This window comes from Triticum urartu, chromosome 3A (genome assembly GCF_056163025.1).
Source record: "Triticum urartu cultivar PI428250 chromosome 3A, HENAU_Tu73, whole genome shotgun sequence".
NCBI lineage: Eukaryota > Viridiplantae > Streptophyta > Magnoliopsida > Poales > Poaceae > Triticum > Triticum urartu.
Genome location: NC_141875.1, coordinates 127,458,350 through 127,530,438, shown reverse-complemented (window position 1 = coordinate 127,530,438; position 72,089 = coordinate 127,458,350). Strand labels below are relative to the sequence as shown.

The 72,089-nt window shown below is 46.2% G+C and overlaps 2 protein-coding genes and 2 pseudogenes across 4 annotated transcripts; 2 read left to right on the top strand and 2 right to left on the bottom strand.

The window, feature by feature from the left end:
- The first annotated feature begins 5,035 nt into the window (after positions 1-5,035).
- LOC125548160 (protein FAR1-RELATED SEQUENCE 5-like) lies at positions 5,036-7,229 on the top strand (annotated as a pseudogene). Its single transcript, XR_007300910.2, has 2 exons — positions 5,036-5,434; positions 5,515-7,229. The product of XR_007300910.2 is annotated as a protein FAR1-RELATED SEQUENCE 5-like (transcript).
- A 13,268-nt stretch (positions 7,230-20,497) lies between these two features.
- Positions 20,498-21,240, top strand: LOC147978904 (uncharacterized; annotated as a pseudogene).
- Positions 21,241-23,605: 2,365 nt separating this feature from the next.
- LOC125548159 (uncharacterized) lies at positions 23,606-25,428 on the bottom strand. 2 transcript variants are annotated; one of them, XM_048711836.2, is made up of 4 exons: positions 25,142-25,428; positions 24,431-25,075; positions 24,192-24,325; positions 23,606-24,108 (listed from the first exon to the last, which is right to left on the bottom strand). In XM_048711836.2, exons 1-4 carry the CDS (start codon positions 25,307-25,309, stop codon positions 23,991-23,993), a joined length of 1,065 nt encoding a protein of 354 aa, XP_048567793.1. In that variant the 5' UTR covers positions 25,310-25,428; the 3' UTR covers positions 23,606-23,990. The 2 variants fall into 2 exon arrangements, with proteins under 2 accessions (XP_048567793.1, XP_048567792.1); XM_048711835.2 differs by having other exon boundaries at positions 24,431-25,428.
- Positions 25,429-58,150: 32,722 nt separating this feature from the next.
- On the bottom strand, positions 58,151-63,560 carry LOC147978903 (uncharacterized). Its single transcript, XM_087514938.1, has 3 exons — positions 62,171-63,560; positions 60,230-60,233; positions 58,151-58,436 (listed from the first exon to the last, which is right to left on the bottom strand). The coding sequence occupies exons 1-3, from the start codon at positions 63,558-63,560 to the stop codon at positions 58,151-58,153; spliced, it is 1,680 nt and encodes a 559-aa protein (XP_087371064.1).
- Positions 63,561-72,089: the final 8,529 nt, after the last annotated feature.

Below are 72,089 nucleotides of genomic sequence, written 5' to 3'. Positions count from 1 at the left end.
AGTCATTTTTACGGGGTTCGATGTATATGCACATATAAGAACTAATTAATTTCAGAGTGAGACACCAAGTCGTACCCAAGAGAAGAAACATGCTTGAATGCTTCGTGACCATGCATATGTCCGTATTGTTGCGCACGTCAGTCTAGCTGTTCACGAGCCGCCTCATGCTTAATTTGAAATTTCCGACCGTGTCAAGGATTTCCAGTGCTGCGTATGCATTTGGCATTGTGCGTAAATTCTTCTACATCTACTCCCTCCATTCCATTTTACTTGTCGCTGATTTAGTATAACTTTATACTAAATCAGCGACAAGTAAAATGGAACGGAGGGAGTACATGTAATATCAATCAATTATATGTTAGCACCTCAATTCCTCAAATATGCAGTCCCCGCCTTCAAGTGCCCCGTCGGCCTCGGCCCATCAAGCAACGCCGACCCGATGAACCAGGGCCTGGACTGGGTGTGAGCTGGCCCACGTCGCCACCCACTTACCCCTTGGCGCAAGAAGGTGGAGGGCATCCAGAGGATCATGGCTTGGCAATCAGCGGCGGCTATCTATTCTTCCTAGCTATCATCGTCAATTCATATATCCATTAGAAGGGTTGGGCGTGCTTTGCTATGCCGTTGGTGTTGTTGGGTTTCTTAACAAAAACCATCTTGTTTCAAAATATAAGTGTATTACTTTTTAAAAATGTCAAACATTTTCAGTTTCATCAAATTTGTAGAGAAATATATCAAAATCCATAATATCAAATCGGTATGATTAGATTTATCATCAAATGAATTTTTCATACTTTTTTTGTTTAATATCGTGGATGTCGGTATTTTTGCTCTGAACTTGGTCAAAGTTAAAGGAATTTGACTTTTCAAAAAACGTATACACCTTATATTTTGGAACTGATGGAATATTTATTTTGGTGGGTGGGGAGATTATAGAGTCTGTATTATTTTTATTTATAATGCGCTAATTTGGTGGGCCTTTCGTGGTGTGATTCTTATCTGCTAACCAACCTATAGGGAAATTTCTGCATCGGTGGCTGCATGTATTATATTGGTGCTACAATATCATATCGCGACACTTTTTTCTAGGTGGTGGGAGTGTGCGTGGGATTGATATATTTTTATAGGCAGGTTGCTACTAATTGATTTGAAAAAATTGTTGGCCGGGTCAAAATCGGAAATCAAATCCAAAATTAAATATCTCAATCGAATGAAAGAGTTTCAAAATTAGGAAACATGGTGAATTACTAGAAGGGTTGGGTGCACTTTGCTGCGCCATTGGTGTTGTTGGGTTTCTTTAAAAAAAATTACCCACTCTGTTTTAAAATATAAGGTGTATTACTTTTTGAAAAGTCAAAACTTTTAAGTTTGATCAAATTTGTAGAGAAATATATCAAATCCATAACATCGAATCGATATGATTAGATTCGGCACGAAATGAATTTCCATACTTTATTTGTTTAAATGGATGTCGATATTTTTTGCTCCGAACATGACCAAAGTTAAAGAATTTGACTTTGCAAAAAAAAACTAATGCCCCTTATATTTTGGAACTGATAGAATATTTAGTTTGCAGGGTTGGGAGATGATGGAGTGTGTTTTATTTTTATTTATAATTCGGTGATTTGATTGGCCTTTCATGGTGTGGTTCTGTGTTATCCGCTAACGAATGTATATTTATATGGGGAAATTTCTGTGTTAGTGGTTGCATGTACCTCACATGGTGATGTTTCTCTTTTCTAGGTGGTGAGAGGGTGTGCGAGATAGATATGTTTTAATAGGCCGGTTGTTGCTGATTGATTTAGAAAACTGTTGGCCTGATCAAAATGGTAAACCAAATCCAAAATACCTAAGTTGGATAAAAGAGCTTCAAAATTAAAGAACATAGACAAGTAAAAGAATTAAATAGGAGAGGTCGTTGAGAAACTGTTGACCCAGTCAAAATCGAGTGACCCAATTCTAAATTGAAAACCTCAATTAATTGTGAGGCCATAAAAATTAGGAAGTATAGTATATAGAATTGAATGAGAGAGATCTGAGAAATTGTTGACCCGATCAAAATTGGATGATCTAATTTCAATTGAAGACCTCAATTGAATGTAGGCTCTTTAAATCTAGGGAGCTTAGTGTTATGGAGGATAAGAGTTGAATGGGAGAGTTTGAGGAATTATTGACCATGTCAAAATCTGATGACCCAATTCTAAATTGAATACTTGAATTAATTTCAATTCAAACTCTTTTTCAAAATCAATGAACTTTTTTACGAAATTGCAAACTTTTTTCAAATTTGATGTTTTATTAATTCGGTGAAATTTTCTTCAATTATTATGAACTTTAAGAAAACGATGAACTTTTCTCAAATTCGCTAAACTTTTTACAAATTCAATGTACTATTTTCAATCGATGGATTTATTTCAAATCCGGCGAAACTTTTTCTAATTTAATGTTTTTTTTCAAATTTGTGAACTTTTGTAAAAACCCAATTAAAATTTTGAATTAAAGATTTTTTATTTATTTTCTGCAAAAGTTAACGATGACCGGTCAACCATGTCCAGTCAGCCGCTAAGCGACTTTTTTTAGGGAGTCGTGCTATACACACGACATAAATAGACGATTCATGCACGATGAATGAAATCAGGCCGGACATACGTATGATGGAAAGAGCATCAGCCGCTGGATTTTGTGTCGTGCATACGTCGGGCACGAGGATCGTGCATGGAACAGTTTCGTTTTTTAGGGCAAGTAGCGAAGAGACGTGACCGAGCCATGAGGGAGCGATGAAGCGAGTAAATTGCAAAAACCTGGGGACCCTAATTTACAAAACCACCATCATTCAGATTTTATTTTCATTTTATTTTCTTTCGCGAAAGTCACGGTTTTTTTTCCGCAAGAGGCACGGTTGTGCTTTAGAAAGAGTTATAGCCGTGCCTTTCGGAAACGGAAAAAAAACATGTTTTTTGTTTTTTCACGAGTCACGGTTTTGCTTCCACGAGAGGCACGGTTGTGCTTTCGCGAGAGTCACGGCCGTGTCTCTCGGAAAGGGAAAAACGGAACGCGTTTTTTATTTTTTTTTTCTTTCGCGAGAGTCACGGTTTTGCTTTCGCTAGAGACACGGTTGTGCTTTCGCAAGAGTCATGGCCGTGCCTCTCAGAAAGGGAAAAAATACGCATTTTCTGTTTTTTTTTCACGAGAGTCACAGTTTTGCTTCTTTAAGAGGCACGGTTGTGCTTTCGCGAGAGTCACGGCCGAGCCTCTCGGAAATGAAAAAAAACGTGTTTTCTGTTTTTTTTCCTTCTACGAGAGTCACAGTTTCGCTTCCACGAGAGGCGGGTGTGATTTCGCGAGAGGCACGGGCGTGTCTCTTTCGGAAAGGGAAAAAAACCATGCTCGGTTTTCTCGCCCGTGTCTTTTCGTCCGGTTTTTTGATGAAAAAAAGTTCGTCAAAATCTATCAACATGGAATCTAATTTTGAAGATCTCGATGTGAGAAATCCAATGATCAAAACGCTTCAAGATTTAGACACATGGTTTAAAAAATAAAACGTTTTAAATAGACAGATCTATGAAAAAAGAAAAAACTTCCAGATTACGACAAATGGCACGCTACATGTATCACTTATCGCAATCTAAAAAAGTGAAGTATTCTTTGCAACGAGTACTTCTTAATTAGTGATCTTGGAGAAACCTTATTTGCCACGGGTTGCGGCAAATTGTCGCCGCATCGCACAGGTAGGCGCAATAGCGAGGCAACTGACCCGGCCCATTTAACTAGTTCGTTCTGGTTTTGGAACATTTTTCTATTCCGATTTTAGTTTTTCTTTTATTCTGTTTTCCTGTTTCTTTTTTCTTTTCTTTTCCATTTCAATTTGCCTTTTTCGCTTTCAAGTTTATTTTAAGTTCTTCAATTTCTTTTGGAAATTTCACATATTGTTTGGATTTCTAAAAATTGTTTATGTTTTCTAAATTATATTCACAATTTTGAAAAATGTTTGCTAATTTGAAAAATGTTTGGAATTTGAAAATTGTTCGTAGTTTTAAAATATTGTTCAGGATTCTTAAAAAATCCAATTTTTTAGAATGTTCCCAATTTTCAAAATTTGTTCACAAATTCAAAAATGGTCCGTTCTTAAAATTTGTTCACTAAAAAATGTTCCTCTTCTTACAATTTGTTCGCAAATTCAAAAAATTGTTCACATTTTTTCAAAAATGGTTAGTGATTGTCAAAAATTGTTCCAAATTTAAAAAATTGTTCCTTTGTTCAAGATTTGTTCACAAATTCAAAAAATATTCCATTTTTGTAAATTTGTTATAAATTTAATATTTGTTCATATTTTTTTCAAAACTATTGTTGTTTTCTAGATTAGTTCATGAATTCAAAACCGTTTTTGTTTTGAAATTTTGTACATAAATTCAAAAATTGTTCACAGTTTTCAAAAACGTGTTTGTGTTTATGTAAATTGGCCAGAATTTTAAAAATGTTCCTGTTTTTCAAAATTTGTTCACAACTTCAAAAATGGTTCGCATTTTGAAAAGTTGTTTACAAATTCGAGAATTGTTCACAATTTTTTTAAACACGTGTGTGTTTATAGAAAACGTTCAGAATTTGAAAAAAATATTTAGAATTTTTAGAAAAAACTAAAAAAAGGAAAAATAACCCGATCTGTCGATGTAGCTAGTTTTAAAGAACTCGCTTTGCCTATTCACCACTAACACTAATCAGTCGCAGTGACTAGCTACCTGGTGCTGCCATAGCAGGATCGTGAGTTTGAATCGTAGCCTTCGCTCATCATTTTTCTGATTTTTTACACCACTCAGCTCATGCGTGGGCCAGCGATTTTTTACACCGCTCGAAGTTCACGCATGGGCCAGCCCAATCGTAGGACTGTCCTGTGCGAAGACATGACATTCTATTTTGCCGCAGAATGCAGCAGATAGGAGATCCCATGTAATTGTAGGACTGAGATCCCATGCCTTCTCAGAGGCGGGTCACGGTGTGCCTTGCGCCTCGTCCAAATCAATTCTATGGCTGGCAGCAGTTCACACCCAGTCAAAGTGATTCAACACAGGGAAAAATTACGCGGGCGGCCAGACACATCGCGCGGGCCGCGGAAAACTGCGTGGGCTGGGGCATCGGCCGCCGCCCCCCGCCGCCACCGCTCTCCGGCCGTCCCCGCCGACGCTCTCCGGCCGCCCCCGTTTCCGCTCTCCGGTCGTTGCCGCCGCACCCGCCGCCGCTCTCCTGCAGCCCCCCGCCGCCGCAGGAAACAGAGGGGATCGAGCTCCGGCCACGACCACTGTACAAAACGGCGTCGGCAGGTTCCTCCATCGCCACTCCGGGCTCCTCCACCCCGCCCCCTCCGACGGGCTCCAACGGCTCTCTCCGTCCATTCCCTCGCCCCCGCACTGGCCATCGAGCTCTAGGTCGACTCCAACAGGTAGCCGTTTGTGCTATTTAGCTGAATTTTTTTTCGTATTGTGTGAAATTGAATGGTGTGTGTACTGTCCCATTTGACAGAATTGTTGCTGATTGGGCTGCGTGGTTGTGCAATTTGACAAGATTTGAGTGTTGTGCATTTGCAAGTGTTGTGCAATGGGTGAAATTGATAAGGGAATACCTCAAGTTGGTATGAGGTTCAGAAATGCAGATGAAGCTTGGGTGTTTTGCGTAGCATATGGGGGCCGTGCAGGGTTTGATGTGAGGAAGAGAAACAAACATGTAAGCAAGTTTGATGGTGAAGTGACTTCATGCGGATTTGTTTGTTCCAATGAGGGTCTTCGGAAAAAAAAAGATAACATTGGGCCATGTGCCAAAGCGTATTAGAGCTGAAACAAGAACAGATTGCAAAGCCCGGATGACTATAGCATTGGATCGAGTGGCAAAAAATTATGAAGTCACAGATATTGTGCTAGAACACAATCATTACCTTCAATTGCCACAAACTTGTCACTTGATGGCATCACAAAAGAAGATTTCCGAAGTACAAGCTTTTGAAATAGAAGCCGCTGATGATTCTGGAATCATGCCAAAAGCTGCACATGAGCTTGCTTGTCGTCAAGTTGGTGGACCACTTAACCTCGGCTACACTTGTGTTGACCAAAAGAATCATTTGTGAAGCAAGCGGCAGAGAGAGTTAGCTTTTGGACAGGCTGGTAGTATGTTGAAGTACTTCCATGAAAAAATCATTGAGAATCCATCTTTCTAATATGCTTTGCAGTTGGACTGTGAAGAGCATATAACCAACATATTTTGGGCTGGTGCAAAAATGGTTCTTGACTATGTACACTTTGGCGATGTTGTCACATTCGATACCACTTTTGGCACAAACAAAGAATATAGGCCATTTGGTGTTTTTCTTGGACTGAATCAGTTTAGAGAAACCACCATTTTTGGTGCTGCATTACTAGTTGATGAAACATGTCTCATTTACATGTCTTTTTGAGACTTTTTTAGCTGCACATAATGGGAGGCAACCTAGAACTATTTATACGGATCAAGATGCAGCAATGGGGAAAGCTATAGGAAAAGTCTTCACGGAATCATATCATGGATTGTGCACCTTTCATATAATGCAAAATGCTGTCAAGCATTTATCTCCATTGAAGGGTGAAGAAAAAGACGAAGAGAAAGAGAAATGTGACGCCCTCGATTCAATCGTACACTAATCATACATGCAGATGTGTACGATTAAGATCAAGGACTCACGGGAAGATATCACAACACGACTCTAGACACAAATTAAAATAATGCAAGCTTTATATTACAAGCCAGGGGCCTCGAGGGCTCGAATACACCAGAGTCAGCGGAAGCAACAATATCTTAGTACAGACATAAGTTAGACAAATTTGCCTTAAGAAGGCTAGCACAAAAGCAACATCGATCGGAAAAGCAAGGCCTCCTGCCTGGGAGCCTCCTAACTACTCCAAGTCGTCAGCGGCCGTCACGTAGTAGTAGGCACCCTCGTGGTAGCAGTAGTCTTCAGTGGTGTCTTCTGGCTCCTGGACTCCGTCATCTGGTCGCAACAATCGGGTAAAGGGGGAAAGAGGTAGCAAAGCAACCGTGAGTACTCATCCAAAGTACTCGCAAGACTTACATCAGATCTAAACTAAGTATGCATCTGTATCAAAGGAAATGGGTTGTATCTGTGGACTAAACTGCAGAATGCCAGAATAGAGGAAGGGCTTAGTCCTATCGATGACTAGCATCTTCTGGAAACCACCATCTTGCAGCAACAAGAGGGAGTAGAATAGCATAAAGTAAAGTAGCAGTAGTGTTATCAACCTCGGCCAGAGATCCTTTCTCGACTCCCAGCGAGAAAGCAATCCCAGAGCCATACTATCCATTCATCATATCCATTTCTCATATCCATCCATTTCTCACCACAAGTATCCAGTTCTAGTTGTATCGGTCGGTATACAACTCCAAGTGTCTGTTACCGTAGGATAGGCTATCGATAGATGTTTCTTCCCTGCAGGGGTGCACCAACTTACCCACCACGCTCGATTAACTCCAGCCGGACGCACTTTCTTGGGTCATGCCCGGCCTCGGCCAAACAATACGCCGCAACCCGACCTAGGCTTAATAGAGAGGTCAGCACGCCAGACTAAACTTATGCCCCCAGGGGTCATGGGCCATCTCCCTGGGAACTCCTGCACGTTGCGTGGGCGGCCGGTGAGCAGACCTAGCTACCTCCTTCAAAAAGGTAGGTGCTTACCAGTCCAACCCGGCGCGCGCCACTCAGTCGCTGACGTCTATTAAGCTTTGGCTGATGTATACGACGCAGAACTCCCATACAATGCCCACGTGATGGTTAGTGCTATCAGGCCAGAGGCCCCTCGGATCAAATATCCAAACCATAGTGGATTAGGAGCACACGGTAACAAGCAGAGACTCACGATCGATGTGACCCCATCGCCTCGTCTCGAGTACTTGCGGCAAGGGCTAAGAATGCCCGGCCACGCCTCGTAAGTATCTCGCGAGCACCTTCCAGGTCAACCCGACTCCACATCACTCGCAATTAAGCTCGCGCGGGTACCCCTCAAGGTCGACCCGTCTTTAGTAACATGGCTCAGTGCAAAGTCATAGTAACCATAGTAACTGTGTGTCTAACACCAAGGGGAAAACCCGAGGAATCACCCCCGGTGAATTCCACTCGATGTTGTCATCAAGGTGAACGTAAGAGGATCCACCCTCGAGGTTCACATTTGATGGGTTACACGACAGAGCCGTAACGGAAGTGGTTAAGGAGGAAATCACCCTCGATGACCTCGACCGTATAGCTACACTACGGAGATCTCATCAGGAGTGATGTAAGAGGTTCCACCCTCGGCACTCGATGGTAGCTCTGCAGAGTCGTACAACTAGGGGGTGATGTGAAGTGTCGGGGCCTGGAAGTCGATCGTGTTGATTGAGTCATCAAACATAAAATGAGGCAACTGGGACAAGGTGGGGGTCACTGATGGATCACTAACCATCCTATACTAAGCAGTTTAGGATAAGCAGGTAAGGTGTGAAAGCAAGTAACAACAACAGGCTATGCATCAGAGTAGGATCATACAGAAAGCAGTAGCAGTTCTAATGCAAGCATGAGAGGGGAAAGAAATGGGCGATATCGGAATGCTCAAAGGGGGTTTGCTTGCTTGGTTGCTCCGGCAAGGAGGGTTCGTCGTCAACGTAGTCGATCCCAGGGGCGGCATCGGTCTCGGGGTCTACCGGAGAGAAGAGGGGGAAGAAACAGTAAATATAAAGCAAACATAGCATCACAAAGCATAACGTGGCAATATGTTGTGCCGGGAGTGACCTAACGTATGGCTACACGATGTAGGTGAAGGGGGGATTCAACCAGGAATGTATTCCCGGTTCCGGACCTGTGTCAGACAAATGACCGGAGGGGGAATGTCCCACGTTCAGCATGCTAGGGGCATGTGACAGATGAACGGGCAGCGTATTCGGATTCGTTGGATTTTTCTAAGAAACTTTCATATGGAAAACATTTTCATCCGAGCTATGGTTTGAAAGTTACGGATTTTCGAAGTTTAAACCAATTTCTGAATTATTTTAAAAGCAGAAAAGGTTTATTGCGTCAGCAGTGACGTCAGCACTGCGTCAGCTCTGCTGACCAGTCAAACTGACAGGTGGGACCCACCTGTCAGCCTCTCTGTCTAACAGAGGCTTAACTAAACTAACAGGATTAGTTAGGGGGCGTGGGCCCCAGCAGTCAGTGACTAGTTAGTACTAATTAACTAACTAATTTAACTAACGTTTTAATTAATCGTTTTATTTAAAAAAATGTTTTACTCGCGGGACCCACATGTCAGCGAGCCAGAGCTGCCATGTGGGCAGTTGACTTGGTCAACTGGGCCCGCGGGGCCCAGCGGTCAGCGGCCCAACGCGTGGGGCCCACAGCCACGCTGGCGCCACGTCGGACGCGTCGCCGGAGCTGCTCCGGCAACCCAAAGCACGACGGCGCGCGGCGGAGCAGCCCAGAAAGGCGCCGGAGGGCACCATTTGCCGCGCGGTTGGCTGCGTTCGGACAAGTCCTCGCCCCGCGAGTCGAATGGTGGTGCTGGCTTCGCCGGAGTTGGCCGGGAACGGCGCCGGTGACGAGTGGACGCGGTGGTGCCCTTCTGGAGCGCGTCGGGAAAAGCCTACAGGTGATTAAAATGAGTGCTGTGACGCGCGTTCGAACGAGGGGAGCCGCACGCATCCAACGCCGGCGGTCCCGCATGCTGGGATGGCCTAGAGCCACGGCAGCGCTGACCGGAGTGGCGCCAGAGTTTGGGCGTCGATGGAGTCGAGCGTCCAGGGCACGCCAAGGGTGGCGGAGGGGTGCATTGAGCAGATAGGAGCTCCAGGAGCTCGGTGGTGGCGTTAGCGTGGCGCGAGGGGCATCAGGTCGACGACAATGAGCTCAACGGCGGAGCTCGGCTCAGCCATGGCGGGTCCAGCCGCTCCGGGCGTGTATGGGAGCAAAAGAGAGGGGGAGGAGCGTAGCTCACAGTGAGCCTGCAGATGTGCATCGGTGGGCTCGGGGAAGGCGCGAGGTGGCCGAATTCGACGCCGGCGTTTGTCGGAGCGGAGGAGGAAGAAGAGGTCGCCGCGCTCGTTGTGGGGGTTCCTGGCTTGGTCCGGTGGTCGAGGGAGACGCCGCGGGGCACGAAGGCGCTCGGAGACTCATCGGAGAGGGACGGGGACAGCGGTGGCCGCGGTCAGCACGGCGTCGCACCCATGGACGCGCTCGGAAGCGGTGGATCTGAAGGGGAGGGGAGAGGGCGAAGGAGGGAGCGATGAGGGAGAGAGGGGGGCAAGTGGGCGAGTGGGGAGGGAGCCCGAGGCGTCGGGGCCTTATCCCCTCTCGCCGGCGACGTGGAGTACGGGGCGGTGCGCCCGGTCCGGCGGGGACGAGCGGGACGCGCCTGGTCAGACGCACAGGGGGGAGGGGAACAGGGGAGAGGTAGGTGGGCCGGCCTGGGTGAGGGGGAGCTGGGTCGGCCCAGGTGGGCTTGGCCCCAGTGGGGCATGGGCACTTCCTTCTCTCTCCTTTCCTTTCCCTTTTCCTTTTCCTTTTCTTTTTTTTGCTTTACTGTTTTAGCTATTTTAGGCCACCTTCACATTTTGCAAAAATGTTGGTTCACCACCAATATTACCAGAAGAATACTTTCCACATGATGAACATTTTAGTTTTCATGTTTGAGCATTTTGAATTCCACACAAAGTTTGAATTTGAACTCAACTGAAAACTGGAAGAGAGAGGAGACAAAGATGATCAAGCACTTGTTTAGAAAAATAATTAACTGAACCCCAGGGGTTACTGTAGCATCTTTACACCGGGTGTTACAACTCTCCTCCTCTAAAAGAAATTCTCGTCCCGAGAATTAAGAGGTAGAAGGGAACAGGTCGGGGTACTCAGCACGGAGGTTATCCTCGCGTTCCCAAGAGGCTTCATCTTTAGAATGATTTGACCATTGCACCTTGAGGAACTTGGTAACCTTCTGGCGTGTTCAACGTTCAGCTTCTTCAAGAATGCAGATCGGATGCTCTTTGTATGTGAGATCATCTTGCACTTCAATCAGTTCCGGATCCACTTCACGTTCCAGATCCTTGAAGCATCGACGAAGTTGCGACACGTGGAAGACATCATGGACGTGAGAGAACTGAGGTGGCAACTCCAGTTGATAAGCCACCAGTCCACGACGGGCGAGGATGCGGAAGGGACCAATGTAGCACGGAGCTAGCTTGCCCTTGACTCCGAACCGATGAGTTCCTCTCAAAGGAGTGACACGCAGATAAGCTTGTTCACCAGGTTGATAAGTTGAACCCCAGTGTTTCTGGTCATAGTTGCTGTTCTGATGGGACTGGGCCGCCTTGAGATTCCCGGACAATGCGAACCTGCTCTTCAGCTTGTTGAATAATGTCTGGACCGATGAGCACCCGTTCCCCAGTTTCTGACCAATTCAGAGGGGTTCGGCACTTACGTCCATAAAGCACTTCGAAGGGTGCCATCTTCAAGCTGGCTTGATAACTGTTGTTATAAGAGAATTCCGCATAAGGGAGAGATTCTTCCCACTTCTTGCCAAAAGAAATAACACAAGCTCGAAGCATGTCTTCAAGAATTTGATTGACTCGCTCGACTTGGCCTTGGGATTGGGGGTGATAAGCAGTGCTCCAGGTAATATGAGTTCTCATTGCCTCTTGGAAACTATCCCAGAACTTAGAAGTGAAAATACTTCCGCGGTCTGAACTGATCTCCTTCGGAATGCCGTGGAGCGACAAAATTCTGGAGATATACAAGTTTGCTTATTGACTAGCAGTGATAGTCTCCTTGACTGGCAGAAAGTGAGCAACCTTTGAGAATTGGTCGATGACAACAAAGATAGCATCATTACCTTTCTGAGACTTGGGAAGACCAGTGACGAAGTCCATCTAAATCTTATCCCACTTCCATTCAGGAATCGGAAGCGGTTGTAGAAGTCCAGCCGGTTTCTGATGTTCTGCTTTGACGCGACGACAAACGTCACATTCTTCAATATATCGAGCAATGTCTTGCTTCATGTTAGACCACCAGTACTTTTGACGGATGTCTAGATACATCTTGGTACTTCCCGGATGAATAGAGAGAGGGGTATCATGCGCTTCTTTCATCACCTTCTCTGTCATAAGCTCAAACCATGGTACGACAATGCGACCTCTGAAGTATAAGGTTCCATCTTCACCAAGTGAGAAATCTCTGGATTTCTCTAAGGCAAGATCCTTTTTCGTCAAATCCACGTGAGCATCTTTGGCTTGAGCAGACTTAATTGCTTTCAGCAGAGTTGGTTCCAGGAAAAGGTTATTCAAAGAACCTTGTGGAACTAGTTGAAGGTTCAGCTTGCATAGCTCTTCATAAAGGCGGGGTTGAGCTTTGAAGACCATGTGATTGTTGCAATAAGACTTACGGCTCAGGGCATCGGCCATTACATTAGCCTTGCCAGGTTTATAAGATATACCACAATTGTAGTCAGCAATAGCTTCCATCCATCGCTGCTAACGGAGGTTCAGATCTGGCTGAGTAAACAAATACTTCAGACTCTGATGATCAGTGAAGATCTCACAACGATTACCAAGAAGGTACTGTCTCCATAGTTTCAATGCATAGATAACCACAGCAAGCTCAAGGTCATGAACTGGGTAGTTCTCTTCATGAGGACGCACTTGACGAGAGGCATAAGCAATCACTCTGCGCTCTTGCATTAGGACACAGCCTAATCCTTGACGTGAAGCGTCGCAATAGATGACAAAGTCCTTGCGAGAATCAGGGGGAGCAAGCACTGGGGCAGATGTCAGCTTGTCTTTGAGTGCCTGGAAAATTTCCTGACATTTGTCTGTCCAATCGAACTTAACGCCTTTGTGAAGCAGATTGGTCAGTGGCTTGGCGATCTTGGAGAAGTTCTCGACAAAGCGGCGACAATAGCTGGCTAGGCCGAGAAAGCTTTTGACTTGCTTGACAGTCTTCAGAGGGGTCCAGTCAAGAATAGTCTGAACTCGCTCTGGGTTGACGGCAATACCATCCTTGGAGATGACATGACCAAGGTAGGTGACTTCGGGTAGCCAAAATTCGCACTTGGAATACTTGGCATAAAGTTGATGTTCTCGAAGCTTCTCTAGAACAAGTCGGAGATGTTTAGCATGTTCTTCTTTGTTCTTCGAATATACCAGGATATCATCCAGATAGACTACGATGAACTTGTCGATGTAATCCATGAATATGTAGCTCATCAGACAAGAGAATGTGGCTAGAGCATTGGTCAAACCAAAAGACATGATGGTGTACTCGTAAGAACCATAACGAGTGACGAATGCGGTCTTTGGAATATCCTCTTCACGAACACGGATCTGGTGGTAACCCAACCTCAAGTCGAGTTTAGAGAATATCGATGAACCAGCCAGTTGATCATACAAATCATTGATCCGGGGAAGCGGATATTTGTTCTGAATTGTAGCTTGGTTGATAGGACGATAGTCTTGTACCAAACGATTCGTTCCATCCTTCTTCTTCACAAATATAGAAGGTGCTCCCCAAGCTGAGGAACTTGGACGAATGAAACCACTGCGAAGAGATTTGTCGATTTCCTCCTTAAGTTCAAGGAGTTCGTGAGGCGGCATCTTGTACGGTGCCTGGTTTCAAGTCGATGACGAACTCGACAGCCCGAGTAGGGGGTATTCCTGGAAGTTCTTCTGGAAAGACGTCTAGGAAGTCACAAACAACTGGGATCTTTTCAATTCCCTCAAGAGGTGCTGCGTTCAATGCATTCAAAGCATAAAGTCGTGCTTCAGCGTTTTGAACAATCTGAGCATGGTAGCTTACTATCTCCTCGAAAGGATGTAGGAGATGAACGACTTTGGTGGCACAAACGATGGAGGCAGTATGTGCTTTCAACCATTCCATTTCCAGAATGAGGTCAATATTGGAAGACTCCAGAATAATGGGAGAAACATGAAATTCCAACCCTTCAATTTCAACGGGGACGTCGCGACCAATCATGGTAGTTCGACACTGACCCGGAGGGGTGCGTACCACTATCGGAGTGTTCATGGGCTCGCATCGAATGTCGTGTGCATATGCAAAATTTTCTGACATGAATGAATGTGATGCTCCTGAATCAAATAAAACATATGCTGGTACTGAATTAACAAGGAGAGTACCCATCATAGTAGTAGGCTGGTCTTGAGCTTCATTCAGATCAACATGATTAGCCTGACCACGACCATAAGGTCTGGCATTGTTGTTGTGGGGCTGGTTGTTACGGCCAGTTGAAGGCAAAGCCAGTTGGTTCCTTTTCTGATTGCACTCTTTGGCAAGGTGACCTGAGCGGCCACATCTGAAGCACAAACCATCATTGGGATCGGGAGCAGAAGCTTGGGGTGGTACAGCCCGAAGGGGCTGCCTCTGCGGTGGAGGAGGCAGACGAGGTGCGGCATAGGTATGTCTTGGTGCAGGTGCAGCTGGACGATACATGTTGTGGGGAATCCATATCCGACGCTTCTGTGCTGACGGGCCCGGAGATGAGCCAGCATCACGGCTGCGCCTAAGGGATCCCTGGTGTTCCTGAAGACCAGTCTCAACCTGAATAGCCTTGTTCACCAAGGTGGCGAAGTCGGCAAAGTCATGAGCGAGCAGTGCTAGCTTAATGTCAGGGTGAAGTCCACCACGGAACTTTTCTTGCCTACGAGCATCAGTTGCAATGTCTTCTTCAGCATAACGAGACAAGTCTAGAAATTCCCGCTGATAAGCATCTACAGTATTGTTGCCTTGGGTGAGGTTGCGGAAATCTCGCTTCTTCCTGTCCATGATTCCCTGAGGAATGAAGCGGGCACGGAAGGCAGCTTGGAAATCCGGCTAAGTGATGACCATTCCAGTAGGCAGGGTACGCATGTGGCTGTCCCACCATTGAGCAGCGGGACCCTTCAGAAAGAAAGATGCAAAGGTGACATAGCTAGCAGGGGCCACACTAGCAGACTCCATTTCATATGTGATGTCGCGGAGCCAGTCATCAGCATCAAGGGGTTGAGTTGAGCTGCGGTAAATAGTTGGGTTGAGACGCATGAAGTCCTGCAGAGTTCCTGGGGTTGGCTATTGATTCATGTTCGGACAAGGAAACTGAGCCATCATTCCCTCCATGAACTGGCGGTTCAGCTCAAATTGTTGCATCATTCCGGCAAACAATTCGGCGGTGGTGGATCGTTAGCACCACGGCCACGACCAACGGGTCTAACCATCCTGCTAACAAGTAACAGGGGGTAGTTCAGCATTGAGCATTTGCAAAAACAAGGATCATTCATGATGAAACATGCATAATGAAAGAGGTACGATGGATACCACTTCGTTGTCATCACGACAGTGTGTGTACTATCCAGAACACTATTCTAAGGAAAATGGCTTATCCAGCTTTGGGGTGGATGTGGTCATGGGATCCTAAGGTTAGAGTTAGTAAAACCATTTTAACCCAAATAGAAGAGAGATCAGAGTCCCAGAGTATAGACGAGGAATAAAAGATCCTAATACCACCCATATGGCGACGTGGGCCCGTAAGACACACAGCCATGTTAGTAAAAGTTTTTGTAGTGACTAGACTCGACTTCGGCCAAGGAGTTGGAAAGGGGGCTACCTACAGGCAGTCAGCTCTGATACCAACTTGTGACGCCCTCGATTCAATCGTACACTAATCATACATGCAAATGTGTATGATCAAGATCAAGGACTCACGGGAAGATATCACAACACAACTCTAGACACAAATTAAAATAATACAAGCTTTATATTACAAGCCAGGGGCCTCGAGGGCTCGAATACATAAGCTCGAATACACCAGAGTCAGCGGAAGCAACAATATCTGAGTACAGACATAAGTTAGACAAGTTTGCCTTAAGAAGGCTAGCACAAAAGCAACATCGATCGAAAAGGCAAGGCCTCCTGCCTGGGAGCCTCCTAACTACTCCAAGTCGTCAGCGGCCGTCACGTAGTAGTAGGCACCCTCGGGGTAGCAGTAGTCTTCAGTGGTGTCGTCTAGCTCCTGGACTCCGTCATCTGGTCACAACAATCGGGTAAAGGGGGAAAGAGGTAGCAAAGCAACCGTGAGTACTCATCCAAAGTACTCACAAGACTTACATCAGATCTAAACTAAGTATGCATCTGTATCAAAGGAAATGGGTTGTATCTGTGGACTAAACTGCAGAATGCCAGAATAGAGGAAGGGCTTAGTCCTATTGATGACTAGCATCTTCTGGAAACCACCATCTTGCAGCAACAAGAGGGAGTAGAATAGCATAAAGTAAAGTAGCAGTAGTGTTATCAACCTCAGCCAGAGATCCTTTCTCGACTCCCAGCGAGAAAGCAATCCCAGAGCCATACTATCCATTCATCATATCCATTTCTCATATCCATCCATTTCTCACCACAAGTATCCAGTTCTAGTTGTATCGATCGGGATACAACTCCAACTGTCCGTTACCGTAGGACAGGCTATCGATAGATGTTTCTTCCTTGCAGGGGTGGACCAACTTACCCACCACACTCGATTAACTCCGGCCGGACACACTTTCCTGGGTCATGCCCGGCCTCGGCCAAACAATACGCCACAACCCGACCTAGGCTTAATAGAGAGGTCAGCACGCCGGACTAAACCTATGCCCCCAGGGGTCATGGGCCATCTCCCCGAGAACTCCTGCATGTTGCGTGGGCGGCCGATGAGCAGACCTAGCTACCTCCTTCAAAAAGGTAGGTGCTTACCAGTCCAACCCGGCGCGCGCCGCTCAGTCGCTGACGTCTATTAAGCTTCGGCTGATGTATACGACGCAGAACGCCCATACAATGCCCACGTGATGGTTAGTGCTATCAGGCCAGAGGCCCCTCGGATCAAATATCCAAACCATAGTGGATTAGGAGCACGCGGTAACGAGCAAAGACTCACGATCGATGTGACCCCATCGCCTCGTCTCGAGTACTTGCGGCAAGGGCTAAGAATGCCCGACCACGCCTCGTAAGTATCTCGCGGGCACCTTCCAGGTCAACCCGACTCCACATCACTCGCAATTAAGCTCACGCGGGTACCCCTCAGGGCCGACCCGTCTTTAGTAACATGGCTCAGTGCAAAGTCATAGTAACCATAGTAACTGTGTGTCTAACACCAAGGGGAAAACCTGAGGAATCACCCCCGGTGAATTCCACTCAATGTTGTCATCAAGGTGAACGTAAGAGGATCCACCCTCGAGGTTCACATTTGATGGGTTGCACGACAAAGCCGTAATGGAAGTGGTTAAGGAGGAAATCACCCTCGATGACCTCGACCGTATAGCTACACTACGGAGATCTCACCAGGAGTGATGTAAGAGGTTCCACCCTCGGCACTCGATGGTAGCTCTGTAGAGTCGTACAACTAGGGGGGTGATGTGAAGTGTCGGGGCCTGGACGTCGATCGTGTTGATCGAGTCATCAAACATAAAGCGGGGCAACTGGGACAAGGTGGGGGTCACTGATGGATCACTAACCATCCTATACTAAGCAGTTTAGGATAAGCAGGTAAGGTATGAAAGTAAGTAATAACAATAGGCTATGCATCAGAGTAGGATCATACAGAAAGCAGTAGCAGTTCTAATGCAAGCATGAGAGGGGAAAGAAATGCGCGATAACGGAATTCTCAAAGGGGGGTTTTCTTGCCTGGTTGCTCTGGCAAGGAGGGGTCGTCGGCGACGTAGTCGATCACAGGGGCGGCATCGGTCTCGGGGTCTACCAGAGAGAAGAGGGGGAAGAAATAGTAAATATAAAGCAAACATAGCATCACAAAGCATAACGCGGCAATTGTTGTGCCGGGAGTGACCTAACGTATGGCTACACGATGTAGGTGAAGGGGGGATTCAACCAGGAATGTATTCCCGGTTCCGGACCTGTGTCAGACAAATGAGAGGATGGGGAATGTCCCACGTTCACCATGCTAGGGGCATGTGACAGATGAATGGGCAGCGTATTCGGATTCGTTGGATTTTTCTTGAGCAACTTTCATATAGAAAACATTTTCATCCGAGCTACGGTTTAAAAGTTACGGATTTTCGAAGTTTAAACCAATTTCTGAATTATTCTAAAAGCAGAAAAGGTTTATTGCATCATCAGTGACGTCAGCACTGCATCAGCTCTGCTGACCAGTCAAACTGACAGGTGGGACCCACCTGTCAGCCTCTCTGTCTAACAGAGGCTTAACTAAACTAACATGGTTAGTTAGGGGGCGTGGGCCCCAGCAGTCAGTGACTAGTTAGTACTAATTAACTAACTAATTTAACTAACATTTTAATTAATCGTTTTATTTATTAAAAAACGTTTTACTCGCGGGACCCACATGTCAGCGAGCCAGAGTTGCCACGTGGGTAGTTGACTTGGTCAACTGGGCCCGCGGGGCCCAGCGGTCAGCGGCCCAACGCGTGGGGCCCACAACAATGTTGGCACCACGTCGGACGCGTCGCCGGAGCTGATCCGGTGACCCAAAGCATGACGGCGCGCGGCGGAGCAGCCCGGAAAGGCGCGAGAGGGCACCATTTGCCGCGCGGTTAGCTGCGTTCGGACGAGTCCTCGCCTGCGAGTCGAACGGTGGTGCTGGCTTCGCTGGAGTTGGCCGAGAACGGCGCCGACGACGAGTGGACGCGGTGGTGCCGTTCGGGAGCGCGTCCGGAAAAGCCTACGGGCGATTAAAATGAGCGTTGTGACGCGTGTTCGAACGAGGGGAGCCGCACGCATCCAACGCCGGCGGTCCCGCGTGCTGGGATGGCCTAGAGCCACGACAGCGCTGACCGGAGCGGCGCCGGAGTTCGGACGTCGATGGAGTCGAGCGTCCAGGGCACGCCAAGGGTGGCGAAGGGGCGCATTGAGCAGCTAGGAGCTCCAGGAGCTCGGTGGTGGCGTTAGCGCGGCGTGAGGGGCATCAGGTCGACGGCAATGAGCTCAACGGCGGAGCTCGGCACGGCCATGGCGGGTCCAGCCGCTCCGGGCGCTTACGGGAGCAAAAGAGAGGGGGGAGGAGCGTAGCTCACAGTGAGCCTGCAGATGTGCATCAGTGGGCTCGGGGAAGGCGCGAGGTGGCCAAATTCGACGCCGGCGTTCGTCGGAGCGGAGGAGGAAGAAGAGGTCGCCGCGCTCGTTGTGGGGGATCCTGGCTTAGTCCAGTGGTCGAGGGAGACGCCGCGGGGCACGACGGCGCTCGGAGACTCGTCGGAGAGGGACGGGGACAGCGGTGGTCGCGGTCAGCACGGCGTCGCGGCCATGGACGCGCTCGGAAGCGGTGGATCTGAAGGGAAGGGGAGACGTCGAAGGAGAGAGGGGAGCAAGTGGGCGAGTGGGGAGGGAGCCCGAGGCGTCGGGGCCTTATCCCCTCTCATCGGCGACGTGGAGTATGGGGCGGCGCGCCCGGTCCGGCGGGGACGAGCGGGACGCGCCCGGTCGGACGCACAGGGGGAGGGGAACATGCGAGAGGTAGGTGGGCCGGCCTGGGTGAGGGGGAGCTGGGCCGGCCCAGGTGGGCTTGGCCCCAGTGGGGCAGGGGCACTTTCCTCTCTCTCCTTTCCTTTTCCCTTTCCCTTTTTCTTTTCTTTTTTTGCTTTACTATTTTAGCTATTTTAGGCCACCTTCACATTTTGCAAAAATGTTGGTTCACCACCAATATTACCAGAAGAATACTTCCCACATGATGAACATTTTAGTTTTCATGTTTGAGCATTTTGAATTCCACACAAAGTTTGAATTTGAATTCAACTGAAAACTGAAAGAGAAAGGAGACAAAGATGATCAAGCACTTGTTTAGCAAAATAATTAACTGAACCCCAGGGGTTACTGTAGCATCATTACACCGGGGTGTTACAAGAAAGATGTAGGGAAAGATAAAGATGATGGAAAGATGAAGATGAGGAGTCTCATATTCTCACTGATTTTAGTGAATGTATGTATGGCTATGAGGGCAAAGCAGAATTTCAAGAAGCATTTGACAATATGAGGCATAAAGTGCATAAGCAAACTTGGTTAGATAGTATCTACAAGTTGACAGAAAAATGGGCTGGATGTTATATGAGAGATGTGTTTAGTTTGGGAGTGAGGAGTACAGAACTTAGTGAGAGCTTTAACAATTCATTGAAAACCCATTTGAAATCAGATTTCCATATTCTTCGGTTCTTGAAGCATTTTGAGAGGACGGTGGAAGTAAAAAGAAGAAAAGAATTGCAATCTGAATTTGATGCAAGGAAAAAGTTGCCAAGAATCAAGATGCACACACCTATGTTGGTGCTAGCAAGCAAAGAGTACACTCCAGTTATTTTTTAAGCTTTCCAAAGCGAATATGAAAGATCCATGGCCGCATGCACTAGAGCATTGGATGGAGATAAGAAATTCGCAGTTGCTATTGGAAGTTTACATGGTGATTTAAAATTCGAGGAGGAGCGCGTAGTGGTTGGTGATCCTCTGACCCAAACGGCCTCATGTAGTTGTGGAATGTTCAATAGGACTAGAATATTATGTGGACATGGTCTCAAAGTGCTTGATTTGATGAATATAAAAGTATTGCCAACGCATTATTTCTTAAAAAGATGGACGAGAGAAGCACAGAATGGAAGCATACAAGATAGACAAGGAAGGAATGTGGTAGAAAATTCAAAGTTGGAAGCCCAACTTCGCTACAATGATTTGTCTCGCAAATTTCACTCTTTGGCATATAAAATAGCCTACTCTCTAGAATGATGTTTGATGTTAGAAAATGCACTTGATTGCATTGGTCCACAACTAGAGGATAAACTCAATGCAATTACCAATGCGATGAATAAGCCATGTAATGACGAAGAAAATGTTGACCCAAATGTGCAGCAAACAAATGAGGTCCTTAGTGCTGCAAAGCTAAACAAAAAAGAGGTTCAATCAAAAAATTGAGGAGAAGGACAACTTGGCTTGATAAGTTACTCAAAGGGAAGCGCAAGCCAACTAAAGTTGCTGCATCAAAAAACAAAAGAGCAAAGGTATGTATCAATATGTACATGATGTGTTGTTACCATTCATTCCTAAATTACTTACTAGAAGTTTTATTGCAGCAACAAAAGAAACATGATGGGGCGGAGCCTCAAGTAGGAGTGGAGAAGGATGGCTGCGATAAAGCAGCAAATATGGAGTTTCAAGACTACAACAACATAATGAGTTACACGCAGCTCTTGATGGCTACCCGTTATGATGAAAGTCTGTTCTAGCATGTACAAGCTTGTTAGATAGTATTTTGGGTAATGTCGACTGTATTTTGGACAGGGTTGACTATAGTATTTTGGACTTGGGGGCTAACTATAGTCTTTTGTGGCCTAAGTGTACAAGTAAAAGGGCCAACCCTATGTACTTGGATGATTATGTAAGAACAAATTTCTATGCTAATTTGCTTCAAAAATTAGTTTATTCATGCCTACAAAAGGCTCTGTATTGTGTTCACCTTTATGTCCTATTGATTTCCTGATCCTCTTAACTGAATGCCCATGTATTTAAAATGGCTTGGGTTTTTCTTTTTGCTTGATGTTTGCTAAACTGAACCGAAATGTTTTGCTTGCTAAATTAAACTGTATTTTGTTACGTTGTTTACAGCCTTGTAAGACTGCTGTTTTGTCAAATTGTTGTTGTTTTGATAGACTAAACTGCTTGTTAACTGAACCAATTTCTGCTATGTTCTCTGCATGAAGCCTCTCTGTTTCCCTGGCTGTTCTGTCTAAATGTGCATATTTTGGCTGTGAGTTGCTGCTGGCCGTAGGATCGACTTGGGCGATGGATGTAGGGGCGCAAGGCACACCGTGACCCGCCTCTGGCAAGGCATGGGATCTCAGTCTGTAATTGTATTCCTCTCTTTGGTGCTATATAATGAATCTTGTACCTAACTTTTTTTCATAAAAAATTTGTCTTAGGCCCGCTTTTCCCACTATAGTTGCCCCTAAAATGGAAGGAAAACATTTATCCCCAGTCAACTGATCCACGAATAACATCAGTCTCGCACGGTGCAGCAACCTACACACAGTCTCACCTTTTCTTCTCTGGAAGCATCCCGCACAAACCCAACTCTCCTAATCCACATGAACCCGATACACACCACTCAACTTCCTCCATCCAGAATTCCCCATGGCACCTCTATCTCTCTCTCGATCCTGGTATTGACGCATCATATTCCCACAGCAATGGCGATGCTTGAACAGTCGCTGCCCTATGTTGCATCTACCACTCCTTCGTCTCCCCGCCTGCATGATCCACCCATTCTGGCTCCTCTGATACGCAGCACACAGAGCTGCAGTCCCCAAGGGTGTCCTCCTTCCCCTGCCCCTTCGCCCAGCTCCTTCTCCCATCATTTGTCAAGGATCCCATGAAATAGGGGTTGTGAGGCCCCTCTCCCATGCTATTGTTGAAAGGGCTCCAAGTCCGCCGCTCATTGTTTATTTGTTGCAAGCCAAAGACAGCATTGTCGTGCATGACACAAGCTACCGGCATGGTCGCCATTCGGGTGTTGCAAGGTTGTCGTGCACTGCAGGCCAACCGCTAGCGGTCAAGGACGGACAGAACTCGCCGTAGGGTACTGCAGCAACCGCTGCCGACGACTTTGAGGTCTTTCTACAACTTCGTCAACATGAGGCGTGAGTCGTGCTTCTACAACATGAGGCGTGCTGCAATCTTCTGCAACTTGAGGCGTGTTGTGATCTTTGCAACATGAGGCATGCTTCTACAACAATGTTGTCGCAAGACGAGGAGACAACACAACACTAGAGCTCTGAAACATGCATCGTGTTGCAAAGGAGCTTCATAAGATGTGTCATGTTACAAAGGATTTTCGCAAAGGGCTGCAAGGGGCGCCACGATGCTGGACCACTCATTGGCGCCGATCCAAGCAGTGGTGGATCTAGTGGGGTGCCATGGCACCTCCTCTAAAAATGCAATCTAATTTTTAATATACACTAGACACTATTACAATAATGTAAAGCTATTTGAGGAGTAGGCTAGGTATGATGATACTAAAATCAAATTGTACCTTTTGGCACCCCAATGTAACGATTCTAGGTACAGCACTAGATCTGACGGCCCGTGACACTGGATCTAACGATTTTAGGTATGATGATACTAAAATCAAATTGTACCTTTTGGCACCCCAATGTAACGATTCTAGGTACAGCACTGGATCCGACGGCCCGTGACCCAGCTGATAATTAGGATCCGCCATTGGTTGGACCGACGCGTAGCACCATGCCTGAAAGGAAAAGTGATGTGTGCAAATATACAGGTCCAGGCTGATTTAAGAACAAGTATAGTAGCACAGGAAAAGCAGATGAAGAACATGACTACTCATGAGTACGTGAAAGTTTAACTCCTGAACCTGAGTGAAGCACCTAGGCTTAGCATTGATCATGTCAACAGGAAAGACCGTGAAAAAATAAAAGAAAAAGGATTTCCAAATCAGGGAAGGATCGAGGAAGTCCATTAGTGCAGAGATTCTGAATTCAGCAAAAGCAGTGCCTACGGAATTTGGTGCAAAACCCAGAGCCCAACTATAAGATCCCGCTACCAAATCACAAACCCTCAAGTAAAAAGGCAGTATGGCAGGAAGCACTACTTTCCCATCACATTACCAAATCGCTTGCTTGCTTCTTGCTGCTGCAGAGAAGCCAGCTGCGGCAGATTACAACATGTCATAGTCAATACACCACATGAATCAAAGAGCTACGAGTAGATTTCAGGTTTAGGGGTGGGTGAAGAGAGATGAGTCAGGGGGGGTAGACAGGGAACGTTTGTCATTGCATTGTTCTGCCCTGCTGGACAACAGCCACTGAGCTGCTTGCAACCAAGTCCAAGACCAAAATTACCCAACGCAATGGTCCACTACTCTACTCCTAACGAGATCCTGACACTACCATGAGCAAATTAGTATGTCACTCCATGTTGACCCAACGGCCAAACTCGGACTCGTGAGAAGCTTTGGGCTTCAGGCTTCAGCTACACCGAATCGCCGAAGCAACTTGAAGAGGCCACGGAGGGGATTGTTTGGATGGCATTCATTTTTAGGAGAAATCAGGTACAAGGACGAGCGGTGGATGTAGAAGCTGCGGAACAAAAAGAAATTTAGCGTCAATAAGTACAGGAACACAAAGTAGCAATCATGTTCAGAGATATTCACAGTGGTTACCTGACATAGAGCAACACCTCCTGCATCAGCCTGAGCTCCATCATCGGAAACACCATCTTCCCCTGGATCATAACCTTGGAAGAACTCACCAGCGGGGCAAGGCACCTCGCCCACTCAGGAGACAGCTTCCCGATCTACAGTTAGTTGCCAATCAAATAATCGATCAATATTCAGATGCTATATCTGCACACATATGATGTATATGTGCATTGGAATCAAAAGCAGAGTGAAGTGGGAACCTCTCCAGATCGGTTTGTCGAGAAGCGCACGATCTCTGACAGCGCCACCGCCTGCCTGTACGGCACCCTGATCCTGCCTTCGTGCGAAGGGAAGGCGAAGTGGACGACCTCGCCGGCGTCCAGCCACTTCCTCCGGCGACAAGTCGACAGCCCGGTGGAATAGGACTTCGTGAAGAAGACCCATTCGCGGTGGTCCGGTGGGTACTCGTCCATCTCCGCCGGCTGCGGCGCCACAACCATCTTCCAGTCGCTCAATGGCGTGGCCCCCGGCGGCGGCATTGCCCGGATGGGCTTTGGGTTCAGGTAAGGCGCCGGGCGGGACGTCGTGAGATCGATGAAGACTACATCGTCGTCATCTCCGCGGTTTCTCTTCTTGGATTTCGGCGGGGGGTCAATGATCTCCACCTCGTCTTCACTAGAGTCCTCCTCCTCTTCCTCCTTCTTTACATGACGCGGCGACGCAGTTTTGCCTTGTTCCTCCTTGACCGGGACCTTGATCTCGTCGGGTTGCTCCTCCTTCTTGACCCAGCCATGCTTGATGTCGGCATCGATTGGCTCCCTCTTGATCTTGGCCTCGACCACGGCGGGAGATTCAAGCTTCACCTTGTCGGAGTCCGCATCGGTTGGCTCCCTCTTTACCTCGACCTCGCCGGCGGCTTCAACCTTCACCTCGCCATGGTCGGCATGGATTCGCTCCCTCTTGACCTCGACCTCACCGTGGGCCTCGACCTTCACAATCACCTCGTCGGAGTCGGCATAGAATGGCCCCATCTTCAAATCGACCTCGTCGGGGGATTCGCTTTTCACTTTCACCGGAGGCGGCAGCGTCGGGGTAACACCGCCGACGGGGCGCTCTTCCTCGTCGCCGTCGCACGACATGGCGGCCGGCCGATGATGAGCAGACGAGACGGGACGGTGGAAAGGGAACGGGGCGCGGGCGCGGGCGGGGGGATAGGGGATAGGGGAGAGTTTAGGCCTTTGAGATGCTTGGCTCTCATTTTGGCGGGGAATGGGCAAAAAAACCAGGGAATGGGAGGTAATTGTTTTGGTTTTGGCGGGACAGGTAGGAGGGAGATGAAAAAGAAGTCGAGATGGTGAAGTGGATTGAAATGTTTTTCCTTTATCTTTTTTGATTTTTTGATCGATGAGGTTGGCGTGAAATATTTTATACCTCCTCTTTATGAAACATGAGAGTGTATCCGAACAAGGCCTTTGAGTATCCGAACAAGACCTTCGTGATGGTGCTTCCGGAGTTGAATGTGCATATGAATATATGATGTGTGATTTTTATTTTATTTTTTTGCAAATAGGATGCAAGGTTAATTTGAACATTATTCAAAATGTCTAACGTCTATTCAGTCAGCATGCTTCGACTATTTTCTTATGCCGTCCACTAAATGTATTTAATATATTTAGTACTTACAGTCTTTGTTGGGTGGTCTATGAATATGGATGTGTTCTTTGTATTGTCATGATATAGGATGAATAGATTGGAAGTTTTTTCCGCCAAAAGATAATAATGATTGTAAACTCTTTAAAAATTGCACATTATTCAAACGTAAGTGTTGTTTTGTGCTCCGAGATAATTAAGCACCTCATTTTCATTGCAAAGTTCGCGTGTTCTACGTAATCAGTCACCGAAATGGCGTCCAATGTGTTTTCAACGAGAAGTGTTGCGAATATGTATGACCACAAGTTTAATTGCATACCTAAAAAGTTCCGTATAGTGGGAGCGTCTGACTTTGTCGCTTTGGCTTTGAAGAAACAGTAAGGTTTCTGATGGTAATACTTTTTCTCCTTAGCAGGTTATCAATCATTGGCTTTGTGTAAGCTCTACGCTACACGCAAATGAAGCATTGGCCATTGTATATGGCACGTGTACGCGGTTGTAGTAGGTGGCCAAAGAGGTCTTATTCGACATTAGATGACATGTTGCCCCATTGACATAGAGATCAATTACAGTTTAAAAGTTAAGTGAACTATTTGAAATATAAAATGTATTAAGTGAACTATCAAAAAAGGCCAACTGCAGTCATCAAGACCAACTGCAAAAAATCGAATCAACTAATACAAAAATAAATAAATAGGTGAACTATTTGAAGGATGTTTCTTGTGAATAGTTTGCAAATGATTATGTTTGTATTGCGTTTGTTTTTGTTCTATATATTTACCAACGAGAGACAACAATGATCATTTACAATGTCCTTATTTGACTGCCCAGGGCAACCCAACAGTTAGGTCAATAGAAAGGAGACTCGTTGCACGACTGGCGCAAAGACCAACTGCAGCTGAGAAGTGAACCAAGCTATGGGCAGCATGTATAGCAGACTAAAAGTGCATCTAGTCCCCTATGTGGTTTTGGTAATTTATAGAACATATTGAACTAATGTCTGCTCAAAGCTCATTTCAAGAAAACTTCATTTAGGTACAACACGGGAGATGAAAGTGAACCTCTCAAAAACACTAAAAACAAGTATTGGATCAAGCCTCAAGACTCACCCTTTTTACATTAAAGTGATCAAAGACCACTGAGGGAGTCCTAGACTAGGGGGTCCTCGGATGTCCGGGCTATGTGATGTGGGCCGGACTGATGGGCCATGAAGACACAAGATCGAGGACCTTCCCCCGTGTTCGGATGGGACTTTCCTTGGCGTGGAGGGCAAGCTTGGCGTTCGGATATGAAGATTCCTTTCTCTGTAAAAAGACTCTGTACAACCCTAGCCCCCTCCGGTGTCTATATAAACCGGAGAGTTTAGTCCGTAGAGGCAATCATAATAATACAGGTTAGACATCTAGGGTTTAGCCATTACGATCTCGAGGTAGATCAACTCTTGTAACCCCTATACTCATCAAAGTCAATCAAGTAGGAAGTAGGGTATTACCTCCATCAAGAGGGCCCGAACCTGGATAAACATCGTGTCCCCTGCCTCCTGTTACCTTCGATCCTTAGACTCACAGTTCGGGACCCCCTACCCGAGATATGCCGGTTTTGACACCGACATTGGTGCTTTCATTGAGAGTTCCTCTATGTTGTCGATAGAAGGATCGATGGCTCGCCTCGTCGTCAACGACAAAATCACCTCTGGAAGAGCCCTAGTTCCTGGGCAGATCCTCCAGATCGGCAATTTCACCATAGGCGCCCGCCCTGCCATCAAACCCAAGGCGGTCCCCCGGATTACCAAAAATCATCTCCGCATCAACCCCTAAAGCATCGATAAGATGGATCCGGCAGATGTCTCGTCTTTAAACGAACTGCTAGATCGCATCGCTGCCCTAGGGGTCGCAACAGATTACGATCTGATTGGGCGTAAACCCGATCAGAGGGAAATCAGATCTCCACCTGTTACCCACCTGGTGACTGTTGTGGAAGAACAAGTTGAGGATACCGCTCCTCCTATGCTGAAAACAAACTATGTTCAGATTTCCGAGCCCTACGAGTCGGACACTCATCTTCAAGAAAGGATCATCTATCCTCCGAACATAGAATCAGGTGTTGAGTCTGAAAACCCCCAGGACACTCCGGATCCTGGGCCAACGACCTCAGAAATTTTTCAAAATCCGAATTCCATAGTGGGTCAGGGTTCGGATTTAAGCCCACCCACCCACCGCAATCAATACTCTCCAAGAAATTCCGGTCCCTCGGACATATGTGATTTAATGTATATACAACAGTAACCTCGGGAAACACTCCATCACTTTTGGGCTAGATTCCTACTTATTAAAAACAAGATCAAAGATTGTTGCGACGACGACGCGGTATCAGTCTTTTGCCGCAACTGCACGGACGAGGGCGTCCTCAACGCCCTCAATCGGCGCCACATACTGCACTTTGTAGATTTGGCACACATAGTACAGAAGTATTGCACAATGGAAAGCGCTTGGAAAGCCCAGACAGCTCGGTGGGAACCACCGGCCTTTAAGCCACCCACCGGCCAGACAAAAAAGGTGCACCCTTACGGGGCACCTGATCATTACTTCACGGAAAGAAAAATTAAACCCTTACCGGGACACAGAACTGTCCTTGATGAATGGTCAACAAGCCCTGTCAGATACACACGATGCCAAATTCCGAACCAACTCATAGCCTTCGGGGCATGTTGGATACTCTGGCAGGTGGCTAAAAGCGGGGAGGCTATTCTCACCAACACTACTCTGGCAAGGCATCCCCCCGAGGATAACGACCTCAATGTGTTTATGGTCTTCGAGACCTTTTCTTCAAACAACCGGCATAAAAGGGCGCTCCGCGACCTCGCCGAAGTCAATCACGTAGCCGGAAGAAATCCTTGGAACGATATGGCGATAACCTTTAACGCAAATGATGAGCCAAGGGCCCGATCAGTCCGAGCACTAGCCGCTTTGGTTCTAAACCCAATTGTAGACGGCTTTCGCCTCACCAAACTGCTCATGGACAGCGGCAGCGGACTGAACCTTATCTACGAAGACACGCTCAATAAAATGCAAATGGACAGAAGTCGCATTGAGCAAAGTAATACAACCTTTCAAGGAATTATCCCCAGTAGGGAAGCAAGATGCTCGGGGAAAATTAAACTCGACGTGGTATTCGGCACGCCAGAGAACTATAGGTCTGAAGAAATCATCTTCCAGGTGGCCCCTTTCAATAGCAGATATCATGCCCTGTTAGGGCGAGACGCATTCACACGCTTTCAAGCCATACCTCATTACGGGTACATGAAGTTCAAAATGTCCGGGCCCAACGGTGTTATCATTATCGCCAGTGATCCGGACATAACACTCTGCACCGAAAACAAAACTGCATCCCTGGCCCTCAAGGCACTGTCTAAAGCCCTGGCGGCTAAGGAGCTCCCACTCTGCATTCCACAGTGGATAGAGACGACGTAATTCTTGATAAAATGCCTAAATCCACTTCTTTCAAGCCAGCAGACGAAATAGTAAAATTTCAAGTTCACCCGACGGACCCCAAGAAGACAACTTCCATTGGGGCATAGCTGGATCCAACGGTCGACGCCGCATTGCACACGTTCTTGTGCGAGAATTGGGACATCGTCGCCTGGCACCCCTCGGATATGCTAGGAATCCCACGCGCGCTGGCCGAACATAGTCTCAATATACTGAAGGGACATAAACCGGTCGAGCAAACATTGCAGCGATTTTCTGAACCCAAACGACAGGCTATGGGTGAGGAGCTAGCCAAGCTACTCGAAGCCGGGTTTATCAGAGAGATCAAACATCCAGACTGGCTAGAAAACCTGGTCATGGTACCAAAGAAGGATAAATCCTGGCGCTTGTGTGTCGACTTCAAGGACCTTAATAAAGCCTGCCCTAAGGATCCCTTCCCACTACCTCGCATCGACCAGATTATTGATGCAACCACAGGACACGACTTACTGTGCTTCCTCGACGCATACTCCGGATACCATCAAATCAAAAGGATGGAATCCAACCAAGCCGCAACGACATTCATCACCCCATACGGGCCCTTCTGCTTCAACACCATGACCTTCGGGCTCAAAAACATCGGTGCCACATATCAATGCATGATTCAAACATGCCTGGAACCGCAAAAAGGCAAGACAGTTAAGGCATATGTAGATGATGTAGTCATCAAAACTAAGCATGTCGAATCATTGGTGGACGACTTACGCCTTACATTCGACAACCTCCGAAGATATGACATACTGCTCAATCCGGAAAAGTGTGTTTTTGGCGTTCCCATCGGAAAATTGCTTGGGTTCATTGTTTGCAGTAGGGGAATCGAAGCAAACCCAGCCAAAATCCGAGCCCTGTCACAGTTGGCTACACCAACATACCTCAAGCAGGTCCAAAAACTAGTCGTGTGCGTGGCAGCTTTGAGCCGCTTTATCTACAGATTAGGAGAAAAGACGCTGCCATTGTATCGCCTGCTCCGATGCACCGGCTACTTTGCGTGGACGGATGCTGTAACAGCCAGGCTGGAAGAAATAAAAGCTTTGTTATCAAGCAACCCAATCCTGGCCACGCCAAACGTCGGCGAACCCATGTTACTATACATATCTGCAACACACCAGGTGGTGAGTGCGGTGCTCGTCGTCGAACGAGAGGAAGAGAAGGATATAAATTCCCACTTCAAAAACCAGTATACTATGTATCGACGGTCCTCAAACCATGCAAATCTCGATACCCACATTATCAAAAGATAGTATATGCGGTCTTCATGGCATCCCGGAAGCTGCGGCACTACTTTCAAGAGTGTTCGATCATGGTGGCTTCCGAAGTACCACCTAATGATATCATAAACAACCGGGACGCCACCGTCCGGATTGCCAAATGGGCCACTGAGCTCTTACCGTTTGAAATAACATATAAGCCACGCCGAGCCATTAAATCTCAGGTGTTGGCTAACTTCGTTGCCGAATGGACAGAGGCCGAACTTCCTAAAGAGTGCGACACATATTCCAACAGGAGACACAGTCCATTTATGTGCTCCAAATATTGTATACAGACTCTAATAACGCAGCCGAGTATGAGGCCCTATTGCATGGTCTTCGGATGGCCGTCTCTATGGGCATACAATGCCTCGAGGTGTGCAGGGATTCAAACCTCGCAATATCCCAAATAAACAGAGAATTTGATGCCAAAGATCCGAAGATGGCGGCTTACCGCAACGCCGTACTTAAAATAGCAGCTCGGTTTAAGGGGCTCGAGTTTCCTCACGTGGCCCGGGAGAGTAATCAAGCAACGGACATCCTTGCTCACATGGGCGCTAAGCGCGACCCCGTCCCACCCAATACCTTTGTGGAGAGGCTCTTCAAGCCATCCGTGGTATGGAAGGACGAGAGCAGCAACACCAGTCTGGAGCCGATCATAACCCCAGATCCCGAACACAATTCCGATATCATCAGGGGCTCGGCCACCGAAATAACACCATCGGCCCATGTAATCATGGCAGTGATCGCCCCATGGACCGAACCCTTCCTGGCCTACCTTAATAGGGGAGAGCTCCCTGAGGACCAGAATGAGGCTCGATGCATCGTTCGACCCTCGAAAGCCTACAAGGTTCATGAAGGAGAGCTCTACAAGAAAAGTACTACCGGTGTCCTTCAAAGATGTATCTCTGAAGAAGAGGGGCGACAGCTCTTGGCCGAAATCCATGCTGGTCTTGGCGGTCATCACGCCACAGCCCGGGCCCTTGTAAGTAAGGCCTTCTGTATCAGTTTTTTCTGGCCTAGCTACGGCCCGAGCAGATGCACAAGACCTCGTCCAACGTTGTGTAGGATGCCAACTTTTCGCTAATCAAAGCCATATGGCGCCTACCGCCCTACAAACAATCCCCATTACTTGCCCTTTTGCGGTCTGGGGGCTTGACATGGTGGGACCCCTTAAAGGGGGAAGCCATAAGAAAAAATACCCGCTGGTCATGGTAGATAAATTCACTAAGTGGATAGAGGCCAAGCCAGTTAAAACGGCCGAAGCCGGACCAGTGATAGATTTCATATCCAGTGATGGTGTCCCATGCAGCAGCATCACCGATAACGGCTCTAATTTCACAGCCGACGAAGTAAAAAATTGGTGTTCTAATCTGGGCATCAAGCTCGATCATGCCTCCGTCTATCACACTCAAACAAACGGTCAAGTCGAATGGGCTAATGGCCTGATAATGAGCGGCATTAAACCTAGACTAGTGCGATCCTTAAAGGAGTCAGATAAACACTGTGTTGAGGAGCTCGACTCCGTACTCTAGCGGCTGCGGACCACGCCCAATCGCACGACAGGATACACACCATTCTTCATGGTGTACGACGCAGAGGCCGACTTGCCCTGCGATATTATTCATGACTCACCTCGAGTACGCATGTATGAAGAGAGAGAGGCCGAGCTCTATCGGCAAGATGACTTAGATGGCCTGGAGGAGGAGCGCGATGTTGCAAAAGCTCGCTCAACATTCTACCAGCAACAAGCTCGAACATACCAAAGCAAAGAAGTACGAGTCAAGACTTACAATGTCGGTGAACTCGTTTTATGCCTACCGGAGAAGAAGAAGGACAAGCTCAAGCCCAAATGGGAGGGTCGCTTCATTATAGATGAAATTCTCACTAGAGGAGCATATCACCTTCGTAATGCATTGGATAATCGCTTAGAGCCAAACCCATGGAACGCCGCCAGACTCCGAAGATTCTACGCCTAAGTCCGGACTCATTGTTCGTTACCTTTTTTTTCTCTTTTTTCTCTTTCTTCTTTTCATTTTTATACGACTTCTAACCTGTGTTCGGATAAACCGCACACTTAAGGGGTATACATCCTTAAATGTACATACCCCCAATACCTGGGGGCTTCTTGTCACAAAAGCTTATTATTATTATTCAAGCATCAGTTCACCGTATATATGGGTCGCCTTCTCATATATGTCTTTTCTTCGCCATTATATGCACCTTTATGACTTAAGTTTTTGCCAAGCTGGGTTGCCTGGCTCATGTGCTTATGCCCTACGTTCCCGCTTGTTTCGCTAGGGCATAAAGGGAGCACCTCTGCGATTGTTACAGTCGGGTTATCCAGACGTGTACCTCAAACAGGTGAAGCCGAAAGCTAGCGTTCTTAAGGGAATAATAGGTCGACGGACAAAAGATGAACCGCCCTCGTTGCGATACAAGCCCCCAAAATATAATGTGTATTATGGTTTTTAGCATCACAGCTCAGGCATGCACAACAACGCATGCTGGCCCAGGGAAAGGAACCCTTAACAGAACTATTCTCTCTGGAAGATGTTTCTTATGATCAAATGTAATATAACACAACTCCCCGAATACAACTTGTCTGTTCAAGCAACTATGACCGGACTTCCTGGTTCCCGAACATACTTCGGTGTTTACCACCGGTACAATATTCGGAAACACTCCAAAATTTGCAAACTAAGGCATAGCCTAGTGGTGGGAAGGGGCTGATGCCTTCCCACCCACCCAGGTTCAAGGCATGGTACTTGCAATTTGGGTTTGTTGCACCAATTATATTGTATGGGGTTCCCTTACAGTCTTTCGGTTAAAAAAACTCCAAAACTTCGGATTTCAGAGGTTAAAGCGTAAGGTCTGCCAAGACAATCGTTTTATAATTCAGATGGAGATACGTTTTTCGATAAAAAGTACATTACTACTTGGACTCAAAAACTTCCTCCTCCTCTAGACCTTCTAATAAGTTGTCTAGCTTACAATCCTGTTGCGAAAACTTGACGACTATCTTTACTTGGTCGTATACTAAACTAACAGGAATTTCCTGTCCATCTGGTCCCTGAGGCCCGACCCAGGCCATATGATTCGGATCAAGTCCGGTGTACCATGTTTTCACCATGGCCCAGGCCTCTCGTGCGCCTTCTCGGAATGCTGATATCTTCCATAGTCCAAAGCGGCGACGAGCTCCCTTGAATAAATTCACGAGTTCCTCCATACTTCCTGGAGGAGAATCGGCCAGCCATAAAGCCTTAGCAATGTTCCGCATTGCCTTCCGGGCTCGCTCATGCACTTTGTACAACTCTTGTAGCAGATCGCCTTGAAATCCGGACACCTCTCCTTCGGGCAGCCCAGTCATCACACATACAGAAACAAACTTGTTAAACCTCCCATTATGGGACTGTATGGAAATGAGGTTAAAAAGCATACTGAATATGTCGCCTTTCAGTTTTCTGTTCTCTTTCAAGGCATCCGCCAGTTGGGCTCGTATGTCTTTCAGCTCCTCGGCCTACTTGATGTTGGCATCTTGTAGCTTGTTCTTCTCATCCCTTGTCCGTGTTAGTATACGCTGACCAGCGGCCTCTTGCCTTTCGGCATGTTGTTTATCCGCTTGCGCGGCCTTCAGTCTCTCTTCCAGCTGATCCGGTGATCCTACCGTCGTAAATACATCAGTGTTTATTTCAAAAAACATTGCTGGCACATGATTATATTTTCCGGACAGTAATGGGCATTACCAGTCGGTGCCTCCTTGGACTTCGCCAGTTCGACGGTGACATCAGTTAGTTGGGTCTAACATTTTTCCAGCTCCTGAGATAGCATGTTGTTCTTTTCTGTGAGTACCTGATTATGCAACGATCCTTAAATCAGTTACGTCAACTGCTTGAAGTCTCGGGGCTACTGACACATGATTATTAAACCCATACAACAGGTCTTACACGCATATCATTTGAAAGCTGGTGAGTGGCTCCAGCGAGCTCATCCCGAGCAGCTCGGATATATGCATCCGCTAAGCTGAAGGCATTGAATGCCTCTTCGATGAAAGTTGGGTCGCGCATAGCTGCTCTCCGATGCCGATGGTTCATCGCACTCTCCACTTCAGAGTTGGTAACGGATACATCATCCGAATCCTCCGGGAGAGGACAATCCGACAATGCACCCGTATCCACCCTAGTCCTTGGGACGGGATCCGGGGTTGGATTGGGTGATGCATGATCAACAAAGCCTCTGGACACAGTCCGACGTATGCTTTTCCTAAATAATGTGGCACATCGGGAAACGTCACAATTTGGTATATCTGCCAAGGGCATATTAAAAACCATACCTTTTTTATGAAGGTAGGGGCTCAGCAATGTCGCCGTCTGCCTTTCTTTTTTGAAGATCCGCCCTACGCAGGCGTCGCCTTCTTAAGGGATGTTTCTGATGCGGCGTGGCGAGACGAGCGCCGCCCCTTTGGAGCACAAGACAGTGCGGTGGGTGAGGCATGATACGTCTCCATCGTATCTATAATTTTTGATTGTTCCATGCCAATATTCTACAACTTTCATATACTTTTGGCAACTTTTTATACTATTTTTGGGACTAACATATTGATCCATTGCCCAGTGCCAGTTCCTATTTGTTGCATGTTTTATGTTTCGCAGAGTATCCATATCAAACGGAATCCAAACGGGATAAAAATGGACGGAGCTTACTTTTGGAATATTTGGAAAATTCCGAAAGAAAAATCCACGCGAGACGGTGCCCGAGGTGGCCACGAGGCAGGGGGCGCGCCCCTGACCCTCGTGGGCCACCCGTAAGGCGGTTGATGCCCTTCTTCGGCCGCAAGAAAGCTAATTTTTGGTAAAAAAATCACGGCAAAGGTTTCAGGACAATCGGAGTTATGGATCTCCATATATATACGAAACGGTGAAAGGGCAGCAACACAGAACGCAGAAACAGAGAGACATATCCAATCTCGGAGGGGCTCTCGCCCCTCCCGTGCCATGGAGGCCATGGACCAGAGGGGAAACCCTTCTCCCATCTAGGGAGGAGGTCAAGGAAGAAGAAGAAGGAGGGGGCTCTCTCCCCCTCGCTTCCGGTGGCACCGGAGTGCCACCGGGGGCCATCATCATCACCGCAATCTTCACCAACAACTTCACCGCCATCATCACCAACTCTTCCCCCCTCTATGCAGCAGTGTAACCTCTCTCTTACCCACTGTAATCTCTACTTAAACATGGTGCTCAACGCTATATATTATTTCCCAATGATGTATGGCTATCCTATGATGTTTGAGTAGATCCGTTTTGTCCTATGGGTTATTTGATGATCAAGATTGGTTTGAGTTGCATGTTTTATTATTGGTGCTGTCCTATGGTGCTCTCCGTGTCACGCAAGCATGAGGGATCCCCGTTGTAGGGTGTTGCAATACGTTCATGATTCGCTTATAGTGGGTTGCGTGAGTGACTGAAACACAAACCCGAGTAAGGGGGTTGTTGCGTATGGGATAAAGAGGACTTGATGCTTTAATGCTATGGTTGGGTTTTACCTTAATGATCTTTAGTAGTTGCGGATGCTTGCTAGAGTTCCAATCATAAGTGCATATGATCCAAGTAGATAAAGTGTGTTAGCTTATGCCTCTCCGTCATATAAAATTGCAATAATGATTACCGGTCTAGTTATCGATTGCCTAGGGACAAATAACTTTCTCGTAACAAAAAGTTCTTTACTAAAACTAACTTAGTTGTGTCTTTATCTAAACAGCCCCTACCTTTTATTTACTTGCTCTTTATTATCTTGCAAACCTATCCAACAACACCTACAAAGTACTTCTAGTTTCATACTTGTTCTAGGTAAAGCGAACATCAAGCGTGCGTAGAGTTGTATCAGTGGTCGATAGAAATTGAGGGAATATTTGTTCTGCCTTTAGCTCCTCGTTGGGTTCGACACTCTTACTTATCGAAAACTGTTGTGATCCCCTATACTTGTGGGTTATCAAGACCTTTTTCTGGCACCGTTGCCGGGGAGCAATAGCGTGGGGTAAATATTCTCGTGTGTGCTTGTTTGCTTTATCACTAAGTAATTTTTATTTGATGTTCTTAGTTGTTTTCTATCTTTAGTTATGGGTAGGAAACGCAAAATACCAAAAAAATTAGTTGTACCTACTAAACCAATGGTTGAAGAACCACTCAAAATCTATCACACTACTGAAGCTTATTACTTGGATCATCTTCGATCCCTATGTGCTCGTGCTGAAACCCCAACTAGCTTAGTTGAGGGCAAATCTTTAGATGAGCATGCTTGTTATGTGCGACACTGAATATCTGAAAAAGGGAAAATTTTACTGGGTCAAATTCAACGTTTGCAATGCTTTGCTTGGAATTTATGCGAAATATATGATATTACATGTTGTTCTGAAAACCCTAAGAAACACCTTCCCTATCAATGTGAGTTTAGTGATAATAGAATCGTATCTTCATATGCTAAGGGTGTTTATAGTTACTATGATGTTCAACAAACTAAAGAATTTGTTGCTTTTAAGGGTGCTTATGAAATTGCTTCTTTGATTGAAAAGTATGATGCTACTCTTTACAAGTCTGAAAATTTTGACATACTTAAATATTGCTATGATAATTATGCTTCTAATGCCTATGTTGAACCATATATTGAGGACTACCCCGCTGTCCAGGAAGAGACTAATATTTTGCAGTAGTCTATGGAAGAAGAAATTGATGAAACTGTGAGCTCATTGGATGAAAAAGATGAGGAGGAGAGCGAAGAACAAAAGGAGGAAGAGCGGATTAGTTACCTGTGCCCACCTTCTAATGAGAGTAACTCTTCAACTCATACATTGTTTAATTTCCCTTCGTGCTTACCGAAGGATGATTGCTATGATGATTGTTATGATCCCGTTGATTCTCTTGAAATATCCCTTTTTGATGATGCTTGCTATGCTTGTGGCCAAGATGCCAATATGAATTATGCTTATGAAGATGAACTTGCTACAGTTCCTTATGTTAAACGTGAAATTGTTGCTATTGCACCCACACATGATAGTCCTATTATCTTTTTGAATTCTCCCAACTACACTATATCGGAGAAGTTTACCCTTATTAAGGATTATATTGATGGGTTGCCTTATACCGTTGCACATGATGATTTTGATGAATATAATATGCATGTGCTTGATGCTCCTACTTGCAATTATTATGAGAGAGGAACTATATCTCCACCTCTCTATGTTTCCAATATGATCAAATTGCAAGAAACTGCTTATGCTATGCATTGGCCTTTACTATGTGTGCATGAATTGTTCTTTTATGACATGCCGATGCACATGAAGAGAGTTAGACTTCGTTGTTGCATGATATATGTTACTTTGTTCTCACTACTAAATTATAAATCATTTTTAATTAAAATTGGCTTTGATATACCTTGGGATCCGGGTGGATTCATTACTTGAGCACTATATGCCTAGCTTAATGGCTTTAAAGAAAGCGCTGCCAGGGAGACAACCCGGAAGTTTTAGAGAGTCATTTATTTCTGTTGAGTGCTTTCATATAGTTTAAAAACAACAAAAATAAAGAGGGGAACCCAAAACTTCTTCAAAAAAAGGAAAGTGAAAGTGAGAAAGACAAGCATTGTTGAAGTGGGAGAGCTCCTTGAACTTTGTTCATGCTCACGACAAATTTGTGAATCTTGATTACAGAAACTTTTCAACAAAAATAATTATCCCCTTGTACAATTCCATTGTATTATAAAAATAATGTGCCAAGGTTTGCCTTTAGGATGTTTACATTTGCTTGATGGTTTGTACTGTGCAGGACAGAAACTTTGGCTGTAGTGCACGATTTTACATCTTTATCTGAAACGTCAAATGGTTCTGATTCTTTTTGCACTGTCTTTATATACATTTTTTTTTATTTTTCCTAATTTTGGCAGAATACTTCAAGTATCAGAAGTATGGTGAATGTTCAGATTATTACAGACTGTTCTGTTTTAGTCAGATTCTGTTTTTGATGCATAGTTTGCTTGTTTTGATGAAACTATCGATTTATATCAGTGGATTAAGCCATGGAAAAGCTATATTACAATAGACACAATGCAAAAACAAAATATGAATTGGTTTGCAATAGTACTTAGAGTAGTGATTTGCTTTATTATACTAACGGATCCTACCGAGTTTTCTGTTGAAGTTTTGTGTGGATGAAGTTTTCGATGATCGAGAAGGTCTCGATGTGAGAAGAAGGAAGAGAGGCAAGAGCTCAAGCTTGGGGATGCCCGAGGCACCCCAAGTAAATATTCAAAGAGATTCAAGCGTCTAAGCTTGGGGATGCCCCGGAAGGCATCCCCTCTTTCTTCAACAAGTATCGGCATGTTTTTGGATTCGTTTCGTTCATGCGATATGTGCAATCTTGGAGCGTCTTTTGCACTTAGTTTTCATTTTTATTTTATGCACCATGCTGGTATGAGGTAGTCATTGGTTGATTTATAGAATGATGTATGCACTTCACTTATATCTTTTGAGTATGGCTTTATAGAATGCTTCATGTGCTTCACTTATATCATTTGAAGTTTGGATTGCCTGTTTCTCTTTACATAGAAAACCGCCATTTGTAGAATGCTCTTTTGCTTCACTTATATTTGTTAGAGCGTGGGCATATCTTTTGTAGAAAGAATTAAACTCTCTTGCTTCACTTATATCTATTTTGAGAGATGACAGGAATTGGTCATTCACATGGTTAGTCATAAAATCCTACATAAAACTTGTAGATCACTGAATATGATATGTTTGATTCCTTGCAATAGTTTTGCGATATAAAGATGGTGATATTAGAGTCATGCTAGTGGGTAGTTGTGGATTAGTAGAAATACTTGTGTTGAGGTTTGTGATTCCCGTAGCATGCACGTATGGTGAACCGTTATGTAACGAAGTCGGAGCATGAGGTATTTATTGATTGTCTTCCTTATGAGTGGCGGTCGGGGACGAGCGATGGTCTTTTCCTACCAATCTATCCCCCTAGGGCCATGCATAGTAGTAATTTGCTTCGAGGGCTAATAAACTTTTGCAATAAGTATGTGAGTTCTTTATGACTAGTGTTGAGTCCATGGATTATACACACTCTCACCCTTCCATCATTGCTAGCCTCTCTAGCATCGCGCAACTTTCGCCGGTACCATAAACCCACCATATACCTTCTCGCCAAAACATCCACCATACCTACCTATCATGGCATTTCCATAGCCATTCCGAGATATATTGCCATGCAACTTCCATCATCATCATATACATGACTTAAGCATTCATTGTCATATTGCTTTGCACGATCATAAGATAGCTAGCATGATGTTTTCATGTCTTGTCCGTTTTTTGATGTCATTGCTACGCTAGATCATTGCACATCCTGGTACACTGCCGGAGGCATTCATATAGAGTCATATGTTTGTTCTAGTATCGAGTTGTAAGTAAATAAAAGTGTGATGATCATCATTATTAGAGCATTGCCCCCCCAAAAAAAGAGAGGCCAAAGAAGCCTAAATAAAAAAAGGGGGCCAAAGAAGCCCATCAAAAAAAAGAAAAAGAAAAAAAAATAAAAGAATAAAAGGGGGCAATGTTACTATCCTTTTACCACACTTGTGCTTCAAAGTAGCACCATGTTCTTCATATAGAGAGTCTCTTGAGTTATCACTTTCGTATACTAGTGGGAATTTTCATTATAGAACTTGCCTTGTATTTTCCAACGATGGGATTCCTCAAATGCCCTAGGTCTTCATGAGCAAGCAACTTGGATGCACACCCACTTAGTTTCAGTTTGAGCTTTCATATACTTATAGCTCTAGTGCATCCGTTGCATGGCAATCCCTACTCACTCACATTGATATCTATTGATGGGCATCTCCATAGCCCGTTGATACGCCTAGTTGATGTGAGACTATCTTCTCCTTTTTGTCTTCTCCACAACCACCATTCTATTCCACCTATAGTGCTATATCCATGGCTCACGCTCATGTATTGCGTGAGGGTTGAAAATGATGAAGCACGTTAAAAAGTATGAACCAATTGCTCAGCTTGTCATCGGGGTTGTGCATGATGTGAATATTTTGTGTGGTGAAGATGGAGCATAGCCAGACTATATGATTTTGTAGGGATAACTTTCTTTGGCCTTGTTATTTTTAAAAGACGTGATTGCTTTATTAGTGGGCTTGAAGTATTATTGTTTTTATGTCAAATGATAGACTATTGCTTTGAATCACTCGTGTCTTAATATTCATGCCATGATTAGATATGTGATCAAGATTATGCTAGGTAGCATTCCACATCAAAAATTATTTTTTTATCATTTACCTACTCGAGGACGAGCAGGAATTAAGCTTGGGGATGCTGATACGTCTCCGTCGTATCTATAAATTTTGATTGTTCCATGCCAATATTCTACAACTTTCATATACTTTTGGCAACTTTTTATACTATTTTTGCGACTAACATATTGATCCAGTGCCCAGTGTCAGTTCCTGTTTGTTGCATGTTTTATGTTTCACAGAGTATCCATATCAAACGGAATCCAAACGGGATAAAAACGGACGGAGCTTATTTTTGGAATATTTGGAAAATTCTGAAAGAAAAATCCACACGAGACGGTGCCCGAGGTGGCCACGAGGCAGGGGGCGCGCCCCTGACCCTCGTGGGCCACCCGTAAGGTGGTTGATGCCCTTCTTCGGCCGCAAGAAAGCTAATTTTTGGTAAAAATCATGACGAAGGCTTCAGGACAATCGGAGTTACGGATCTCCATATATATACGAAATGGTGAAAGGGCAGCAACACAGAACGCAGAAACAGAGAGAGACAGAGAGACAGATCCAATCTCGGAGGGGCTCTCGCCCCTCCCGTGCCATGGAGGCCATGGACCCGAGGGGAAACCCTTCTTCCATCTAGGGAGGAGGTCAAGGAAGACGAATAATGAGGGGGGCTCTCTCCCCCTCGCTCTCGGTGGCACCGGAGTGCCACCGAGGGCCATCATCATCACCACAATCTTCACCAACAACTTCACCGCCATCATCACCAACTCTTCCCCCTCTATGCAGTGGTGTAACCTCTCTCTTACCTGCTGTAATCTGTACTTAAACATGGTGCTCAACGCTATATATTATTTCCCAATGATGTATGGCTATCCTATGATGTTTGAGTAGATCCGTTTTGTCCTATGGGTTATTTGATGATCGAGATTGGTTTGAGTTACATGTTTTATTATTGGTGCTGTCCTATGGTGATCTTCGTGTCGCGCAAGCGTGAGGGATCCCCGTTGTAGGATGTTGCAATACATTCATGATTCTCTTATAGTGGGTTGCATGAGTGACTGAAACACAAACCCGAGTAAGGGGGTTGTTGCGTATGGGATAAAGAGGACTTGATGCTTTAATGCTATGGTTGGGTTTTACCTTAATGATCTTTAGTAGTTGCGGATGCTTGCTAGAGTTCCAATCATAAGTGCATATGATCCAAGTAGAGAAAGTATGTTAGCTTATGCCTCTCCGTCATATAAAATTGCAATAATGATTACCGATCTAGTTATCGATTGCCTAGGGACAAATAACTTTCTCGTAACAAAAAGCTCTTTACTAAAACTAACTTAGTTGTGTCTTTATCTAAACAACCCCTACCTTTTATTTCCTTGCTCTTTATTATCTTGCAAACCTATCCAACAACACCTACAAAGTACTTCTAGTTTCATACTTGTTCTAGTTAAAGCGAACATCAAGCGTGCGTAGAGTTGTATCGGTGGTCGATAGAACTTGAGGGAATATTTGTTCTGCCTTTAGCTCCTCGTTGGGTTCAACACTCTTACTTATCGAAAACTGTTGCGATCCCCTATACTTGTGGGTTATCAAGGCGCGATGAGAAAACTCTTTTGGAGGAGACATCTCCTGGGTACTTACGTGGGCGGAGGGGAGAAGGCCGGGATAACCAGCTCTGATGGCCACTTCTGTGCCATCGTAGCTCGCCTGATAAAGGACCCCCTCCTTGAGCTCTATGAATATATCCGGATCCTCTTCAAATCCTGGATCCAGGTCTCGAATATGGTCCTCCGGCTACGGAGCAGGGCTATAGATCCCCGCGATGACCTTCCTCCATTCCTGTTAAACATAGTCGGATTAAGTTCAAGTAGGTGCGACTCAGGAAGAGGATTGAGTAAGGTTATGAAGCGAAAGCTCACCTAGCTAGGAGGGTTGTATAAGGAAAGGCCCTCTTGGCACTTAAGGCGAGTAAGGTCTTCTTGCTCCCGTTCATAAAGATCAGCCAACATGGCGGCCAAGGCGGCAAAGTTGTCCGGACCCTTGTGCCCGCAGCATGATGCGTCATCCTCCCCATTGTAGTGCCACATGGGGAGTCCTCTGGATTGGAGTGGCTGAATGCCTCGCGTTATTGAAATCTCCATTACCTCAATTATGGATAGTCCGGATTGGGCGAGCATCTTTATCTTGCTCATTAACTTCTTAATCTCCGCACTGTCCTCCTCTTCGAGGCTCCAGGGACGCCAATTGTGGCATTTCTTTAATGGAGCATTGCAAAATTCGGGTAGGCCCCGCCGGATTGGGTCTGGGAGAACTACGTCTTAAATATAAAACCACTCTGAGGGCCACTCTTCGGATGCCTTCTTCGGAGTGCTGGGCATGCATCCTGTTCCGGCTATATGCCATACTTCGACACCGCCCACCTCGAATAAAGACCCATTTTGGGATCAGGGGACGAGGCAGAAAAGTTTCCTCCATAACTCAAAATGGGCCTCGCAGCCTAAGAACATCTCGCAAAGAGCCACGAAGCCCGCGATGTGCAGAATGGAGCCCCGCGTGAGATTGTGCAGCTGGAGGCCGTAGTACTCCAGGAGACCTCAGAGGAAAGGGTGGATTGGAAATCCAATGCCTCTTAAAAGGAAGGAGACGAAGCACACTCGCTGCCCTTCGGTAGGATTGGGGAAATTTTCCGCCAGGGCTTCGCCATTTATGGAAGTTAATCCCGCCCGAACGGGAACCAGGTCCGCATGAGGAAGATATCCTTGCACCTCACTAGTACAGCGAGCTCCTAAGCAAACGGTTTTTAACCCCTTTTCACGACAGCATTTGGAACCATCGCCAAGTGAGTGTGGGCGATAGGGGGGTCCTTCCCACACGACCCAGAAACCGTCGGGGATATGCCCTTCTGGCACGCAGGCTCGGCAAAATGAGAACGTGTGCGACCAGCGAGCGCTCAAATACGGAAATACGTACAGTAGAGCTAAAAAATACAATTATACAGCGAAATTGTTTCCGGTCGCAAGTACATCCCACACAGTCAGTCCCTGCCAAACGCTTTCGTTCATATGTACATCCCACACAGTCGCTCCAAGGAAAACGTTTCCGTTCACAGGTACATCACAAACATTTTTTCCGTTAAATCGTTTGTGTTATTGAATGTATCACGTAGAAGAAACTATGTGGCGAAGGCTCTCCATCACACACCGTTTTTATGTGGTAAACGTTTGCGCAAGGTGGCCTAACACAAACAGTTTTCAAGAGAAAGTCATGTGTGAATATTGTTCATTGATCCAACACGGTTTATTCCTAGAAACTATATGCGTTGCCTGAGGTCATCGCCCACGTTATTTTTTCAACAACCGTTTGCAATAGCAAAACCCAGTTAGTAGGCTAATTCACCATTAGCTGGCTAATTATCCAATTATTCATAATCCATTTATTAATCTAATTGACATTTCATATTAAGCACACAATATATTTCATTTTCATAATTGAAATACATCAGAGTACAACATCATATAGCTTCAGCACTCAGCTATCCCATTACACAACTACACCAGGACCAAGTTTCACATGCAACATCTATAACCTTTTGAAATTAGCATCATAGATGGTACATAGACAAATGTATCTCATCTGGAAAACTGCTGAAGCAGAAGGCGAATATTGAACCTTCATTGATGTTGAAGGTCTTTGTAACTTTAGGCCAGTGCCTGTGGATGATTGACCGTCCATCCTTCGCCCTCTTCAGGAACACTTCAATATTGAACCGTGGGTGTTGTATGAATACCTTCCTTGCCTCCTGACCATACAGGTGGTTTCAAAGGTAATCATCAGTGAACTGCTTTGGAAAGGCCTGAAAACAAGGATGTGCATAAATATCTTCTCTATATTGGAAATGGGGCAAAGGAATAAAAAAGGAAAGGTATAATAGTCAGTACCATCCTGTAGTGAACTGATGTCTTCTTCATTGTGCAGATAAAGATCTTGTTGTTTTTTGTCGCTAATTTCTTTATCCTAACAATCTTTATGAGTTTCTTGACTTGACTGATATTCATGGACAACTCATTTCCCCATATGCGAAAAGGATCGAACAGTGGGTCAAAACCTCTGACAGCAGGACCTACATGTGCAAGACCAAATTGTTAAAAACCTAAATATTAGAATGGTTCCTACAATTGCACAATAATGTGCTATTAGACAACGGACCATGCACGTGCTAACCTCGATTGTAAACCTCGGTGCTTCCCATTGTTTCCCTGCAACACATATAAGGTAGTTAGTCATCAGGTTAAGTAAGGGTTCACATGCTATCAGTAAAATATGTTGATGAAAAATAAGCACATTGCAGATTCATCAGATTAATTCAAGCCACACGAAAAGCCCATTTATCCAAACCAAGCATGATTGAGAACTAGGAAATATAGCACTTGTATATGTTTCTCATGTATTACGTGCAGCCAAATTCGATTTATTCCTCACATGCACAACAATATAAAATTCTACACACGACAATTGGACATCGCATTGCAGAATTGAACCAAGCAGTTAACTAAACACCAGAACAAATGAACCAACATTAACTGAGCACCACATTGCACAATATAACATACTTCTAATAGAAGATCGGACAGTTAATCAAACAGTTAACTACACCCAATTGTAGCAATTGTATTTGTTTCTCATGTATTTACCACAGCCAAATTCAATTTATTCCTCACATGGTATACAATAACAGAATGCGCCCACAACTATTGAACATCGCATTGCAGAATTGAACCAAACAGTTAACTAAACACCACAACACAAATGAACCAAACGTTAATTGAGCACCACATTGCACAATGTATAACCAAACCAAGCATGCTTGACAACTTGGAAATATAGCAATTGTATTTGTTTCTCATGTATTTTGTAAAGATAAATTCGATTTATTTCTCACATGGAAGACAATACAAAATTGCAGCCTAAAGAATTGAACATCACATTTGCAGAATTGAACCAAACAGTTAACTGAAGACGACAACTAATTAACAAAATAGTTAATAAGTGAGCACCACACCGCACGACATAGAAAACATATACACTAAAGCAACGGATTGCATGGTAAAATTAGATAGCACAATTTACTAGAATTTGTGAAGGAAAGGCAGGAGCAGCACACACAACGGGTAAACCGAGCATGCTTAACCGGCGTAGCTAGCAAATGGCAAGGTGCTCATTCAAGATCTGGGGGTCGGCACGAATGGCAGCCATCGCGACCTCATCTATGCGTGCAGCCACGATGTGCTTCTCCGCTGCCAAATGCTTGATGTCTACTACACAACCTTCTTCTTGTAGACGTTGTTGGGCCTCCAAGTGCAGAGGTTTGTAGGACAGTAGCAAATTTCCCTCACGTGGATAACCTAAGGTTTATCAATCCGTAGGAGGCGTAGGATGAAGATGGTCTCTCTCAAGCAAACCTACAACCAAATAACAAAGAGTCTTTTGTGTCCCCAACACACCCAATACAATGGTAAATTGTATAGGTGCACTAGTTCGGCGAAGAGATGGTGATACAAGTGGTATATGGATGGTAGATAAAGGTTTTTGTAATATGAAAATATAAAAACAGCAAGGTAACTAATGATAAAAGTGAGCACAAATGGTATTGCAATGCGTTGAAACAAGGCCTAGGGTTCATACTTTCACTAGTGCAAGTTCTCTCAACAATAATAACATAATTGGATCACATAACTATCCCTCAACATGCAACAAAGAGTCACTCCAAAGTTACTAATAGCAGAGAACAAACTAAGAGATTATGGTAGGGTACGAAACCACCTCAAAGTTATCCTTTCTGATTGACCTATTCAAGAGTCCGTAGTAAAATAATATGAAGTTATTCTTTCCGTTCGATCTATCATAGAGTTCGTACTAGAATAACACCTTAAGACACAAATCAACCAAAACCTTAATGTCACCTAGATACTCCAATGTCACCTCAAGTATCCGTGGGTAAGATAGATTATATGATATGCATCACACAATCTTAGATTCATCTATTCAAACCAACACAAAGTACTTCAAAGAGTGCCCCAAAGTTTCTACAGGAGAGTCAAGACAAAAATGTGTGCCAACCCCTATGCATAGGTTCATGGGCGGAACCCGCAAGTTGATCACCAAAACATACATCAAGTGGATCAATAGAATACCCCATTGTCTCCACGGGTATCCCACGCAAGACATACGTCAAGTGTTCTCAAATCCTTAAAGTCTCAATCCGATAAGATAACTTCAAAGGGAAAACTCAATCCATTACAAGAGAGTAGAGGGGGAGAAACATCATAAGATCCAACTATAATAGCAAAGCTTGCGATACATGAAGATCGTACCACCTCAAGAACACGAGAGAGAGAGAGAGATCAAACACATAGCCACTGGTACATACCCTCAGCCCCGAGGGAGAACTACTCCCTCCTCATCACCGAGAGCACCGGGATGATGAAGATGGCCACTGAAGAGGGATTCCCCCTCCGGCAGGGTGCTGGAACGGGTCTAGATTGGTTTTCGGTGGCTACGGAGGCTTCTAGCGGCTGAACTCCCGATCTATTCTCGTCCTGAAGTTTTTAGGGTATATGGGTATATATAGGAGGAAGAAGTACGTCGGTAGATCTCCGGACTGTCCACGAGGCAGGGGGCGCGCCCAGGGGGGGTGGGCACGCCCCCACCCTTGTGGGCAGCCCGGGACTCTTCTGGTCCATCTCCGATACTCCGTGGGCTTCTTCTGGTCCAAAAATAAGTTTCGTGAAGTTTCAGGTCAATTGGACTCCGTTTGATTTTCCCTTTCTGCGATACTCTAACACAAGGAAAAAGACAGAAACTGGCACTGAGCTCTAGGTTAATAGGTTAGTCCCAAAAATCATATAAAATAGCATATAAATGCATATAAAACATCCAAGGTTGATAATATAATAGCATGGAACAATCAAAAATTATAGATACGTTGGAGACGTATCAGCATCCCCAAGCTTAATTCCTGCTCGTCCTCGAGTAGGTAAATGATAAAAACAAAATTTTTGATGTGGAATACTACCTAACATATTTATCAATGTAGTTCTCTTTATTATGGCAAGAATATCCAGATCCATAAGATTCAAGACAAAAGTTTAATATTGACATAAAAATAATAATACTTCAAGCATACTAACCAAGCAATTATGTCTTCTCAAAATAACATGGCCAAAGAGAGCTACCCCTACAAAATCATATAGTCTGCTATGCTCTATCTTCACCACACAAAATATTTAAATCATGCACAACCCCGATGACAAGCCAAGCAATTGTTTCATACTTTTGATGTTCTCAAACTTTTTCAATCTTCACGCAATACATAAGCGTGAGCCATGGACATAGTACTATAGGTGGAATAGAATGGTGGTTGTGGAGAAGACAAAAAGGGAGAAGATAGTCTCACACCAACTAGGCGTATCAACGGGCTATGGAGATGCCCATTAATAGATAGCAATGTGAGTGAGTAGGGATTGCCATGCAACGGATGCACTAGAGCTATAAGTGTATGAAAGCTCAACAAAAGGAACTAAGTGGGTGTGCATCCAACTTGCTTGCTCACGAAGACCTAGGGCATTTTGAGGAAGCCTATCACTGCAATATACAAGCCAAGTTCTATAATGAAAAATTCCCACTAGTATATGAAAGTGATATCATAGGAGACTCTCTATCATGAAGATCATGGTGCTACTTTGAAGCACAAGTGTGGTAAAAGGATAGTAGCATTGTCCCTTCTCTCCCTTTCTCTCATTTTTAGGCATTTTCTCTTTTTTTATGGCCTCTCTCTTTTTTATTTATTTAGTTCGGAGTCTCATCCCGACTTGTGGGGGAATCATAGTCTCCATCATCCTTTCCTCACTTGGGTCAATGCTCTAAAAATGATGATCATCACACTTTTATTTACTTACAACTCAACAATTACAACTCAATACTTAGAACAAAATATGACTATGTGAATGCCTCCGGCGGTGTACCGGGATATGCAATGAATCAAGAGTGACATGTATGAAAGAATTATGATTGGTGGCTTTGCCACAAATACAATGTCAACTACATGATCATGCAAAGCAATATGACGATGATGGAGCGTGTCATAGTAAACGGAACGGTGGAAAGTTGCATGGAAATATATCTCGGAATGGCTATGTAAATGCCATGATATGTAGGTATGGTGGCTGTTTTGAGGAAGGTATATGGTGGGTATATGATACCAACGAAAAGTGCGCGGTATTAGAGAGGCTAGCAATGTTGGAAGGGTGAGAGTGCGTATAATCCATGGACTCAACATTAGTCATAAAGAACTCACATACTTATTGCAAAAATCTATTAGTTATTGAAACAAAGTACTACACGCATGCTCCTTGGGGGATAGATTGGTAGGAAAAGACCATCGCTTGTCCCCGACCGCCACTCATAAGGAAGACAATCAATAAATAAATCATGCTCCGACTTCATCACATAACGGTTCACCATACGTGCATGCTATGGGAATCACAAACTTCAACACAAGTATTCCTCAAATTCACAACTACTCAACTAGCATGACTCTAATATCACCATCTCCATATCTCAAAACAATCATCAAATATCAAACTTCTCATAGTATTCAATGCACTTTATATGAAAGTTTTTATTATATCGCTCTTGGATGCCCATCATATTAGGACTAAATTCATAACCAAAGCAAACTACCATGCTGTTTAGAGACTCTCAAAATGATATAAGTGAAACATGAGAGTTCATCTATTTCTTCAAAATAAAACCACCGTCATTCTCTAAAAGGATATAAGTGAAGCACTAGAGCAAATGCCAAACTACTCCAAAAGATATAAGTGAACATTAATGAGTAGTCAAATAATTATGCAACTATGTGAAGACTCTCTAACATTTAAGAATTTCAGGTCTTGGAATTTTATTCAAACAGAAAGCAAAACAAAATAAAATAAAATGATGCTCCAAGAAAAACACATATCATGTGGCAAATAAAAATATAGCTCCAAGTAAAGTTACCGATGAACGAAGACGAAAGGGGGGATGCCTTCCGGGGCATCCCCAAGCTTAGGATTTTGGTTGTCCTTGAATATTACCTTGGGGTGCCTTGGTAATCCCCAAGCTTAGGCTCTTGCCACTCCTTATTCCATAGTCCATCGAATCTTCACCCAAAACTTGAAAACTTCACATCACAAAACTTAACAGAAAATCTTCGTGAGCTCCGTTAGTAAAAGAAAACAAACCACCACTTCAAGGTACTTTAATTAACTCATTCTTTATTTATATTGGTGTTAAACATACTGTATTACAACTTTTATATGGTTCATAAACTCTATTACTAGCCATAGATTCATCAAAATAAGCAAACAACACACGAAAAACAGAATCTGTCAAAAACAGAACAGTCTGTAGTAATATGTTGGTTTCGAATACTTCTGGAACCCCCAAAATTCTAAAATAAATTTCGGGAGGTGAGGAATTTATCTATTACTTGTCTGCAAAAAGAATTAACTAAATATCACTCTCCAATAAAAAACGGCAGCAATTCTCGCGAGCACTAAAGTTTCTGTTTTTTACAGCAAGATCAAAAAGACTTTCCCCAAGTCTTCCCAAAGGTTCTACTTGGCACAAACACTAATTAAACATAAAAACTCAGTCATAACAGAGGCTAGATAAATTATTTATTACTAAACAGGAACAAAAATCAAGGAACAAAAATAAAATTGGGTTGCCTCCCAACAAGCGCTATCGTTTAACGCCCCTAGCTAGGCATGATGATTTCAACGATGCTCACATAAAAGATAAGAATTGTAACATAAAGAGAGCATCATGAAGAATATGAGTAACACATTTAAGTCTAACCCACTTCCTATGCATAGGGATTTTGTGAGCAAACAACTTGTGGGAACAAGAATCAACTTGCATAGGAAGGTAAAACAAGGATAACTTCAATATTTTCAACGTATAGAGAGGAAACTTGATATTATTGCAACTCCTACCAGCATATATTCCTCCCTCATAATAATTTTCAGTAGCATCATGAATGAATTAAACAATATAACCATCACATAGAGCATTCTTTTCATGATCTACAAGCATAGAAAATTTACTACTCTACACATAAGCAAATTTCTTCTCATGAATAGTGGTGGGAGCAAACTCAACGAAATAGCTATCATGTGAGGCATAACCCAATTGAAAATTAAAATCATAGTGACAAGTTTCATGGTTATCATTATTATTAATAGCATACAAGTCATCACAATAATCATCATAGGTAGCAACTTTGTTCTCATAATCAATTGGAACCTCTTCCGAAATAGTGGAATCATTACCAAATAAAGTCATGACCTCTCCAAATCCACTTTTATAATTATTAGTTTATCACAATAAGATTCAACATCCCCCAAAATAGTGGGATCATTACTTCCTAATGTTGACACTCTTCCAAACCCACTTTCATCAATATAATCATAAATAGGAGGCATTCTATCATCATAATAAATTTGCTCATCAAAACTTGGGGGACAAAAAATATCATTTTCATCAAACATAGCATCCCCAAGCTTGTGGCTTTGCCTATCATTAGCATCGTGGATATTCAAGGAATTCATACTAACAACATTGCAATCATGCTCATCATTCAAATATTTAGTGCCAAACTTCTAATGCATTCTTCTTGTTGCACTTGAGCACAATTATCGGAATCCTTATTTTCACGAAAGATATTAAAAAGATGAAGCATATGAGGTACCCTCAATTCCAATTTCTTTTGTAATTTTCTTTTATAGACTAAACTAGTGATAAAACAATAAACAAAAAGATTCGGTTGCAAGATCTAAAGATATACCTTCAAGCGCTAACCTCCCCGGCAACGGCGCCAGAAAAGAGCTTGATGTCTACTACACAACCTTCTTCTTGTAGACGTTGTTGGGCCTCCAAGTGTAGAGGTTTGTAGGACAGTAGCAAATTTCCCTCAAGTGGATGACCTAAGGTTTATAAACCCGTAGGAGGCGTAGGATGAAGATGGTCTCTCTCAAGCAACCCTGCAACCAAATAACAAAGAGTCTCTTGTGTCCCCAACACACCCAATACAATGGTAAATTGTATAGGTGGACTAGTTCGCCGAAGAGATGGTGATACAAGTGGTATATGGATGGTAGATAAAGGTTTTTGTAATCTGAAAATATAAAAACAGCAAGGTAACTAATGATAAAAGTGAGCACAAATGGTATTGCAATGCGTTGAAACAAGGCCTAGGGTTCATACTTTCACTAGTGCAAGTTCTCTCAACAATAATAACATAATTGGATCACATAACTATCCCTCAACACGCAACAAAGAGTCACTCCAAAGTTAATAGCAGAGAACAAACGAAGAGATTATGGTAGGGTACGAAACCACCTCAAAGTTACCCTTTCTGATCGATCTATTCAAGTGTCCGTAGTAAAATAACATGAAGCTATTATTTCCGTTCGATCTATCATAGAGTTCGTACTAGAATAACACCTTAAGACACAAATCAACCAAAACCCTAATGTCACCTAGATACTCCAATGTCACCTCAAGTATCTGTGGGTATGATTATACAATATGCATCACACAATCTCAGATTCATCTATACAAACCAACACAAAGTACTTCAAAGAGTGCCCCAAAGTTTCTACTCGAGAGTCAAGACGAAAATGTGTGCCAACCCCTATGCATAGGTTCATGGGCGGAACCCGCAAGTTGATCACCAAAACATACATCAAGTGGATAAATAGAATACCCCATTGTCTCCACGGGTATCCCACGCAAGACATACATCAAGTGTTCTCAAATCCTTAAAGACTCAATACGATAAGATAGCTTCAAAGGGAAAACTCAATCCATTACAAGAGAGTAGAGGGGGAGAAACATCATAAGATCCAACTATAATAGCAAAGCTCGCGATACATCAAGATCGTACCACCCCAAGAACACGAGAGAGAGAGAGAGATCAAACACATAGCTACTAGTACATACCCTCAGCCCCGAGGAAGAACTACTCCCTCGTCATGGAGAGCACCGGGATGATGAAGATGGCCACCGGAGAGGGTTTCCCCCTCCGGCAGGGTGCCGGAATGGGTCTAGATTGGCTTTCGGTGGCTACGGAGGCTTCTGGCGGCGGAACTCCCGATCTATTCTCGTCCCTGAAGTTTTTAGGGTATATGGGTTTATATAGGAGGAAGAAGTACGTCGGTGGTGGGCAGCCCGGGACTCTTTTGGTCCATCTTCGATACTCAGTGGGCTTCTTCTGGTCCAAAAATAAGTTTCATGAAGTTTCAGGTCAATTGGACTCCGTTTGATTTTCCTTTTCCGCAATACTCTAAAACAAGGAAAAAAAAGCAGAAACTGGCACTAGGCTCTAGGTTAATAGGTTAGTCCCAAAAATCATATAAAATAGCATATAAATGCATGTAAAACATCCAAGGTTGATAATATAATAGCATGGAACAATCAAAAATTATAGATACGTTGGAGACATATCAATGCTCCTTGAGGTCCTGGCTATACTGCATGCACCATGGCTTAGGCCGGCACTTATTTGGTGGAGGGTCGGTGATTTGGGTGGAAAGGTGTCGTGCTCACGCCGGCGGTCGGGGCATGTGGGATGTGGAAGGAGGAGGAGGATGGGGTCAGGTGTGGATTACCTACCTGGATAGGCGAGGCCGAGCAGCGTGAAGGAGGGTCACCAGCAAGGAGGCGGCGGCGCTGCAAGCAAGGAGTGAAGGTTTCAACTTGGAAAAGAAGGCGGAAACAGGGGAAATGTGGCTTTTGGTAAGGGGGAGAGGGCGGGGAGGTAGATATTTCCGCGAAAGCCGAAAATTTGGAATCGCTTCAGCCAAAAAATTGGCGGGCAAAGTGTCATCAGATACAGTCCCTTATTCAGACACGGTCCGAAGATATTTGTGCTGCATCTCACACGGTTGGTTATAATAAACTGTGTGGGATCTACTTGATTTTTCGTTTTGATTTGAATTAAATAATGGGGTCACAGCGGCCATGGACGGTGTTTCAATTGCTAGAACTTTTATCTGAAGTGAACATGCAACTATAGGTGTGTCGCCCAAAAATTGGAATTATTCAGGGTTCGTTTGGACATTTTTATACATTAACTGGGTTTTCTAGGCATTTTATGCGCATAATTAAAATTTGAACTACATGCACATGCTCCAGTGCATATAAACTGGTTGAAAAATCAAATATGTGTCCTTGGTTGCATGCTTAGGTCCCATGCAAGAAATGGGAATGAATTTCAAACACCCTGCCATCGTCACTCGGCCGCAAACATTAGATACCTATTTTTTAAATTCTAGTAAATACAAAGCTCATCTGAAATTCATGAAACTTGGCATGCTGTCATGGAGCGGCATGAACATGTCATGGTAAATTTTTTGTCCCATTTGGGGCAGGTTTGGGTATAAGCTTCTCACAAACTAGAGCTTCTCACAACAAGCGTGACAGTTTCGGTAGGGAACGTGCCACCTTTGGGGACGAAATGATATCCGTTGCCTCTTATTGCTTTCAAAAAAATTCGAGTGTCAACATAGAACAACAATAATATTGTGTTCAATTTTGGAATTTTTCGGGGTCCGTTTGGACATTTTTATACAATAACTGGGTTTTCCATGCATTTTATGTGCATAATTCAAATTTGAACTACATGCATATTCTCCAGTGCATATAAACTGGTTGAAAAATCAAATATGTGTCCTTGGGTGCATTCTTAGGTCCCATGCAAGAAATGAGAGCAAACTCCCTGCCGCCGTTACTCGGCCGCAAACATTGAGATACCTGGTTTTTAAATTCTAGTAAATCCAAAACTCGTCTGAAATTCATGAAACTTGGCATGCTATCATGGAGCGACATCAACATGCCGTGGTAAAAATATTGTCCCATTTGGGGCAGGTTTGGGTATAAGTTTCTCACAAACCAGAGCTTCTCACAACAAGCGTGATGGTTCCGGTAGGGAACGTGACACCTTTAGGGACGAAACGATATCTATTGCCTCTTATTGCTTTCAAAAATTTTCTTGTGTCAACATAGAACAACAAGAGTGTTGTATTCAATTTAGGAATTTTTTGGGGTTCGTATGGACATTTTTATACATTAACTGGGTTTTCCAGGCATTTTATTAGCATAATTCAAATTTGAACTACATGCACATTCTCCAGTGCATATAAACTGGTTGAAAAATCAAATATGTGTCCTTGGTTGCATGCTTAGGTCTCATGCAAGAAATGGGAATGAATTTCAAACACCCTGCCACCGTCACTCGGCCGCAAACATTGAGATACCTTGTTTTTAAATTCTAGTAAATCCAAAACTCGTCTGAAATTCATGAAACTTGGCATGCTATCATGGAGCGGCATCAACATGCCGCGGTAAATTTTTTGTCCCCATTTGGGACAAGTTTGGGTATAAGCTTCTCACAAATCAGAGCTTCTCAGAACAAGCGTGATGGTTTCGGTAGGGAACGTGCCACCTTTGGGGATGAAACAATATCCATTGCCTCTTCTTGCTTTCAAAAAAATTCAAGTGTCAACATAGAACAACAAGAGTGTTGTGTTCAATTTTGGATTTTTTCAGGGTTCGTTTGGACCATTTTATACATTAACTATGTTTTCCAGGCATTTTATGTGCATAATTCAAATTTGAACCACATGCACATTCTCCAGTGCATATAAATTGGTTGAAAAATCAAATATGTGTCCTTGGGTGCATGCTTAGGTCCCATGCAAGAAATGGGAATGAATTTCAAACACCCTGCCATCGTCACTTGGCCGCAAACATTGAGATACCTGGTTTTTTGTGACGCCCCCGATTTAATCGTACACTAATCATACACGCAAACGTGTACGATCAAGATCAGGGACTCACGGGAAGATATCACAACACAACTCTACAAATAAAAGAAGTCATACAAGCATCATATTACAAGCCAGGGGCCTCGAGGGCTCGAATACAAGAGCTCGATCATAGACGAGTCAGCGGAAGCAACAATATCTGAGTACAGACATAAGTTAAACAAGTTTGCCTTAAGAAGGCTAGCACAAACTGGGATACAGATCGAAAGAGGCGCAGGCCTCCTGCCTGGGATCCTCCTAACTACTCCTGGTCGTCGTTAGCGGGCATCACGTAGTAGTAGGCACCTCCGTTGTAGTAGGGGTCATTGTCGACGGTGGCGTCTGGCTCCTGGGCTCCAACATCTGGTTGCGACAACCAGGTAGAAGGGATAGAGGGAAAGAAGGAGAAAGCAACCGTGAGTACTCATCCAAAGTACTCGCAAGCAAGAAGCTACACTACATATGCATGGGTAAATGTGTAAAGGGCCATATCGGTGGACTGAACTGCAGAAAGCCAGAATAAGAGGGGGATAGCTAATCCTTTCGAAGACTACGCTTCTGGTAGCCTCCGTCTTGCAGCATGTAGAAGGGAGTAGACTGAAGTCCTCCAAGTAGCATCGCATAGCATAACCCTAACCGATGATCCTCCCCTCGTCGCCCTGTGAGAGAGCGACCACCGGTTGTATCTGGCACTTGGAAGGGTGTGTTTTATTAAGTATCCGGTTCTAGTTGTCATAAGGTCAAGGTACAACTCCAAGTCGTCCTGTTACCGAAGATCACGGCTATTCGAATAGATTAACTTCCCTGCAGGGGTGCACCACATACCCCAACACGCTCGATCCCATTTGGCCGGACACACCTTCCTGGGTCATGCCCGGCCTCGGAAGATCAACACGTCGCAGCCCCACCTAGGCACAACAGAGAGGTCAGCACGCCGGTCTAAACCTAAGCGCACAGGGGTCTGGGCCCATCGCCCTTAGCACACCTGCACGTTGCGAACGCGGCCGGAAGCAGAACTAGCCCCCTTAATACAAGAGCAGGCTTACGTTCCAATCCGGCGCGCGCCACTCAGTCGCTGACGTCACGAAGGCTTCGGCTGATACCACGACGCCGGGATACCCATAACTACTCCCGCGTAGATGGTTAGTGCGTATAGACCAAATGGCCAGACTCAGATCAAATACCCAGAACTCGTTAAGCGTGTTAAGTATCCGCGAACGCCGACCAGGGCCAGGCCCACCTCTCTCCTAGGTGGTCGGAACCTGCCCTGTCGCTCCGCCTCAAAGATCCACTCGCGGGTGCTCCTACGAGCCGACCCGTCTTTAATCACCACATGTATCATGTGTAAAGTATATAGTATATACCCGTGATCACCTCCCGAGTGATCACGGCCCGATAGTATAGCATGGCAGACGGACAAGAAAGTAGGGCCACTGATGATAAACTAGCATCCTATACTAAGCATTAGGACTGCGGGTAAAGGCAACAACAGTAGTAGCAAGGACAGGCTATGCATCAATATAGGATTAACGGGAAGCAGTAACATGCTACACTACTCTAATGCAAGCAGTATAGAGAAGAGTAGGCAATATCTGGTGATCAAAGGGGGGGCTTGCCTGGTTGCTCTGGCAAGAGAGAGGGGTCGTCAACTCCGTAGTCGTACTGGGTAGCAGCGGCGTCAGTCTCGGTGTCTAGCGGAAGAAGAAGGGGGAAGAAACAATAAATATAATGCAAACAGATGCATAACGATGCATGACAAGGCAAGTAACGGTGCTAGGGGTGCCCTAACGCGGTATTAGGTGATACCGGTGAAGGGGGAAACATCCGGGAAAGTATCCCCGGTGTTTCGCGTTTTCGGACAGATGAAACAGAGGGGGAAAGTTGCGTGTTTGATAGGTTAGGGATGCGTGGCGGACGAACGGGCTGCGTATCCGAATTCGTCTCGTCGTTCTGAGCAACTTTCATGTTGAAAATATTTTAATCCGAGTTACGGATTAAAAGATATGATTTTCTAAAGATTTTAATAATTTCTGGAATTTTATTAATTATTTAAATCTAACATTATCCGAAACAGTGTTTGCTGACGTCATCATGACGTCAGCAGTCAACAGGGGCGTTGACTGGTCAAACTGACGTGTGGGACCAGCGGGGCCCACCTGTCATACCCTGTTTAGGCTAATCAGGTTTTAGCTAAACTAATCACAGTTTAATTAGACTAATTAGTTAATTTGATTAATCTAATTATGATTAATTAACTTAATTAATTCCTCAATTAATTAATTAATTAATTAATTAATTTTAATTCCTTTTTTTTAATGAAACGTTCTGGGGGTGGGGCCCCCTTGTCATAGGCCCCAGGGGGCCTAGCGGGTTCGGGCGCTAGCGGGCGCGGTTGCTGGGGCGAAGCCCCCGTGAGCGTGCGGGCACCCGTATGGGAACCCGGGGCGCAGGCGGAGGCCATGCGAGCGGTGGCCGGCGCGGGCGGGTGCAAGAGAGCGCGGGGCCGCGGCGGGCACTAGCCGGTCGGGAACGTGGCGCGGGCGCGGCCAGAGGTCGTCGGGCGTGCGGTCGGGCGCGCGCACGCGGGTGGAGCTCGACCGCGTCGACGGGGACGAGGGGAAGGAAGAGGCCGGGGGCCTCACCGGGAGCCTGTAGGGAAGTGGCAGCGGGGGTTTGAGGAGGAAGACGGCGACGGGGCGGTCCGGCGACGAGGGCGGCGGGCGACGAGGTCGGGGGCGCGGCGCTGGAACGGCGGCCTCGGCACGGGGCGAGGAGGAGGCCGAGGCACGCGGGGCGATGGCAGCGGCACGGCGGCGTCCAGAGGAGAACGGGGAGCGCGGTGGCGGTGGCGATGGTGAACGGCGGCGGCGTCGGGCCGATGGGATCGGGGGGGTTCGCCCCGATCCAGATCGGGCAGAGGTGGGAGAGAGAGGAGTGCGAGGGGGGAATGGGGATCGTGCTAGGGTTCGGTGCCCCCACGGGGTTATAGGCCAGGGGAGGGAGTGGGCCGGCCTGGCAGGCCAATGGCTGGGCCGAGGGGGGGGGGCGGCCCGTTCGGTCGGCTGAGGCCAGCTGGGCCACTTGGCCCAGCGGGGGGGGGGGGGCTTTCTCTTTTTTTTTTGTTAGTTTAGTTTTTTTATTTTCTTTTCTGTTTTAATTCATTTTAAGTATTTAGGTCTTTTATAAAGGCATGGATCCCACACCATAAATTCCTAGGCATTTATTTGCACACCCCGAACATTTTGTATTAAATTTTGACAAGTTTTTATTCTTTTGTTCATTTTGAATTTGAATTTGAATCAGTTTCAAACTAACACGAGATTAGGAACAGTAACCGAGGTGACGTGGCACTATTAGCAGAGGTTCACTGTAGCTTGATTATCCGGACGTTACAAATCTCCTCCACTACAAGAAATCTCGTCCCGAGATTTAGGAGGTAGAAGGAAACAACGCGGGGTATTCATCACGCAGGCGATCCTCGCGTTCCCAAGTGGCTTCGTCTTCAGAGTGATTCGACCACTGGACTTTGAGGAATTTGATCGCCTTCTGACATGTGCGGCGTTCAGCTTGGTCAAGAATGCGGACCGGATGCTCTTTATAAGAGAGGTCCTGTTGCAATTCGAGCACTTCATGATCCATCGCTCGGATTGGATCCTTGAAGCAACGGCGGAGTTGTGACACATGGAACACATCGTGAACCTGAGAAAGGTTCGGCGGAAGCTCCAGTTGATATGCCACCTTTCCACGCCTTTCGAGAATAGTGAAGGGACCGATGTAGCGAGGAGCTAGCTTGCCCTTGATCCCGAAGCGGTGAGCACCCTTCATTGGGGTAACTCGAAGATAAGCCTTTTCGCCAGGTTGATAGACCATGTCTTGGTGATGACGGTCATACTGACTTTTCTGACGTGACTGAGCAGTCTTGAGATTCTCGCGAATAATGCGAACTTGTTCTTCGGCCTGTTGGATAATATCCGGACCGAAGAGTGGGCGTTCCCCAGTTTCTGACCAGTTCAGAGGGGTTCGACACTTTCGTCCATATAGCACTTCGAAGGGGGACATCTTCAGACTAGCTTGATAGCTATTATTATAAGAGAACTCGGCATATGGAAGAGATTCCTCCCATTTCTTGCCGAATGAAATTACACAAGCTCGAAGCATGTCTTCGAGAACTTGGTTGACACGTTCAACTTGCCCTTGCGACTGAGGATGGAACGCAGTACTGAACGACAGATGAGTCCCCATAGCTTCTTGGAAACTCGCCCAAAACCTTGAAGTGAATAAGCTGCCACGGTCTGAACTGATAACCAGTGGGATACCGTGAAGTGAAACAATTCTGGCCATGTAGAGAGTAGCAAGCTGACTAGCCGTGATTGTCTCTTTGACCGCCAGAAAATGGGCAACTTTGGAAAGCCGGTCAATGACGACAAGAATAGCATCATTACCTTTCTGCGATTTGGGAAAACCAGTGACGAAGTCTATCTCAACATGGTCCCATTTCCATTCAGGAATAGAGATAGGTTGCAGAGTTCCAGCAGGCCTTTGATGCTCTGCTTTGATTCGGCGACAAATGTCACACTCAGCAACATAACGAGCAATGTCCTGCTTCATATTAGACCACCAGAATCTTTGACGAATATCCTGGTACATCTTTGTACTACCAGGATGGATGGACAGAGGCGTATCATGAGCTTCTTGCATAACCCTTTTAGTCTTATCCAGGTTTTTCTTCGAACATGGTACCACTAAGCGGCCTTTGAAATACAAGGCGCCATCGTCGGCGATCGTGAAGAATGAGGGCTTTCCCCTTTTGAGGTCGCGCTTAATCTTGAGGACTTCATCGTCACATTTCTGTATCCATTTGATGGTGTCCACAAGATCTGGTTTCGCAACCAGGGTATTGAGAGAACCCTTGGAAACAACATGGAGGTTCCGTTTGGGGAAATCTTCGGGAGGGGGAGCGAGTGATCCCGGAGGAACAATATGGAGGTTCAGCCTTCTAAATTCTTCGGTAAGCGAGGGCTGAAGTTTATGAACCTGGAGGTGGTTGCAGTAAGACTTGCGGCTCAAGGCATCAGCCATCACATTAGCCTTGCCGGGGGTATATGATATATCCACGTCAAAGTCTGCAACAGTCTCCATCCATCTTTGCTGGCGTAGGTTCAAATCTGGCTGAGTAAACAGATACTTCAGACTTTGATGGTCGGTGAAGATCTCGCAACGATTACCGAGAAGGTAATGTCGCCACTGCTTCAGTGCATGAATGACAGCAGCAAGCTCGAGGTCGTGAACCGGGTAGTTTTCTTCATGAGGGCGCAATTGACGAGAGGCATAAGCAATCACTCTGCGCTCCTGCATTAGGACACAGCCTAATCCTTGGCGGGAAGCGTCGCAGTAAATGACGAAGTCCTTCTTAGTATCAGGTGGTGCAAGCACGGGGGCAGAAGTCAACTTGTCTTTGAGCGCCTGGAAACTTTCCTGACACTTGTCTGTCCAGTCGAACTTGACACCCTTATGCAACAGATTAGTCAGGGGCCTGGCAATCTTGGAGAAGTTCTCGACGAATCGACGGCAATAGCTGGCGAGACCGAGGAAACTTCGGACTTGCTTGACGTTCTTCGGAGGAGTCCAATCGAGAATAGCCTGAACTCGTTCAGGGTTGACGGCAATACCATCCTTGGAGATGACATGCCCAAGATAGGTTACTTCGGGGAGCCAGCATTCACACTTGGAATACTTGGCATACAATTGATGTTCTCGAAGCTTCTCCAGCACAAGACGCAGATGTCCAGCATGTTCTTCCTCGTTCTTGGAAAATACAAGGATATCGTCTAGATAAACCACGACAAACTTGTCGAGGTAATCCATGAATATATAATTCATCAGACGAGAGAAGGTGGCTGGAGCATTCGTTAAGCCGAATGACATGACGGTGTACTCGTATGACCCATACCGAGTCACGAAGGCGGTTTTTGGGATGTCCTCCTCACGAACACGGATCTGGTGGTAACCCAACCTCAAGTCGAGTTTGGAGAACACTGATGAGCCAGCCAGTTGATCATAAAGATCATTGATCCGAGGGAGAGGGTATTTATTTTGAATGGTAGCTTGGTTTATAGGACGGTAGTCTTGGACCAATCGGTTTGTCCCGTCCTTCTTCTTAACAAAGAGAGAAGGTGCTCCCCAAGGAGAGCAACTTGGGCGAATGAAACCTTTGACAAGAGATTTGTCGATTTCCTCCTTAAGCTCAATGAGTTCATGCGGCGGCATCTTGTAGGGTCGTTTAGCTATAGGGGTAGTGCCGGGTTTCAAGTCGATGATGAATTCGACAGCTCTAGCAGGAGGAATCCCTGGAAGTTCTTCTGGGAAGACGTCTTGGAATTCACGAACGACGGGAATGTTTTCAATGCCCTCGAGTGGTGCAGCGTTCAACGCATTCAAGGCATAAAGTCGTGCCTCGGCGTTCTGAACTAGATGAGCTTGGTAAGCTATTATTTCGTCAGAAGGGTGTAGCAGATGGACGACCTTAGTGGCGCAAACTATAGAAGCAGTATGCGCTTTCAACCAATCCATCCCCAGAATGAGGTCGATGCTACAGGATTTTAGTACGATGGGGGAGGCAAGGAATTCTAGTCCTTCAATTTCAACGGGAACGTTGTGACTAACCATAGAGGTTTGACACTGGCCTGCAGGGGTGTGTACCACAATCGCAGTGTTCATCTCTTCGTATTTAATGCCATGCATGAATGCAAACTCAGCTGATATGAAAGAATGTGATGCTCCCGTATCAAATAAAACAGATGCTGGTACTGAATTTACGAGGAGTGTACCCATCACGGTAGCAAGCTGGTCTAGAACTTCATTGAGATCAACATGGTTGGCATGAACACGACCATAAGACTTGGCACTGTTGTTACGAGGCTGGTTGCTTCCACGGCCAGTTGCTGGGAGGGCCAGTTGATTCTGGTTCTGATTGCAATCCCTAGCTCGGTGACCTGGTTGTCCACACTTGTAGCAGAGACCATTATTGGGAGTGGGAACAGGAGCTTGTGGCGGTGGAGCTGGAAGTCTTGTGTGCCTAGTTGGAGGAGCAGGCAGACGAGGTGCAGCATACGTCTGCCTTGGGGCAGGTGCATTTGGCTGGTACATACTGTTGGGAATCCATATCTTACGCTTCTGTGAAGGTGGGCCCGAAGATGAGCCCGTGTCACGGTTGCGCCTGTGAGAGCCCTGGTATTCTTGCAGACCAGTTTCGACATTGATGGCCTTGTTCACCAGGGTGGCGAAATCAGCAAAGTCATGCACTAAAAGTGCGAGCTTGATGTCAGCTTGAAGGCCATCACGGAACTTCTCCTGTCTGCGTGCATCGGTTGCAATGTCCTCTTCAGCATAGCGGGACAAGTCCAGAAACTCCCGCTGGTAAGCTTCCACAGTTTTATTGCCTTGGGTGAGGTTGCGGAACTCACGCTTCTTCCGGTCCATAACTCCCTGAGGAATGAAGCGAGCACGGAAGGCAGTTTGGAAGTCTGGCCAGGTGATGATTGTTCCAGCTGGCAGAGTACGCCTGTGGCTATCCCACCACTGAGCTGCGGGTCCTTTCAGGAAGAAGGAAGCAAAGGTGACATAGCTGGCAGGGGCTACATCAGCAGACTCCATCTCATAGGTGATGTCACGGAGCCAGTCATCAGCATCCAGAGGCTGAGTTGAGCTGCGGTACACAGTTGGGTTCAGGCGCATGAAATCCTGCAGGGTCACTTGGGTTGGCTGCTGGTTCATATTGGGGCGGGGAAACTGAGCCATAATATTCTCCATGAACTGACGATTCAGCTCAAACTGTTGCATCATCCCAGCCATGTACTCAGGTGGTGGTGGGGCGCTGCCACCACGACCACGACCACCTGGTCTAACCATCCTGCTAATATTTAACAGGGGTAGTTCAGTATTGAGAAATGTGCAAAGACGAGAATCATTCATGATGAAACATGCACAACGAAAGTAGCACGATAGATACCACATAGTAGTCGGCATATCTTACAAAAGAGATCATGCATAGAGTTCGTTACACAGTGTTCAGTACATAGACTAAGACATCATAGGCGGCACACAGGCTCGCGGCGAATGCAGCTAACACTAATAAGCAAGTCTACGTCAGTCCCATGCGGTACTGCGGAGGTAGGTGTAGCCCGACAGCTGGCAGTGACGCGAAGGGAAGACCTCCACGCGAGTAGCCTGGGGCCCACGGATACTCTGGTGCGGAACCCGATGCGCAGGTGACAGGAGAGGACCCAATGCAGGAGAGTAGCCTCCCACATCTGGCCAGCCGACGCCCTGGGGCATCACGGTCCTGGCTGGGTAGATAGCAGAACGCGACAGCTCCCCAGATCCGACGAAGGGGTGCAACATCGTCAGAGCACGGTAGAGGTGCTGACGAGTGATGTACAACTCGTGGCGAAGAGCTCGGTTAGCTCGATCCAGCCCATCAGCATGCAGAACCAGGTTCTGATGGTAGAAGGGCTCTCGGGTGATAGTGGAGTAGGCAGCAGTGTAGTAACCCTCCGTACCAACATCGGATGCGATAGCAATGTGCCTGAAGGGGGAGGTGTCCAACTCCTGATACTCTCCACGGAGACGTGTCAGAGCAGCATAAGCAGCATCGTGGACCGCCATATCGATAGTCACTCCAACACCATGAGCAGTGTGCAGCACGGTAGTGGAGTCATACTCTCGAGAGTAGAGGTGGACGATGGCACGGTACTGCTCCTGGTTGAAGTCCTGGTACTCCTCATAGACGGTGTACTCAGGGTGCCAGCGATAACCCAGATAGGTCATCATCTCAACCAACACAGCAGGTGACCCTGAGGCACCAATGGCCGTCGTGTGGCGCACGACCTGCCTCGTGGGTTCCATCTGAAAACACAGATGTTTTCACAGGAGTCAAATGACAATGTGGATAATGTTCAAATACAATTCTAAAGAATAACTAGGGCTTTATCCAACTTTGGGGTGAATGTCGTAACGGGATCCTAGTGTCAGAGTTAGTAAATTCGTTTAACCCGAGTAGAAGAGAGTTCAGAGTCCCAGAGTAAGGATCGAGGAGTAAAAGATCCTAATACCACCCAGATGGCGACGTGGGCCCGTAAGGCACACAGCCATGTTAGTAAAAGGGTTTTGTAATGTCTAGACTCGACTTCGGCCAAGGAGTGTGTAAGGGGGGGTTCCTACAGGCAGTCGGCTCTGATACCAACTTGTGACGCCCCCGATTTAATCGTACACTAATCATACACGCAAACGTGTACGATCAAGATCAGGGACTCACGGGAAGATATCACAACACAACTCTACAAATAAAATAAGTCATACAAGCATCATATTACAAGCCAGGGGCCTCGAGGGCTCGAATACAAGAGCTCGATCATAGACGAGTCAGCGGAAGCAACAATATCTGAGTACAGACATAAGTTAAACAAGTTTGCCTTAAGAAGGCTAGCACAAACTGGGATACAGATCGAAAGAGGCGCAGGCCTCCTGCCTGGGATCCTCCTAACTACTCCTGGTCGTCGTTAGCGGGCATCACGTAGTAGTAGGCACCTCCGTTGTAGTAGGGGTCATTGTCGACGGTGGCGTCTGGCTCCTGGGCTCCAACATCTGGTTGCGACAACCAGGTAGAAGGGATAGAGGGAAAGAAGGAGAAAGCAACCGTGAGTACTCATCCAAAGTACTCGCAAGCAAGAAGCTACACTACATATGCATGGGTAAATGTGTAAAGGGCCATATCGGTGGACTGAACTGCAGAAAGCCAGAATAAGAGGGGGATAGCTAATCCTTTCGAAGACTACGCTTCTGGTAGCCTCCGTCTTGCAGCATGTAGAAGGGAGTAGACTGAAGTCCTCCAAGTAGCATCGCATAGCATAACCCTAACCGATGATCCTCCCCTCGTCGCCCTGTGAGAGAGCGACCACCGGTTGTATCTGGCACTTGGAAGGGTGTGTTTTATTAAGTATCCGGTTCTAGTTGTCATAAGGTCAAGGTACAACTCCAAGTCGTCCTGTTACCGAAGATCACGGCTATTCGAATAGATTAACTTCCCTGCAGGGGTGCACCACATACCCCAACACGCTCGATCCCATTTGGCCGGACACACCTTCCTGGGTCATGCCCGGCCTCGGAAGATCAACACGTCGCAGCCCCACCTAGGCACAACAGAGAGGTCAGCACGCCGGTCTAAACCTAAGCGCACAGGGGTCTGGGCCCATCGCCCTTAGCACACCTGCACGTTGCGAACGCGGCCGGAAGCAGAACTAGCCCCCTTAATACAAGAGCAGGCTTACGTTCCAATCCGGCGCGCGCCACTCAGTCGCTGACGTCACGAAGGCTTCGGCTGATACCACGACGCCGGGATACCCATAACTACTCCCGCGTAGATGGTTAGTGCGTATAGACCAAATGGCCAGACTCAGATCAAATACCCAGAACTCGTTAAGCGTGTTAAGTATCCGCGAACGCCGACCAGGGCCAGGCCCACCTCTCTCCTAGGTGGTCGGAACCTGCCCTGTCGCTCCGCCTCAAAGATCCACTCGCGGGTGCTCCTACGAGCCGACCCGTCTTTAATCACCACATGTATCATGTGTAAAGTATATAGTATATACCCGTGATCACCTCCCGAGTGATCACGGCCCGATAGTATAGCATGGCAGACGGACAAGAAAGTAGGGCCACTGATGATAAACTAGCATCCTATACTAAGCATTAGGACTGCGGGTAAAGGCAACAACAGTAGTAGCAAGGACAGGCTATGCATCAATATAGGATTAACGGGAAGCAGTAACATGCTACACTACTCTAATGCAAGCAGTATAGAGAAGAGTAGGCAATATCTGGTGATCAAAGGGGGGGCTTGCCTGGTTGCTCTGGCAAGAGAGAGGGGTCGTCAACTCCGTAGTCGTACTGGGTAGCAGCGGCGTCGGTCTCGGTGTCTAGCGGAAGAAGAAGGGGGAAGAAACAATAAATATAATGCAAACAGATGCATAACGATGCATGACAAGGCAAGTAACGGTGCTAGGGGTGCCCTAACGCGGTATTAGGTGATACCGGTGAAGGGGGAAACATCCGGGAAAGTATCCCCGGTGTTTCGCGTTTTCGGACAGATGAAACAGAGGGGGAAAGTTGCGTGTTTGATAGGTTAGGGATGCGTGGCGGACGAACGGGCTGCGTATCCGAATTCGTCTCGTCGTTCTGAGCAACTTTCATGTTGAAAATATTTTAATCCGAGTTACGGATTAAAAGATATGATTTTCTAAAGATTTTAATAATTTCTGGAATTTTATTAATTATTTAAATCTAACATTATCCGAAACAGTGTTTGCTGACGTCATCATGACGTCAGCATGACGTCAGCAGTCAACAGGGGCGTTGACTGGTCAAACTGACGTGTGGGACCAGCGGGGCCCACCTGTCATACCCTGTTTAGGCTAATCAGGTTTTAGCTAAACTAATCACAGTTTAATTAGACTAATTAGTTAATTTGATTAATCTAATTATGATTAATTAACTTAATTAATTCCTCAATTAATTAATTAATTAATTTTATTATTATTAATTTTAATTCCTTTTTTTAATGAAACGTTCTGGGGGTGGGGCCCCCTTGTCATAGGCCCCAGGGGGCCTAGCGGGTTCGGGCGCTAGCGGGCGCGGTTGCTGGGGCGAAGCCCCCGTGAGCGTGCGGGCACCCGTATGGGAACCCGGGGCGCAGGCGGAGGCCATGCGAGCGGTGGCCGGCGCGGGCGGGTGCAAGAGAGCGCGGGGCCGCGGCGGGCACTAGCCGGTCGGGAACGTGGCGCGGGCGCGGTCAGAGGTCGCCGGGCGTGCGGTCGGGCGCGCGCACGCGGGTGGAGCTCGACCGCGTCGACGGGGACGAGGGGAAGGAAGAGGCCGGGGGCCTCACCGGGAGCTTGTAGGAAAGTGGCAGCGGGGGTTTGAGGAGGAAGACGGCGACGGGGCGGTCCGGCGACGAGGGCGGCGGGCGACGAGGTCGGGGGCGCGGCGCTGGAACGGCGGCCTCGGCACGGGGCGAGGAGGAGGCCGAGGCACGCGGGGCGATGGCAGCGGCACGGCGGCGTCCAGAGGAGAACGGGGAGCGCGGTGGCGGTGGCGATGGTGAACGGCGGCGGCGTCGGGCCGATGGGATCGGGGGGGTTCGCCCCGATCCAGATCGGGCAGAGGAGGGAGAGAGAGGAGTGCGAGGGGGGAATGGGGATCGTGCTAGGGTTCGGTGCCCCCACGGGGTTATAGGCCAGGGGAGGGAGTGGGCCGGCCTGGCAGGCCACTGGCTGGGCCGAGGGGGGGGGGGGCGGCCCGTTCGGTCGGCTGAGGCCAGCTGGGCCACTTGGCCCAGCGGGGGGGGGGGGGGCTTTCTCTTTTTTTTGTTAGTTTAGTTTTTTATTTATTTATTTTCTTTTCTGTTTTAATTCATTTTAAGTATTTAGGTCTTTTATAAAGGCATGGATCCCACACCATAAATTCCTAGGCATTTATTTGCACACCCCGAACATTTTGTATTAAATTTTGACAAGTTTTTATTCTTTGGTTCATTTTGAATTTGAATTTGAATCAGTTTCAAACTAACACGAGATTAGGAACAGTAACTGAGGTGACGTGGCACTATTAGCAGAGGTTCACTGTAGCTTGATTATCCGGACGTTACATTTTTAAATTCTAGTAAATCCAAAACTCATCTAAAATTCATGAAACTTGGCATGCTATCATCGAGCGGCATCAACATGCCGTGGTAAAAGTTTTGTCCCATTTGAGGAAGGTTTGTGTGTAAGCTTCTCACAAACCAGAGCTTCTCACAACAAGCGCGATGGTTTCGGTAGGGAACGTGCCACCTTTGGGGACGAAACAATATCCATTGCCTCTTATTGCTTTCAAAAAGTTTCGAGTGTCAACATAGAACAACAAGAGTGTTGTGTTCAATTTTGGAATTTTTCGGGGTTCGTTTGGACATTTTTATACATTAACTAGGTTTTCCAGGCATTTTATGTGCATAATTCAAATTTGAACTACATGCACGTGCTCCAGTGCATATAAATTGGTTGAAAAATCAAATCTTTTGTCCTTGGGTGCATGCTTAGGTCCCATGCAAGAAATGGGAATGAATTTCAAACACCCTGCCACCATCACTCGCCCGCAAACATTGAGATACTTGGTTTTTAAATTCTAGTAAATCCAAAACTCATCTTGTTGGGGATATAGCTACCAGGTATGACCCGCCCAGGAGGGGCCGGGTCAATCCCAATGGCGGGTTACGGAAAGAAGCCCAGTAATATTCAAGGTGATAGTGTATTAAGAATTGTAAAAGGCATAAGCCCAAAGGCAGCTTAAGGCCCAACATTATAAACCGACTTATGTAGAGAAAGGCATGTAAAAGAAGTCACCGAGCCGGACACGTTTTATGAGCCGGCCGGGACTCTGTAGGCCGCCAGGCGTCAACCCGTGTATATAAGGGGACGACCCGGTGGCGTCTTAGGGCAAGAAAGAACCAGATCGATAACCAAGCCGGCGAGTTGAGCCCCTTGGAGATCGAAACCTCAGCAATACCAATCCCAACTAGACGTAGGCTTTTACCTTCATCGTAAGGGGCCGAACTAGTATAAAAACTCTCTCGTGTCCTTTGTCCCGATTAACCCCTTTAAGCTTCCTAGTGCGATGGCCCTACGACTAAGTCCTTGCTCTAGGACATCTGCCGTGTCAATTCCACGACAGTTGGCGCCCACTGTGGGGCCAGCACACGGTGGATTTGAGTTCTTGAAGGGCAACATCGAAGGGCTCAAGGGATACGCTGTGGGCCGGATGACCAAGAGTCGTCGCGGCAAGCTCTACATCAACGACGAAGGCTGGGGCCCTGATGCCGGCTCAATCGAGTACGGATACCGGGTCCCCTTCGGCGAATTCACGTCTTCATCGGTCGGATCGGCGAGTCAGGCCCTGAGCTGGACGTCCGCACCGACCTCATCGAAATGGCTCAGCGCGCAAGGACCGCCCGTGTTCAATCTGTCATGAAGCATGCCTTCGTGGGCTGCATCCACGGCGGTGAATACTCTGAAGGATCGGTAATGGGCGGTCAGACGGCCGTCTGTTCTGACACTGCATCGTCAACAGGTGAGACGGACTCTCTGTACTAGTTACAAGACGACATGCTCGGGGGTTGTTTCAACGGCAGCAGTATTCTGGACCCCTTTGAGCCGCCAAACTGGGCCGGAGTCTTCATGGCAGGCACACAACCCGGACAGAACTCTACCACAGCGACAACAGCAGCTACCGGGTCGGCTGCAGCCGGGTCAGGAGACCCCGCGCGCCCCCCGGCTCAGATTTTGATGGACCTCATGGATAAGCTGACGACTCTGTTAACCGCTGTGGTAAAGCCGGCGGATAAGGCCCAGCACAACGCAGAGGTGGCACGCATGCGTGAGGAGATGGTGCGAGCCAAGGAAAATCTAGCCGCAGAGGAGACCCGGATGGCAGCAGAACGAGCAGCTTTGGATGCTCATGCTCAACATCTTCAAGTAGAAACTTTCTGGCTCTCAGTGGATCTTAACACATCGAACGAGGTCATGAGTAGGAGGCATCAGAAAACTCAGTCGCGTCTACCTCTGACGCTGGATCCGAGGAACATGTTCCATACACCCGGGGCTGGGGGGAGCAACCCGCCGGAGGCAAACCGGGTTACGACACCCGGTGCACCAGTTCAGCCACGCGCCATGGGGCCACCTCGTATAAATGGAGCTCCTCCTCATTATGTGCCAACACCTCCAGGTCACTTCTCCAACCCTCTGGAAAACCTCATCGCAGCGTCGGCTCGTTTGGCGGCTCTCCCAATGGAAGGCGACTCGCCAGCAGCAATTGAAACCCAGAGGGTAAGAGAACTACTTCAAACAGCTCTAGCCCAGCAGGATGCATACTCCTACAGTCGAGACAGGATCCATTCAACTCCTCGCCCAAGCCGGAGCCCGAGTTACAGTAGGCACATGGAGTCTGCAGAGATGTCAAGTAATGCTCAGCGCCACAACCGGCCATATAGGCATGAGCCGGTGCGGGCTGGAGCCCTTAATTTAGCAGATCAAGAGAGGATTCGTCAAGAGGCGGAACAAGCGGCTCAAATGGCGGCAGAGCAGGTGGCTCATCAAACCTTTCCGGCTTATCCAGCAACCTCGGTTGAGGCAGGAGTAGCTATAAGAACCGGAGGTGTGCCTTGCTTGGTGCCGGCCATACGCAATGAGCGGTTGCCAAAGAATTCAAGGGGCCCCGTAAGGTGCCTAATTACATGGCTGACCTACAGCCGGGGGCTTGAATTGAGAGTTATGAGATGGCTATGGAACTATTGGAGGTTAGCGACGCTGCAATGGCCAAGTATTTTACTATGATGTTGGATGGAACAACTCACACTTGGTTAAAGGGATTGCCACCCAATTCTATCGGCTCATGGGCAGAGTTGAAAGCCCGGTTCATCTAGAACTTTAAGGACACATGTAAGCAGCCTATGTCGATTGTGGACCTGACCAATTGTAAGCAAGAGGATGGTGAATCCACAACCCATTTGGTGCGCCGGGTGAAAGAGATAATACATTCATCTGATAAGATGGATGCCGGCTCAGCAGTTTTAATGTTGGAGAAAAATTGCCGTTTTGAACCTCTAAAGCAGAAGCTGGGGCGGCTCAAACGTGACTGTGATGACATGGGAACATTGACGGGGCTCTCGTCAAGTATGCTGATTCTGATACCACCAAGGACCTGGTGTCTGACGAAGAAAATGCAACAAAGGGAAAGAAGAACGGCAACGGCAAGGGTCACCAGCATAACCCGACAAATTAGGGAGGTAATAAATGTAAGGCTGATGAGTTTGTTGATAATACTAATGCGCAGGGTGGTAATCAACGACGCAAGGGCAGACAGCCCCCTCAATCGGGCGGGTTAGGCCCTACCCTGGAGCAGTCGTTGAATGAACCTTGTCCAAAGCACGGCACCCGGGAGAAACCAGCCACTCACCTGTGGAAAGATTGCACGATCATGAAGGCATTTAAAAATTCAAATACGTTTGATGGTGGTCATGGCCCAGGTGGCGGTTCAGGTGGAGGCGGCTTTCAGGGCCCGGGAGCCGGTTCAAGCGGAGGAGGTTTTCACGGTCAAGGTTATCCTGGTCACCAAGGAGGATATAATTAGCAACCCGGCCAGGGTAATCAGCAGCAGCAATCTGGTTATCAAAGCAACCCGAAGCAGCTGAGTAGTGGGTGCTACCTCTTGAGCTTGCGT

What these genes read in the sequence shown, in the direction of transcription:
- LOC147978903 (XM_087514938.1), bottom strand. Translation starts at nt 63,560, where the DNA reads ATGAACCAGCAGCCAACCCAAGTGACCCTGCAGGATTTCATGCGCCTG.
- LOC125548159 (XM_048711835.2), bottom strand. Translation starts at nt 25,309, where the DNA reads ATGTCGTGCGACGGCGACGAGGAAGAGCGCCCCGTCGGCGGTGTTACC. An exon ending in CGACAAACCGATCTGGAGAG is followed by an intron (nt 24,326 to 24,430) that starts GTTCCCACTTCA and finishes AACTAACTGTAG; the next exon opens with ATCGGGAAGCTGTCTCCTGA. An exon ending in GAGGTGTTGCTCTATGTCAG is followed by an intron (nt 24,109 to 24,191) that starts GTAACCACTGTG and finishes TTTGTTCCGCAG; the next exon opens with CTTCTACATCCACCGCTCGT.